Source organism: Thermobia domestica, chromosome 17 (genome assembly GCF_964235325.1).
Source record: "Thermobia domestica chromosome 17, izTheDome1.hap1.1, whole genome shotgun sequence".
Lineage (NCBI taxonomy): Eukaryota > Metazoa > Arthropoda > Insecta > Zygentoma > Lepismatidae > Thermobia > Thermobia domestica.
The window spans coordinates 178,040,217-178,112,305 of record NC_137470.1 but is presented as its reverse complement, the minus strand read 5'-3'; the positions used below and the strand labels follow the sequence as shown (position 1 = coordinate 178,112,305).

Below are 72,089 nucleotides of genomic sequence, written 5' to 3'. Positions count from 1 at the left end.
CGCCCAGTTAACTAGATACATAGGGCATTAAAAAAGAAGCGGAAGATATTAAAAATTCAGCGACTACCCTTTGTACACTTGAAAAAAAAATATAATGGTTGAGATGGAAATGTCTCCCGATGCGGGTATTTGTGCAGCACAAAGGAGAATTTTTCTAGTACAGTTAATTTGGTACAAGGTCTTTAAAAAGTAGAGGGAAATATTAAAATTACAGCAACCACAGTTTGTACATTTGAAAGAGGAAATTAATGCTTGCGATCAAAATGTCTCCCAATGCTTGTATTTTTTTAGCACCAAGCAGAATTTGTGCTCTCGTTGTTCATTAGATACAAGGCATTAATAATAAGTAGAGGGAACTAGTAAAATTCCGGTGACCACTCTTTCTACATTTGAAAGAGGAAATTAATGCTTGCGATTGAAGTGTCTCCGGATGCTTGTATTTGTGCAGCACAAAGCAGAATTTGTGCTCGCATATTTAATTAGATACAAAGCATTAATAAAAGTAGATGGAAATAATAAAATTTCAGCGACTACCCTTTCTACCTTTGGAAGGGGAAATTAATGCTTGCGACGGAAGTCTCACTCGTTTTCTTGTATTTGTGCGGCACATCGCAGAATTTATGTTCTTGCAGTTAATTAGGTGCAAAGCATTTAAAAATATAAAGGGAAATATTAAAATTACAACTACCAAAGTTTGTATATTTGAAAGAGAAAATTAATGCTTGGGATCGAAATCTCTCCCGATGCTTGTATTTGTGCAGCAAAAAACAGAATTTTGGCTCGGACAGTTACCTAGATACAAAGCATTAAAAAAAGAAGCAGGAGTATTAAAATTTCAGCGACCACCCTTTCTACACTTGAAAGAGGAAATTAATGCTTGCGATGAAAGTATCTACCGATGCTTCTATTTGTGCAGCACAAAGCAGAATTTGTGCTCGCACACTTAATTATATACAAGACATTAATAAAAAGTAGGGGAAATATTAAAATTTCCGCGACCACCTTTTCTACACTTGAATGAGGAAATTAATTCTTCCGATGGAAGTGCCTCTCGATGCTTGTATCTGTGCAGCACAAAGCAGAATTTTTGCTCGCATAGTTAATTAGATATAAGGCATTAAAAAAAGAAGCGGGAAATATTAAAAATTCAGCGACCACTATTTGTACACTTGAAAGAGGAAATTAATGCTTGCGATGAAAGTGTCTCCCGATGCTGGGATTTGTGCAGCAGAAAGCAGGATTTGTACTAGCACAGTTAATTAGGTACAAGGCATTTAAAAAAGTAAAGGGAAATATTAAAATTACAGCTACCACAGTTTGTTTATTTGGAACAGGAAATTAAAGCTTGCGATCGAAATCTTTCCCAATGCTTGTATTTTTGTAGCACCAAGCAGAATTTGTCGTCTCGTAGTTAATTAGATACAAGGCATTAATAATAAGTAGAGGAAAATATTAAAATTCCAGCGACCACCCTTTCTACATTTGAAAGAGGAAATTAATGCTTGCGATATAAGTGTCTCCCGATGCTTGTATTTATGCAACACATGGCAGAATTTGTGCTCGCACAGGTTATTAGATACAAAGCATTAATAAAAATAGATAAAAATAATAAAATTTCAGCGACCACCCTTTCTACCTTTGAAAGAGGAAATTAATGCTTGCGACGGAAGTCTCACTCGTTTCCTGGTATTTGTGCAGCACAACGCAGAATTTGTGCTCGCGCAGTTAATTAGGTACATGGCATTTAAAAATATACAGGAAAATACTAAAATTACAGCTTCCACAGTTTGTATATTTGAAAGAGGAAAATAATGCTTGCGATCGAAATCTCTCCCGATGCTTGTATTTGTGCAGCAAAATAGCAGAATTTGTGCTCGCACAGTTACCTAGATACAAGGTGTTAAAGAAAAGAAGCAGGAAATATTAAAATTTCAGCGACCACCTTTTCTACACTTGAAAGAAGAAATTAATGCTTGCAATGAAAATGTCTCCCGATGCTTGTATTTGTGCAGCACAAAGCAGAATCTGTTCTCGCACAGTTTTAATTAGATACAAGACATTAAAAAAAGAAGCGGGAAATATTAAAGTTTCAGCGACCACCCTTCCTAGACTTCAAAGGGGAAATTATTGCTTGCAATGGAAGTGTCTCCCGATGCTGGTATTTGTGCAGTACAAAGTAGAATTTGTTCTCGCACACTTAATTAGATACATTGCATTAAGAAAAAGAAGGAGGAAATATTAAAATGTCAGCGACCACCCTTTCTACACTTGAAAGAGGAAGTTAATTTTTGCGATGGAAGTACCTCCTGATGCTTGTATTTGTGCAGCACAATGCAGAATTTATGCTCGCACAGTTAATTAGATACAAGGCATTAAAAAAAGATTCGGGAAATATTAAAATTTCAGCGACCACTTTTTCTACACTTGAAAAAATATATTAATGGTTGCCATGGAAGTGTCTCCCGATACTTGTATTTGTGCAGCACAAAGCAGAATTTACTTTCACAGAGTTTTAATTAGATAAAAGACATTGATAAGAAGTACAGTTGAATATTAAAATTTCAGCCACCACGTTTCTACACTTGAAGGAGGAAATAAATGCTCGCGATGGAAGTGTCTCCTGATGCTTCTATTTGTGCAGCACAAAGCAGTATTTGTTCTCGGACAGTTTTAATTAAATACAAGACATTGATAAAAAGTAGAGGGAAATATTAAAATTTCAGCGACCACCCTTCCTACACTTGAAAGAGGAATTTAATGTTTGCAATGGAATTGTGTCTCAATGCTTGTACTTTTGCAACACAAAGCAGAATTATTGGTCACACAATAAATTAGGTATAAGTCATTATTAAATTTAGAGGGGAAGAGTGAAATTTCAGCGACTAATCTTTTTATACTTGAATCGCCAAACTGTTTGTTGCGACTTTTCCGTCTGTACCTGTATGTGTGCATCAGAAGCCAGAGTATGTGCTCACACAACTAATTAGATAAAAGCATTAATAAAAAGTAGAGAGAATGATTGAAATTTCTGCGATCACCCTCTTTCGACTTGAATGGCCGAACTGATAGTTTCGATGGACTTATCCGTCGATACTTGTATTTTGGCAGCAGATAACATAATGTGTGGTTGCGCAGGTAATTAGTTATAAAGCATTAATAAAAAGTAGAGAGAAAGAGTGAAATTTCTGGGGTCACCCTTATTCTATTTCAATGGTAAAACTGATTGTTGCGATGCATTTGCATATCGATACTTGCTTTTGTGCAAATAATCCAGAAATTTTGTTCGCACTGTTAATTAAATATAAAGCGATAATAGAAGTAAAGAGAAAAATTCCAGTGACCACCCTTTTTCGACCTGAATGTCCAAAGTGCTTGTTGCGATGTTCTGCTTTCGATACTTGTATTTGTGCAGTAGAAACCAGAAGTTCTCGCCCACTTAATTAGATATAAAGCCTTAATACTACATGATCTCCCTTGCAATTTGAAACTTTTGAGTTGGACTCTATCTGGAACCCTACCTGGGGTCCCTATAGCAGAATTGTTTACCTCGGTTCGTTGTACGTTTTGAAAGATGCTTCACGTGTCTTTAACTTTTGCCATCTGATTCACTGCTTCAAATTACTAGGTGTGTCTATCTAATTAACTGTGCGAGCACAAATTCTGCTTTGTACTGCACAAATACAAGCATCACGAGACACCTCCATCGCAAGCATGAATTTCCTCTTTCAAGTGTAGAAAGGGTGGTCGCTGAAATTTTAATATGTCCCTCTACTTTTTATTAATGGATTGTATCTAATTAACTGTGCGAGCACAAATTCTGGTTTGCCCTGCACAAATACAAGCATCAGGAGACACTTCCATCGCAAGCATTAATTTCCTCTTTCAAGTGTAGAAAGGGTGGTCGCTGAAATTTTAATATTTCCCTCTACTTTTTATTAATGACTTGTATCTAATTAAGTGTGCGAGCACAAATTCTGCTTTGTGCTGCACAAATTCAAGCATCGGGAGACACTTCCATCGCAAGCATTAATTTCCTCTCTCAAGTGTAGAAAGGGTGGTCGCTGAAATTTTAATATTTCCCTCTAATTTTTATTAATGCCTTTTATCTAATCAACTGTGCGAGCACAAATTCTGCTTTGTGCTGCACAAATTCAAGCATCGGGAGGCAATTCCATCGCAGGCATTAATTTCCTCTTTCAAGTGTAGAAAGGGTGGTCGCTGAAATTTAATATTTCCCTTCCTAGCTAGACGTCATCTTGTTTTCCAACCGGTTTCGTTTTTTCTTCATTCTGTAGTTATTGCAGCAAAAAACTCCAATAACTGCTGCATAAATTAGCACAAATTTTTTTGTTAATATATGTATTGTAGGGGTTGCTTTTCACAATGTAGTCGCTAACTTGACGTCAATTTGGCGACCAACTTTTTTTCTATTTTATTTTGTAACTATTGCGGAACACATTCTAAAATCTGCAGATATATTAGCACAAATTGAGCACAAAATAAGTTGTTGGTATAGTGCGTTTGGGATTGTTTTTCCGCGATGTGGTAGCTAACTGGTCGTCATTTTGGCGACCAACCTGTTTTGTTTTTTCTTCATTCTGTAATTATTGCAGCAAAAATTGTTAGTAACTGCAGGATAAATCAGCACAAAATAATTTGTCAATATCTCTATGGTAGGAATTGTTTTTCACAATGTGGTCGCTATCTTGACATCAAATTGGCCACGAACTTTCTTTTTCACTTAGTTCCGTAACTATTGTAGCACAAATTCTGATAACTGCAGCACAAATTAGCACAAAAATTGTTAATATTAGTGTGGTGGCTACAAGTGTGGTCGCCAACTTGACTTAAGTCTGATTTTGAATACAATTAGTCGATTTAAACATATTTTAAAAAACTGAAAATAGAAAAAATGCTTATAAGCCGTTTCACAAAATTTCATAATTATGTAAAATCGTAACACACTATATAGATATATTAATTTGAAATCCCTTTGATAATACTGGTTGATACATTACTGTTTATTTATAATACCACTGAAAAAAAGTCCGAATTTTACATGAGTATATTTTTAATGAACAGGACACTCCAGTTTACTTTTAAAAGACATAAGTTAGTACAACGATATAAGAAGAAAAACGGTCAATAATCTCCCAATGATAATTTTCGGCTTATGGCCGTTTCTGCTCGTAAGCATAAGTTATACAGGGTGCGTCACGTAAAACCGGCCCGTCGTAATATTCTGGTATATTGTGTTTTTGCAACACTTAAATAATCTACCTTCCTACCAAGAGATGGCGTGTCGAGGTCGGGTCGACTTTCGTGACCTGCAACAGTCACGTGCAGCCGCAGCCAGTGAAACTTGTCGAAACCAGTTGAGAAAAAGGCCTCGTTGTGTTAAGCCGGGTGAGTGTCAGTGTGTGATAATGCCGTATTCGATACCCGAGCGTGTTGCCATTGTTGAAGGGTTCATTCTCACTGGATCTTTTGCGAAAACAAAGAATTTGTTTCGGGAGAAATTTCCAGGACGTTCTGTGCCAGCAAAAAGCACCATTCAGGAATTGATTGAAAAATGGCGGCGTACAGGATCGGTTCAAAATGCTCCCAGGAACAGTCTGCACACCTGAATTAAAGATGCAGGTGGAGGAGATAATGACAAGAAGTCCTCGAAAGTCAACCAGGAGATTGAGTCAACAGGTTCATGCGAGTGAGAGAAGTTGCAGATGTGTTTTAAGGGGACTGAAGTTAAAACCGTACCGGATAAATGTTGTGCAAGAACTGAAGGAGCCTGACCTGCAGAAGAGGGTGCATTTCTGTTCATGGCTGTTGAGCAATGTTGCCAGTGGTTTCTTAGATCCACTAATGCTCATCATGAGTGACGTGGTTCCACCTGTCTGGGTACGTAAATTCCCAAAACAACCGGTATTGGTCGACAGAAAATCCACACGCAATCCACCAGGTACCCTTGCATGATGAGAATATTGGTGTTTGGTGTGCCATTTCCGCCGCACGCGTTATTGGGCCCATATTCTTTGAGACGACAGTGAACAGTGACGTGTATATGGGAATCCTGGAGAAGTTTTATACACACTTGACCGAAGAGGAGCGTCAGTTATGTTACTTTCAGCAGGACGGTGCAACATGCCACACATCAGCTGCATCATTGTCCCTTGTGCATGAGATGTTTACACCAGAGAGTACAATCAGCAAAGGCTTGTGGCCCCCTCGGTCACCAGACTTGTCCACGTGTGACTTTTACTTATGGAGACTGTTAAAGTGAAGAGTATACGAAACAAATCCACACACAATTGAAGAACTCAAGACCAGGATCCAGGATGTCACCAATAGCATTACAACACAAGAACTGACAAGGGTATATATGAATCTCCTCAATCGTGTTCACATGTGTGTTGAAGTGGGCGGAGGACACTTTCAGCACCTGCTGTGAAGGCTGCTGTGAAGGTGAGTAGTCATATTCAATACATTACATTTCATTTATGTGTTGTAGTTAATCATATTCAATACATTACATTTCATTTTATGTGTTCACTTTACGGGCCGGTTTTACGTGCCGCACCCTGTAGATGGTCATGCATGGGGCCTATTCGATAGGTGTGGGGGCTACACTAGGGATTTTGCCTACGGGTGCCAAAGATTATCGTTACGCAACTGCTTAGAACCAATTCGGATGATTTGAATGTAGTTTTTCTTTTACGCACGTGTGTGGGTTACTGTATATGTGACATTCGCGATTCATATACCTCTTTTGTATCAGCTGTCTTTTCTGAATCAGCTGTTTTGGATTTTGGTTATTATATTTACTTGAGTTGTGTGTGCTGTAATTCTCTAAATAACCTGCATATTCTGAATGAATTCTATATCATGACTTCTGTAAATAACTTACAAAAAAAGTATTAAAAATAAGCAATTTGCCCAGCTTTCCACTGAGGATAAATTTGGAATTAAGGCTTAGACAAAACAAGCAAACGGCAATTCAGAAGAATGTTCGAAAAAAAAATCCGGATTAAATTCACAGTACATCTTACGGCAGCAATGTTGTTTGCCTTAGATATATTTCTACAATTTGTTTTAAATTTTCGTAGATAAAGTGTGAATAAAGTGTGTTCAATTTACATTTTTTATAATACTAATCTCTGCCACAAACTGTCTTCAGTGTACGCTCCAGAGGAATTTGGATCACTGCCAGGGAGTGGGTTTGCTAGAATGACTTGTTTGCAATAATCTAGAAAAAACATTTAGTGAATTTACAAAGGTTCTGAAAATAATATTAACTCTACCTATGATGTCAGCAAAAGGAGACAGGCGTTTTCCACATCGAAAAGAATTGACACTTTTAAGGAATTCAATGTTCTAAGAAACGTTTTCACCATTGCTTATACTTTCCATCGAAAAAGACCTCATAATGGGAATAGCATAGGTCAACCAGTATGTATTAGACAAGTTTACTCCAATTAAAGAGAGGAGAATGAACTTACTAATTAAATAAGGTGACTAATCGGATAAAATGTTCTGCATTATTTTTATTTATTTATATTTTTTATAATAAGAATTTTATTTAATTTCACATGTCACATAGCATTTGTATCTAAAGTTATGCTGATTAGTCAATGAGTGCAGTTTATATCTTCTGTTTCCGATCGTTTGTACTGCAACACCCGAAACCAGAATCCACCGGCCGCCACTGATGTTCATATAACTTTGTACTCAATTGGTGTTAGTATATTTTCATGATGTAGCAGTAGTGCAGCCAGGAAGGCCCTCTAGGAGAGACGTGACTTTTCAAGGAGGGCGGACTTTTTACACACTAACACACGGTGGCTCAGTGGCTATCTATCTCCACTGGTCTAGTGGCCAGTACGTGCGCCTTTGGTGTACAGGGTCCCGGGCTCGATTCTCGATGGGAGAGCCTTTGGAATTTTAACTATCCTCGATTATTCTGTGTTCGTGTCCCTGTCGTTCTAGGTTAATAGAAAAACAAGTAAAAAACTTAGTAATAGTAGTAATAAGCAGATAAGCAAGTTAATGAGGTACGTTCGGTGAATCAGTTAACTTTTTAAAAAAAGTGGTAGAGCGTTTACCTGTGGAGTCCGTGGTTCGATAAATAGCCAAGTAAGTTTGTAGTGGATAACATCATGCCCATAGTTTTCCTCAGGTACTCCCGTTTCCTCCCACTTTCTCATTCCACCAATTTTTCCATCATCATTCACTTGCCTTAATCATCCGTCTCCCTTAGCCTAAAGGGCATAAACGTGGGACGTTAAACTGAAAGATTTCATTTCATTACCAAAAAAAATAGAAGAATAGGAGGGATATTCAGAATATGTTATGACTCTCAGGGCATTGTTCAAAAACAACCGAAGAAAATATCAGAATATGTGATGGTGTCTAGTTTCGGAAAATGTAAAAATGTCACTTTCTTTCATCAACTAGAAAATGAGTGTTGCAGTAACACTTTACTTCACATATTGGATATAACTTTTTAATAATTCTGCGATACATTCCACTCAAATACAAAAAACATCTTTTGAACAGTATTTCTAAACTAACTGGCATTTTCGACATTATTACGACCTACTCTATATTTGAAAAACAAAGGTCCTTATGCAGAGTCGTTCTGACGCGTGATTAGTGCTATACTAAAGAGTTCCACTAACAAAGGTTTCTTGCAGTAGTCAGGCCTTTAGTATAATGCTAATCATAATTCAAAACGACTCTGTACAAGGCGGAAAAAGTTTAGCAGCACAAATATAGCGTTTATTGATAATTAAATTACGTTAATTAATAATTGGTTATTACCGAAGTTGAAGTGAGTAATAAGTGTAAAATTCGACTGTGTCTAGAAAGCCAAGTAGTAAATCCTATTGCTATTATTACAATTACAAATATCAATATCCAAAACTGACTGAAGTTTTTTTTTTTTCACTTAGGTATAGCTATCTCAGGTAAGTAAATAGAAACAAATGACAGTGAAACAATGAAGAAAAATGGAGGCGTTGAAAGTAAAACATAGAGAAATTCATCAGTGTTCAGTAAATGCGGTCTACAATACATTGAGCAGAGTGTGCCGGTGGGTCGTAGTGGGTCATGGTGGGTGAAAGTGGGTCACGTCCTGTTTACCTACGGCCCACTGACCCATTGCATCTTTGCTAAAGGAGACGATAATTAAAAGAAGTGAATGAAGATAGAATAATTGGTGGGATGTGAAAGTGGGAGGAAACAGGAGAACCCGAGGAAACCCACGTACAAGATGTTGTCCACCACAAACTTACTTGACCGTGACGTGTAAACCAAATAATATGAGCTAACACCGGAACCGAACGCGGGTCTTGGGGGGGGGGCACGGTGGCTCAGTGGAAAAGCGCTTACCTTTGGCGCGTGGGATCCCTTTTTCGATACCCGCCCAAGTAAATTTGTGATGGATAACATCGTGTCCGTAGATTACTCGAGGTACTCCCGTTTCCTCCCACTTTCTCATTCCGCCAATTATTCCACCATCATTGACTTTCCTTAATCAAAAATTAAACGAAATCTTTGAGTTTTACGTCCCACGGTAATGCCGGTTAGACTAAAGGAGACGGTGATGATGAGTAACGAATGAAATGGTGGAATGAAGGAAGTAGGAGGAAACGGGAGAACCCCGAGAATACCCACGATCATGGTGTTTGTCCACCACAAGGTCTACACGGCGCGAACTGGGATCGAACCATGCACCCCAAGCACCGGAAGTGAACGCTCTACCACTGAGCCACCGCGCCCTCTTTCCTTAATCATCCGTCTCCCTTAGCCTAATGGGCATAATCTAAGGACGTTAAACTGGAATATTTCATTTTTTTCGAACCCGGGTCAAGGGCTTAAATCAGGACCCCGCAGACCCCGCATTACGGGAGGGCCCAAGCCATCACGGGGCCCCCAAATCGTGATGTAGGACGTAGAGAAGGGGCCCCATTCCAGGTTGTCTGCTGGGTGGCCCCCAAGCCCTTAGTTACGACACTGACCCGGGTCACCGTTTACTGAAGAGAGACAGAGCTCTAAGGATTAGCGGACACGTAGGCTTAAAATACCTATTTGTGTCTTCAAAAATAAAAACGTTCATTTGGAAAGACGAGTTAGTGGTGAGGTCTCCTCGTTGACCTAAACTGTAAACTGACTTCTACATTGATTTCAGTTGAGAATCCGGCTACCAATTTCTAATATGATATAACAAGGGTTGATACTGCTCTAATCTTAGCGTATACTAACAAGATAATTATTACTTTATTAACTTCACAATTACTGCAGTAAATTAATGTTATTTTTTCAGGGATGGCGTTCCTTTTTTAAAAGAACGGAAACATTTACCTCTAGTGTCAATTCTGAAAAGCTCTGAGATGCATTTTTGGGGCCGCGGTGGCTCAGTGGTAGAGCGTTCACTTCTGGTGCTTGGGGTACTGGGTTCGATCCCAGCCCCCGCCAAGTGAACTTTGTGTTGGACAAACACCGTGTGCGTGGGTTTTCTCGGGGTTCTCCCGTTTCCTCCCACTTTCTTCATTACACCATTTCATTCGTTACTCATCATCACCGTCTCCTTTAGCCTAACCGGCATAACCGTGGGACGTAAAACTAAGATTTCATTTCACTTCATTTCTGAGATGCATTTCTAAAGCTCGGTGCGCACACATTGAGAAAAAACAAATGGAGAAATTGTTTTGCATTTGAACTAGGAGCAAAAAGTATAAACAGCTGTTGCTTTTTTTTTTAACTTTTGAGCAACGATAAGAGAGAAGATAGTACACAGTATGTCAGGAAAATAACGAAACTTTTCAAACTAAACAAAACGAAATGAAATGAAATCTTTAAGTTTAACGTCCCACGATTATGCCGGATAGACTAAAGGAGACGATGATTATGAGAAATTCATGAAATTGTGGAATGAAGGAAGTAGGAGAAAACGGGAGAACCCCGAGAAAACCCACGAGCACGGTGTATGTTCACCACAAAGTCCACACCCCGCGAGCTGGGATGGAACCAGGGACCCCAAGCGCTGGAGGTGAACGCTCTACCACTGAGCCACCGCGCCCCCTTTCCTTAATCATTCACTTGCCTTAATCACCCGTCTCCCTTAGCCTATTGGGCATAATCTAAGGACGTTAAACTGAAATATTTCATTTTTTCGAACCCGGGTCACCGTTTACTTAAGAGAGAGAGCTCTAAGGATTATCGGACACGTAGGCTTAAAATACCTATTTGTGTCTTCAAAAATAAAAACGTTCATTTGGAAAGACGAGTTAGTGGTGAGGTCTCCTCGTTGACCTAAACTGTAAACTGACTTCTACATTGATTTCAGTTGAGAATCCGGCTACCAATTTCTAATATGATATAACAAGGGTTGATACTGTTCTAATCTTAGCGTGTACTAACAAGATAATTATTACTTTATTAACTTCACAATTACTGCAGTAAATTAATGTTATTTTTTCAGGGATGGCCTTTCTTTTTTAAAAGAACGGAAACATTTACCTCTAGTGTCAATTCTGAAAAGCTCTGAGATGCATTTCTAAAGCTCGGTGCTCACACATTGAGAAAAAACTGAAACAAATGGAGAAATTGTTTTGCATTTGAACTGGGAGATGTAGTGGCTAAAAGGTGTATTAGAGCGCCGCGAATGGGAAACAAAAGATTAAATATTTTACAACTAAAGTACCAGAATATACAATATACCAATAAGTATAAACAGCTGTTTTTTTTTTTTTTTTTTTTTTTAACTTTTGAGCAACGATAGGAGAGAAGATAGTACACAGTATGTCGGGAAAATAACGAAACTTTTCAAACTAAACAAAACGAAATGAAATGAAATCTTTAAGTTTAACGTCCCACGGTTATGTCGGTTAGGCTAAAGGAGACGGTGCTAATGAGAAATAAGTGAAATGGTGGAATAAAGAAAGTGGGAGGAAACGGGAGAACCCCGAGGAAACGCACGAGTACGGTGTTTGTCCACCACTAAACAAAACGATTTAGGTATTTTACCAACTGTAGAATCGTTCTTTTTGTTGAAAGTAATCCCTTCCGCATCAATACACCACTGGGCACGTTCAACCAATGCTAGCATAGATTTGTTAATGTCCTTTTTCGAAATCGCCTCAATAACTCTCGTCACGGCAGACTGGGTGCGGGCAACATTGCCATAATATGTTCATTTCATGGCCAATTTTAATTTTAGGAATAGGAAATAGTCTCATCACCAGTTAGAATCGATTCCAGGAATGTTGTGTTTCATCTGGCTGTTTTAATCAGGTCCTTGAAATGTTCAACGCGAGTAATTTTTTAGTCTTCAGTTAAAGTGTGCAGAACAAATCGAGCACAGACTTTCCGTTTCTTTAAATCCTTTGTCAAAATTTCGTGAGCCATATCTTTCGTCGTTCAACATCCATCTCACAGTCAAATTCGCATCGTGGGCGATCATTTCACGCACTTGTTTCACCAACATATCGCGATTCTTGTTTTTCGTTCTGCCTGGCTTTGGGTCATCTTCCAAGGAATCACGACCGTCCCGTATCTCGCGTACGTACGAGATAAGCACTCTTCACCATACACTTGTTTCATCTTTTCCAATGTCTCTGTAAATGTTTTACCTAGCTTGAAACAAAATGTAATATTAGCTATTTGCTCCATCGTATTTTAGTGACGAGGTGACATCAGATACACTCACTTTTCTTGCCATAACTTCGCACTACGTTAGTCAGTTCTCACGATTGTAGTCTCGTTTTGTTGACAGATATCCAGCTTTCCACTGATATGTTTCTTCAATAGATGGAGCTAGTGTTATCTATAAAAATAAAAGTTCCATTACTTTCCCGACATACTGTGTATGGTGATTGTGACCAAATCGAATTCGAGAAATCAACGGATTTTGTCGTTTCATGATCCCTACAAGCCGGAAAATGATTTTTTCATTGCCCGTCCGTCTGTTCGTCCCGAAGTAATTATGTTCACTCATCTAGAGGTCGCACTGTTCAACATATCTAAACCAAAGGTGGATAAGGCGGTGGAAACTGCCCTTACACGGATTGCTGTGATATTTATACCAAAGGTATCTCATATCCAAAAATAACTTTGCCCGAAAAATCAACTTTAAATTCCTCGAAATTCGAACTTATTGTTGAAAATTTGAAAATAAAAAAAAATTGTTCATATCTCGAAAACGACTTAAGCTACGAGGATGAAACAAAATATGAATATACTTTGCTTAAAGGGCCTTACCGAAAACAAGAAACAATGTATTTTACCTTTCAAATTTCTAGCGAAAAGCTTGTCGAAAATATTCGAATTCAATTTTTTTGCTTTATGTCTGAGTGACCACCTTCTGTTTTCCACCATAGAAGCAGTACCAACCCACCTATAATATATTTTGACCATGGTTTGATACTCGCGGTGCAACTTGATGTAAAATGAGGAAAACCGAAGTCGTACATGCCTGGAATATATCCAGCTTTCCGATGATATGTTTACCGTCATAAATGTTTTGGCCGACACGGATAGGGTCTACTGTCAGAACTCAAAGATGGTCGAGTTTGAATTTCTGACTTGTCATGATTGGCTCTATATGACAATGTTACTCATAATTGTACCTCTTCGAGAAACCGTGTGAGACCGCTATAGTGCCGATGATAATCGAACTTATTTAACCATTGTTACGTTTTTGTTTAAACTGTGCACTGACAATTCGAATAGTGTTAGCGCTGCAATTCTAGGGTTGGAAAGGGACATGTATCTGTCATGACATCCTTCGAAAAAAAAAATAGATAATTTTACCCTATAAGTTCGGAGTCGCAGTCTGTTCGTGAGAAGAGCTTATAACAATTGAAAATGGTATTGTGGCAACGAAACTTCACAATAATGTTAACAATTTGGTACTAATATTTGATGGAAGATATATTCGACACGGCAAGAAGTCAAATAATGAGTACGAATGAAAATCATACCCTGAACGAAAAAAAAAAAAAAATAATTGCCTCAATTTAAGCCATTTACTATTTACACAAAGACTGATTATATTGTAGATATCCTAGGGCAAACATACAAGATCCAAACTGCCTAGCGATTCTCATGGTACAAGGTGATATTTATTGTGTGAATCGCAGCTATCGGGATACAACTGAATATTTGGAAGAAAGGGGATTTACAGTTGTACCTACACTGAAGGGTAAGCGCAAGCAATTGACTACGGCCGGCGCGAACTTTTCCCGCTGTTACAAAATTTCACTGGGTTCTTGAGGCCGTTCATGGTATTCTTGAACAAGTATTGTCTTCTATATCACCAACTGCACAACAAATTGCTTCCCCAAGTTGGAATGTTATGTCGGGTGGCTTCTTGTTTACATAAAACTTTTTGGTAATCTGACGAAGGCCTCGACGAGGAAGTTCAACAAATGGAACGATAGCACATCGCAGAGAACATAGGAGTAGAAGTGAAAGAGCATGGTTAGGACAGGTGTACACGCTCTTTCGCAGAAGTCACATCTGAGGACATCCAAGACTTCCCGGAGTCACTTGCGGATCCAGAAGGATCGTTTGGGGGGGGGGTTTGCTTCCTGGAAGATGAGTGTAGCCTCGAGGTGACCAGAAGTTTAATTTTCAAGAATGGGACGCATATGAATGTCGAGTTGGAGTGGGTGTAAACCTGATTCCGAGATTCTCTTTTGGGGCCCGACTTTGTAAGTATATATATATATATATATATATATATATATATATATATATATATATATATATATATATATATATATATATATATATATAAGTATCCTTTCTGTAGATTTAAATTAAATACGCACTTTCGTTTCGGAGGCGTGGCGGTGTCATGATTTACTTCACACATAGTCACCACAATATATCAGGTCCGGTGTCTTACACAGTATATGCACAAAAGAAAATACTGTGCATACGATGGCATTCATTTCAATTCGCTCTAATTATTTATATTTTAAATAACAATTGTGGGACAACAGTTTAAAAAAAAGACAGACTCGGCCTACGCAAAAATAGATAACAAAATTGTACATGCATAAAGAACTGCGTCTCATATAGCTTCGCCACTGAAAGGGACGTGAAAATCAGTCCAACTCATGCAATGATGAATGAAGATAACAGCACCAGTCTCCGTTTTCTGAAAGACAAATACCCACACCGTTAAATTCGAGTTACGATCTCGACATACTAGAAGAAAGACGTACATGTGTTCCAAATACAATATGGCATTCGTGTCTAAAGCCGTATAATTGTGAATGTGCACATGGGAACCGAATAGTTTGATGTTGTTCATATGTCGTTACAAACACATATCTTTCACGTGCTAGATACTAATATTGGTATCCTACTAAGGTAGACTGAAAATCAATTGCACTAGTGCTCTCATCCTGTTTCTGGAAGAGGTACAATTATGAGAATTATACTGTTAGGTAGAGCCATTCGTTACGAATCAGAAATTCAAACTCAACCTTTTTTTCACTTCTAACAGTATTCGTGCTGGCCAAAACATCTATGGTGTAATGTGGGTTGCATATCTTCCAGGAGTGCCCGACTTTGATCTTCCTCATTTTACATCTAGTTGCACCTCCAGTATCAAACCATGGTCAAGATATATATTATTGGTGAGTTGGTGCTGTTTCTATGGTGGAAATTAGAAATTGGTCACTCAACCATAAGGGGGAAATATTTTAATTTGAATATTTTCGACGCGCTTTTCGCTAGGAATTTGAGGGACGAAATACATTGTTTCTAGTTTTCGGTAAGGACCTTCAAGCAAAATATATTCGTATGCAACATTTGTTTCATCCTCGTAACCCGAGATATGAACAGTTTTTCATTTCCAAATTGTCAACAAAAACTTCGAAATTAGAAGGAATTTGATTTTCCGGCCAAAGTTATTTTTGAATATGAGGTGCCTTTGGTATAAATACCACAGCAATCCGTGTAAGGGCACTTTTCACTACCTTATCTGGCTACAACCTTTGAAACTGAAATGTGGCTCATATGTATTAGATATCCGTCAAACTGTATACAAACGTTGTGCTACAGAAACATAACACACCTGTAAAATTTTACAGCTCTGTCTTAAAGGGGTCTCCTGCAAGAGCCATTTGAAAGTTGGGGGTTTCATGCAAAAAGCGCCTACGTTTTCATTCGACTTAAATTGTGTAATATTTCTTTAATTTGAACATACCAAAAAAAAGAAAAGAAAAAGAAAAAGAAAACACCTTCCTAATTCTTTTATATAATAAAGTGGAACACCAGAGCTACTTATTTTGAAAATTTGAGGCCCATGTTAAGTGAGCCTTTTTCAGAAATAATTGCCAAATTTTGACATTATTTTATTCCCTTTTTTCTCTCTTTGACGGTAAAATTCAAATGGTTAACTCCATTTGAGCAGTTCATTGTCACAATATTGTAAATATTACAAATTCTAAGATTGTTTTAGTGAAAACCATTTTCTTATAAATACCTTCAATATAACCAGAGATCTAGCAGTTTCAGTAATTTAAGTCTAGGGCAGACTTAGACACTTTTTGCACAGAACTCCCAAAGTTTAAAAAAAATGAAATGAAATCTTTAAGTTTTACGTCCCACGGTTGTGTCGGTTAGGTTAAAGGAGACAATGATGATGAGAGATGTGTGAAATGGTGCAATGAAGAAAGTGGGACGAAACGGGAGAGCCCCGAGAAAACCGACGAGCACGGTGTTTGTTCATCACAAAGTCCACACGGCGCGAGCTGGGATCGAACCTGAGATTTCAAGCACCGGAGGGGAACGCTCTACCACTGAGCCAACGCGGCCCCACCCAAAGTTCAAGTGGCTCCTACAGAAGCCTACTTTGAGAAAGAGCTGAAAATTTTTATAGCTGGGTTTGAGTTTTACGTCCCACAGTTATGCCGGTTAGGCTAAAGGAGACGGTGATGATGAAAGATGAGTGAAATGGTGGAATGAAGAAAGTGGGAGGAAACGGGAGAACCCCGAGAAAACCCACGAGCACGGTGTTTGTCCACCACAAAGTTCACTTGGCGGGGGCTGGGATCGAACCCGGGACCCCAAGCACCAGAGGTGAACGCTCTACCACTGAGCCACCGCGCCCCCCTATAGCTGGGTTATGTTTGAGTATCACAACATTTGTGCACAATTTGAAGTAAATCTAAAACACACGAACCACCTCGATTTGTTGATTTCATATGGAATGGCCCATTCTTCAAAGACTCCTTCAAACCTTCAGTTCATTTTTATACTGACGCCGTGGGTGGATAAATTTTAAAATGGTTTCTTTGGATTCAGTGTTGATTCAAACGTGGGATTTTTTATTACCTTCATGATCAGATGTTCTTTGTTAAAACATATGTTTTAATGATCAGATGTTATGAAATTGACGTGATGGAAGCAGCATCGCAAAGCTGTCTTCAATATTGGGTGGACGGGTAAGATCGTTCCCATATTTTTTTTTAAGCAATGTTCAAAATATTTATAAAATTGAAAAACAATTTCAGAGAATCAGGGGAGCAGAGTTGTCTTCAACATTGGGAGGTGGGCAGATTTCAAGCTTATTCGGAAGCGACATCAATTTCATCTCACTTTTCTTTGTGGCAAACACAAATCATCACATTTCCTCCCCCCCCAAAAAAATACATTTCAAATCGGATTATTGGAGGACAGTCCCCCCTAGTTCCAAGATTGGAGGGGACATGTCCCCATCACCCCCCTGAGATTTGCTCTAGTGGATGGAAGGTATGATAGGGAAGGGAATAAGAAGACTGCAATTGATTGACAATATATATAAAAAAAACAATTCTTACATCAAAGTGACGTAAAGACTGATGAGAACTTTTAAAGCTGCTCGAATACTCGAAAAGTAATGGCAGAGTTTTTTTGACCATAATGATAATGCCTACACCAGCACAATCGTGAAAATCTTGAGACTTTCCACAAAAAATTTCCAGGATGTATGCTCATTACATTTTTTTTTCGTCATAAAGGTGAAATGGAGAAAGACAATCACATACGTACAAACGTTTTAGTGAGTTCGGATTAGTAAGTTTAGTAATAACCGTTTGTATTTACTGTGCAAACATGTTTGTCAAAAAGTTAATGCTGTAAATACTACAATATAATTTGTAAAATCTAGCTATCTGTTTATAAGTTGACTATTTCAAATTTTTCACAAGAAATTTCTGGAGAAATTGCAAAGAATGTAAATTTATTGTCGTTGGGTTAGAGACTCAAAAATATCGATTACACATGTCAGGATCGAAGTGTGCTTGCTTGTAACAAGCGGAAATTAACTACGTAGAATTGATTTTTCAGATCAAAACTTGTCTTATTTTATAATATTTGTATCCATATTTTGTTCTTGTTTTGTTTAATAAAATTGTTACCGCGTAACAATAGTGTTCGTGCTTAAATTGATATACCGAGGTAATAATTTAAGTTATGAAAAATCTAGATTTTGCCAATTGACGACTCGTCTTCTGTCTCTTGGCGTCTGTTCAGTTGCCAAGAAAGAATTCTTTTGGTAAACAGGATGTATTACGTCATGAACGTCGCTGCAATGATGGATCTTTTAATTCAGAGTTGCCAATTTGTTAAATTTTATGCCACAAATGCTACTTTGCTCTTTCGAGAATGTTCTATCTCCTACTTGTGTCGCCCATTGAAAGAAGCAGTTACTGCTATCCATTTGTTTCATTTTAACAGCATACACTTTGAGATCAGTAAATTACAAGCATTATTTTATTAAATAATATTTTGATTTCAACGAAAGAACTACTGACCAAAGCTTAAAACCCACTGTATTTTATTTAAATTATAATATGTAATGGTTTCGAATATCTAAGATATCCTTCTTCAAGCACTATCGAACGTTCGATTAATGTCGGATTAACGTTTGGGTAATGTTAATAAACGAAAAATGAGTTTAGTTTTACATTGTGAACCTATAGTACAGGTAAAACTATCTCAGACAAAAACCTAGTACCCACGTGGGGAACCTAACACGTGTCTATATAACAATAGCATAAAGCAAAACCATTTAATAACACTCGGGCAGGTATGAAGCAAAAGTTGAATTAGGGAAGAAAAGTACAGAAATCAGAAACTTTTAATATAGGCACAGGATTTTTTTTTGACCGAACGGAAGCAAATATTACTTCCATCTTTTTTTTTTTTTTCAATGCACAATCCTGTAATTTATTCATTGAATATTTTCCGTCTGAATAGCTGACAACTCTGATTCTCTTGGTTGTGAAACAACGTTGCTAACGTATGCAATAATTGTAGAATCATACAATAATTTTCTTTCCTAAGAGATACGATATTCAATATAGGCAGAGGCGAAGTCTCCATCCAGCGTTGTGTTGTTTCACAAAAGTTTCACCATATCTCTCCACACATTTTTAAGACTCCACATGACACAATTCACTATTCTGTTCATAGGAGAGAATATATATGCAAAATCAAAAGCTAACTGCAAACAACAGAAAGCAATTGCGAGTACTGTATACAGTACGTTTAGCATTCAAGTTTATTGATATTATACTGGGTGCAAAAAAAAAAAAAGAAAAAGAAAAGAAAAAAGAAAATGACAAGAGGCAAAATAGATGCAGTCAATGAGGAACTCACAAAATGGATCATCTATTAACCCAGAATAGAGGGTGTTATAAATTAGTTAAAGAAAGAAAATCAAAATGATAAAAAAAATAAAAACTTAAAACTAGATTAGCTATTGTTGAGGAAAAACCAGGGGCGTATCTAGAATGTAAAAACTGGGGGCAGCCAGAAGCCAGACTATGATAGGTATTATTATTATTATTATTATTATTATTATTATTATTATTATTATTATTATTATTATTATCATTAAATATTCTGCATTTTGGCAGGTCCTGTAACTAACGAGGGTTTCTTCTTGTTCTTCTTAATTTTCACTTTGGGTTTGGGAATGTTTCTTCCATGTTTCTCGATTTTCAGCTTCCTCTTTTAACTCCCAATATTTTCTTTATTTTTCAAATCATCAATCAGTTGTGTTCTTCTTCTTTCTATTTCTCACTTTCTTTCCATTTTTCCTTCTATGGTGGTATGAAGAAGACCATTTCTTCGCAAGATGTGTCAAATTCAATTGGCTTTCTACGAAGGATGGTGGCTAGAAGCGTCCTCTTTTCGTTTATCCGTTTTAAAACATCTTCGTTTGTTACTCTACACTACATTTCGAAGCTCTCTAAATACTTCTTCCCTAACTTTCGTAATATCCAATTCTATGAACCATAAAATCCAATACTGCATATATAACACTTGACTATTTTCTTCCTTACTCCAATATTAAGGTTGCTAGTTAAGAGTGATCTTTTCTTGTTGAATGCTTCTTTGGCTACGGCAATTCTCGACCTGATACGATGATAGGTACATCATCAATTTATTATAAACTTCCAAAAATAAATAAATTATTTCTGCCACTCACAAAACTAAGAGCTTAGAACCCCCGACCCCGGGTTAGATCCGCCTCTCTGAAAAACATAAGAAACCAGAAGATTGTTCCATGCATTACTGTAAATTACGAAAGAAAGACATTTGCTGAAATTGTAAATAAAAAGAAAAAAGAAAAAGAAAAGAATTATAAGTGATTGTTACAGCAAAAGCAATAAAAGAGGGAATGGCCAAACAAGAGTAGTCATATTCCTGAAAGGAAAGATGAACGAGTCAATTAATTTACAGACCAAGCTTGTAAAGTCATTTATTTGAATGAAGGAACAGGCCTGCAACCAGCCACAGAGGTTTGCGGGTGCCATGAATATGTTAGAGAGGCCAAGTCATTAAACATTCTCTTACCAATAGCTAAATTGTGTTTTTTGTATTAATAATAACATTTTGTGTTAAGGTCTGGAGGGGTCAGGAAATGTTAGGGAGGCCAGGCCCCCCTAGCCCCCTCTGGTTGCGGGCCTGTTAAGAAAAGAGTCAAAGTTTTCTCTGCCAAGCCGATGGGTGGATCACTAATCATTGCAACAGAAACTAAAGACATGGAGAAAAAATCAAGATATACAAAGATAATGGAAGAATTCGTTCTCGGAAAAAAGGGAAGAATAAAAGGCACGGAATAAGACCAGCAGCAAAAAAAGACACCGAATTGTGTCTACAACATCATCACCATAGGTATTCTACCATTATTGGCAAATCACTTGTTGCAACTGATAAGCTTTTATGTTCCACGGTCTTCCGCTAACCTCTTCGTCTTCACTTACGATTTTTCTGTTTTGATATCATCCATCAATTGCAGCCTCCTTCGCCCTCTCCCTCTCTTTCCTGCCATCATACCTTCTACCACGTTCTTCATAATACAGTTCCTTCTTTGCCAATGTCCCAATCAGTTTCTCTTCCTCTACTCAACAATACCTGAAATTGTTCTTTTCTTCCCCATCATTTCTAACATCCTCTTATTCGTTTTCCGCTCGACCCAGTAAATTTTCTCCATTCATCTCCACACTCCCATTTCGAGAGCTTTCAGTCGTTTTTCATTATTTTTGCGTAATATCCATATTTCTGCCCCATACAGAACAATATTCCACGCTAAGCACTTTATGAGTCTTTTTTTCTATACTCTTTGCTGAAAGACCCACAAAATATAATTTCCTTCCTCCTAAAGGCTTCTTTCACCATTCCTATTTTTGCTTTTATTTCACGTTCACTTCATCACTAGTAATACTATCCAGGTATCGAAAATTAGTCACGTGTTCTATTTTCTCCCCTCCTGCTTCCATATTTGACACCGACCCCTTCGTTCCAATCACCATGGCCTTTGTCTTTCTAACATTTATCTTCCTCCCATATTCTTCACAGCTCTTCCGCACGTTTTCTAACACAATTTCCTCCTCAAGTCCACAGCAATTGAACAAAATTTGGAAGATGAGAATGTGGAATAGTCGAAGAAAAAAGTAAAGCCAAAATTGAAAACAAGGCCAAAGAATGATTCTAGATTCCATTTGGTAATTAAAGCTCCAAGTGACATATACAAGAAGATACTACAAATAAGTAGGGTATATCATTCATACGAAATTGACAATCAAGGATTTTGTCTCAATTCCTAGATGCCTCCGTCGCATTGATTATGAACGCGTTCAACGGTTTTGCAAAGAAGACAAATCAACGTGTAAGACTTGCCGGTGGAGAAATCATGAGAAAAATCTCTGTCCCTATAAAGATAAACGAAAGTGTGTATTACCATGCCTAAAAAGAAAGAAGACATGTACGGATTCCAAGGAAAAGGAATATCTAACATACAAAATGTTGTATGAAAAAGAAGCATCCGGAATTGATCATGGATAAGTACTATAACTCATATTTAAATTAGTAACAAAGATTATGTTAGTAAATTAAAGAAACAAAGCTGGAAGAAGTAAAGAAACAAAGAGAAACAAAGTGGAGAACAAATCGGAAAGTTAAACACTCTGGAAGAAGTAAAGAAACAAAGAGAAACAAAGTGGAGAAACAAATCGGAAAGTTGAACACACTGGAAGAAGTAAAGAAACAAAGAGAAACAAAGTGGAGAAACAAATCGGAAAGTTGAACACTCTGGAAGAAGTAAAGAAACAAAGAGAAACAAAGTGGAGAAACAAATCGGAAAGTTGAACACTCTGGAAGAAGTAAAGAAACAAAGAGAAACAAAGTGGAGAAATAAATCGGAAAGTTGAACACACTGGAAGAAGTAAAGAAACAAAGAGAAACAAAGTGGAGAAACAAATCGGCAAGTTGAACACTCTGGAAGAAGTAAAGAAACAAAGAGAAACAAAGTGGAGAAACAAATCGGAAAGTTGAACACTCTGGAAGAAGTAAAGAAACAAAGAGAAAAAAAGTAGAGAAATAAATCGGAAAGTTGAACACACTGGAAGAAGTAAAGAAACAAAGAGAAACAAAGTGGAGAAACAAATCGGAAAGTTGAACACTCTGGAAGAAGTAAAGAAACAAAGAGAAACAAAGTAGAGAAACAAATCGGAAAGTTGAACACTACAAATCGTATGGAATGAAAATGAAAATTTTCTGTTTAACGTCCCACTATTCTGTCCTTTAGGATATATATAATGTGTCAACTTGGGAAAGGAGAATATCCACTTTTGATTTTTTTTTTAATTTTTGGTGTGTGCTGTAAGCGGATTGGCTGTAGTAGCCTATAATAAACAATTAGGATTCAGATTTTTTCACTGTCGCTTATATTAAATCTGTCACTATCTCTGGATTCATAGTGTCTGATGAAGCCAAGTAGATAGTTAGCGGAGCTGTTACACTTTATAATAAACGTGTTATTTTGCTCAGCGTTTCAAATATTCACTTCGTATTGCCTTTCGTTTCTCACATTTATCAAACAGTCCTTTAATAATATCTACACAAAAGTCTGCGAAGTTGAAGGCAAACGAAGTTTCAACCGCATTAATTATCTCCCCATCATTAACATAACGTCTAACCCGCAAATGTTTCTTCATACATGGAAAGAAAAATAAATGGAAGGAGTCAGATCAAGTGAATGTGGTGGTAGAGGCGAAGGTTCGTTAATACATTGGCGCACAGAAGTGACTGCTTCTACTGCTAGATATACCGGTGCAATGTCCACTAGCAGTAACGTACCTTTCGAGAGCAAACGCCGTCTCTTTGCTTTCATAGTATCCCGTAACTTTTGTAACAATTCCTGTGATTGTAATCCCTTTGAAGTCAATGATCACAATGCTAAACCCAGCCGTAAATCAGATTTCAAACTATAGTTTCTTTCCTCAACTGAAGTGCAGTTCGTATATAAAGGATGCCGCCTTATACGTATGGTGACTCGTGCCATAGATAACTCACTGCCTGAGGGAACTTGTGGAAAACACCCCCTATAACTAAATGGCCAACCAGAACCTCATTTCAAACAATTGACAGCCTGTTGTCAATTCCATGTGAAGTGTTAGTTGCCACGGTTCCAAACGCTGTCCTTTCAGTAACTGATTAGAAGATGGTTGCCTATATATACAGGGTGACTGGTAATTCGTTGCATTCCTTGCAAGGGGATATTCTACAAGTACTTTTGAACATTTTCACCTATATCAACCGGGGGTCGCAAATCAATAGTTTCAGAGTAATTTGCACGTGTTATTTCTTTGAAATTTACCGGCTAACGAGAGGTGCGCGAGAAAGTTTAACCTTGATCCATTTCTGAATAATATAGAGCGCTGAAATTTTGCACGTATAATCCTGCATACCTATGTGGATCATGTAGTAGTGTACAGCTCGTAACTCTGCATCGTTGCTGTGTTATAGATCCGAACGTGAAGTAAAGTGTAGTGATCCAAAATCCATTACTGCACCTCAGAAAGTTGCGTGGCAACATCGCAGAAGTAATTTCCTCTAGGAAATGCCTGCATGGTTGGCAAAAGGTGGAATGAAGATGGTGTGCGCTGAAGAGAAAACGCGAACTATGATGAATTTTATACACAGGATCGTGCATCTGTCTGGCTAACATTGGAGCAGTGAACGAGTGCGTTGTTTTCCAGGAGGTAAACACCTTTTGCTAGCATGCCACGATCTGGGATTCACAAAATCCGGCAACGCACCCAGCAATGAGGCATAATATGTCATGGTAATTGTGGTGTCCTTTACCTGGAAAGCAACTAGTATTATCCCATGCTGATCACAAATAAACGTGATCATCACTTTGGTCGCTAGAAAATGGATCGATCTGGGCCAGTTTTGATCAACTCACAAGCCCCTGGGAAAATGACCACCTTGCACCGTGAGACCACGGTCTTTTACGACCTCCATTTTAGGGGTGAATTCGTTCCCTTTTATGACCACTTTTTAAGGGGTGTATTCGTTCTCTTTTACGAGCCCATTTTAGGGGTGACCTCGTTCTCTTTTATGAGCATATTTTTCAACCCCTATTTTAACATAGGAGATAACACATAAGATTACGAACACATAGAAGAGAAGATAACACATAACACTACGTAACACACAGCACAACAGATAATACATAGCACAGCTAATAAAAGAGCATGGCGTATTTTCCAACCCCTATTTTAAGATAACAGAAATTACGAACACATAGAAGAGCAGATAACACATAACATAGCAAGGGTGAACTCGTTCTCTTTTATGAGCATATTTTCCAACCCCTATTTGAACATAGCATAGAATACATGGAGACTATGAACATACAACAGAGCAGATAACAAACACAACCACCTCCATTTTAGGGGTGTATTCGTTCCCTTTTATGAGCATATTTTTCAACCCCTATTTTAACATAGGAGATAACACATAAGATTACGAACACATACAAGAGAAGATAACACATAACACTACGTAACACACAGCAGAACAGATAATACATAGCACAGCTAATAAAAGAACATGGCATATTTTCCAACCCTTATTTTAAGATAACAGAAATTACACTGAGACTATGAACACACAGCAGAGCATAAGAGTACGTAACATAACAAGGGTGAACTCGTTCAAACCCCTATTTTAACATAGCAGAAATTACATAGCACAGCTAATAAAAGAACATGGCATATTTTCCAACCCTTATTTTAAGATAACAGAAATTACACTGAGACATGAACACACAACAGAGCATAAGAGTACGTAACACACAAGGGTGTATTCATTCTCTTTTATGAGCATATTTTCCAACCCCTATTTCAACATGACAGAGACTACGAAACATGGCGGACATAGCACAGCTAATAAAAGAACATGGTTTATTTCAGAAATTACACTGAGACTATGAACACACAAAAACCTCCATTTTAGGGGTGTATTCATTCTCTTTTATGATTACTTTTTCAACCCCTATTTTAAAACAATGAATACCTATGTAACATAGCGATTCGATACGCTCTTTGAACCGATGTGGATGAAACTTGGCATATGGGGGTTTTCGACCATGCTGAGTACGAATATCATACATTTAGCAATAGGTCATCAGGTACTACATGACCCAAAATTAGTGGTCATCGAGGTCAAAGGTCAACATACTTAAAACCCAATAACTCGAAAACGAAGCAACGTATTGAGGTGCTGTTTCCACATCTAGTAATAGGTCATCAAATACTACAAGTTCCAAAATAGTGACCATCGAGGTCAAAGGTCAAAATACTTAAAACCCAATCACTCGTAAACGGCGTCAAATATCGAAGTGCTGTTTCCACATTTAGCAATTGGTCATCAGGTACTACAAGTTCCAAAATAGTGGTCATCGAGGTCAAAGGTCAAAATACTTAAAACCCAATAACTCGAAAACGAAGCAACGTATTGAGGTGCTGTTTCCACATCTAGTAATAGGTCATCAAATACTACAAGTTCCAAAATAGTGACCATCGAGGTCAAAGGTCAAAATACTTAAAACCTAATAACTCGTAAACGGCGTCAAATATTGAGGTGGTGTTTCCACATTGAGTAATAGTTCATCAATCACTGCAAGTTCCAAAATAGTGACAATCGCGGTCAAAGGTCAAAACTCGAAAACGGAGCTACATACTCAGGTGCTGTTTCCACATTGAGTAATAGGTCATCAGGTACCACAAGTTTCAAAATAATGACCATCGAGGTCAAAGGTCAAAATACTTAAAACCCAATAACTCGAAAATGGATCCACATACTGAGGTGCTGTTTCCACATTTAGTAATCGACCACCAACTACTACATGTTCCAAAATAGTGACCATCGAGTTCAAAGGCCCAAATACTTAAAACCAAATAACTCTTAAATGGATCCACATATTGAGGTGCTATTGTCACATTTAGTAATTGGTCATCAACCACTGCAAGTTCCAAAAAATAATGAACGCCCAATGAACCAATGAATGCGAATAACTCTTAAACAGAGCAACGTTTTGAGGTGCTGTTTCCAAATCTAGGAATACGTCATCAACCACTGCAAGTTCCAAAAATAATGACCATCGAGGTTAAAGGTCAAATATTTAAGCTTTAATAACTTTAAACAAAGCCTGTGTGACCTATTCAGTTTTGTACCAAGCAGAGAGAAGTGAAGAATGAAAAAATATGACTGGCTTACTTCGAGAAAGAAAGCAACGATATACATTTTAACTAGCTGCGTATTTTAAATCATTTTGTACTATTTAAATAAACAATCGGATAAATTTAACCGGCTCAGAAGTTCAATACTCTTTTGTACGCTTGAGTGAGCTTTCCAATTTTGTAGCAAGAAGGACTATTTTCTAACTAACTCAGAATTTCATTTCATATTGTAATACTCAAATTTGGATGGAGTGTTTAGTTTTGTACGAACCAGAAACATTTGATTGGATTATTTCCTTATGTACCAACTGGAAAAAGTGAAGGGCCATTATTCAAATAAACGAAGGAATAGCAGAAAAAAATAAGTGAAGAATGAATAAAATTTAGGTGGATTATTTTCTTTTGTACCAACTGGAAAAGAGAAGAAGAGCTACTTTAACTAGCTCATTATGTACTGTTTAAGGAAACGAAAATTGACTATTTAACTAGCTCAGAATTTATGTAAGAATAATTTCAATGTTCTACTTTTTATACCAACGAGAAAAAATGAACTAGCTGAATATTTAAATATACGGAAGAATAAATTTAAGTGACCTATTCAATTTTGTACCAATGAGAAATGGCATTTTTAACTGGTTCAGAATTTTACTACTCAAATAAAAAATGGACTTATAATTTGTGTCAACTCTAAAATCAATTAAACGAAGTAATGCATTTGAAAAACCGAAGTTGAGTATTTTATACCATTTTGTATTATTTCAACAAACAAAAGGAATAAGCAAAAAAAGGATCATTTTATATCATTTTAAACTAGTCTAATAAACGAAGACATAAATATGAGTGAGCTATTTAATTTTGTAGCAACCAAAGGATCATTTTAACTAGCTGAGTATTTCTGTACTTTTGTGCCATTCAAACACTAACCAGAAAAAAAAGAAGAAGGCCCATTTTAACTAACTGAGAATTTCTGTACCTTTTTGTTCTATTTAAACAAACGATGCGATAAATTTGAGTGGTCAGAAAAATCGAAGGAGGTCCAATTTAGCTAACTCAGAATTTATATACCTTTATACTAGCCCAATTAACGAAAGAACAAATTTGGGTGTTCTACTTTTTATACCAAACAAATAAGAACCATTTTGTACTACTCAAATAAACGAAAGAAAAAGCAAAAAAAGACCTTTTTAACTAGCGCAGAATTTCTGTAACACAAAAATTAATTTGGATGGAGTAACAAGAAAGAAAGCAAAGATATGCCATATTAACTATTTAAATAAACGAAGGGATAAATTTAAGTGATCTATTCCATTTTGTACCAAGGAGAAATGCCATTTTTATCTAACTTAGAATTTCTAGTGCATGTTGTATTATTTAAACAAAACAAAGGGCGAACAGGAACCATTTTACTCAAACTTGGATGAAGTATTTAGCTTTGTATGAACCAGAAAAAAAGTAAAGAAGAACCATTTTAACTAACTCAGATCTTTATACCATTTTGTACTACTTTTTGTACCAATCAGAAGAAAATCAAAGAAGGGTCATTTTAACTAGCCAAGCAGAAAAAAGGAAAGAATTAACACTTTGTACTAACCAGAAAAGGAGAAGAAGGATCAGCATTCTATACTTTTCGTGCCGTTTATTGGGGTGTCCTATTTCCTTTTGTACCAACGAGAACCATTTTTAACTGGCTTAGAATTTTATGCCTTTTTGTAAAATTTGTATCAAATCGAAAAAAGCAAGGAAATACCATTTTTAAATAGCTCAGCATGTTACAGCTTTTTGTGTTTTTGGTCTACCCAATTTCTTGACCAGGGGGCGCGGTGGCTCAGTGGTAGAGCGTTCACCTCCGGTGCTTGAGGTCCCTGGTTCGATCCCAGTTCGCGCCGTGTGGACTTTGTGGTGGACAAACACCGTGCTCGTGGGTTTTCTCGGGGTTCTCCCGTTTCCTCCCACTTTCTTCATTTCACCATTTCACTCATTTGTCATTATCACCGTCTCCTTTAGCCTAACCGGCATAACCGTGGGACGTTAAACTTAAAGATTTCATTTCATTTTTTCATTTTTTTCCAATTTCTTGACCATGTTGTACTATTTAAAGAAACAAAGGAATAAATTTGTGTGACCTATTCACTTTTGTAACAATCAGAAAAAGGAAAGAACTAACATTTTGTACTAATCAAATAAGCGAAGGAATAAATTTGAGTGACCTATTGAAGAATGAATAAATTTTGTTTGCAATTAAAAAAACGGAGAAGGTCTACTTTCTGTACAAACCAGAGAAAAAACAAATTTGTGTGACCTATTCACTTTTATAGCAAGCAGAAAAAGCACGAGAAAGAAGGGAAGAAAGTTCATTATAACAAGCAATCTATTAAATTCTTAATATTACAATACTACAAATTGATCCATTTATCAGTTCAAGTTCTTCTATTCATTCACAATCAAATGCATATGCTACAGTGGGCTCAGTGTTCATTTACAGAATTAAATAATTGTTTATCTTTCTCTAAAAACATTTCTACTATTTTGTTGATATAATAATCACACTCTGTAATGTATTCATATACCAGATTAAATTTTTTCTCCAAAGTATAAGTGTTCTTAATATTACAACTTTTAAAATGCTTCTTTATATAAAGTTTATAGATTTTTTCTCTCATTTCACGTTTAATTAAGATCGTCCACACCTTTTGCAATAATTCGTAATCATGCTGCAGCAAACAGTTGTGATCTTTTTCATTCTCATTATGTTTAGAACATGCTTCACATAATAATACTGAATTTGGTGTATACTCATTAAATAATTGTATAACAAATGTATGACTAATACTTTCACTAGTACACTCGCACTCATTAGCTTCCAGTGCAAAACAGGTAATATTTGAAACACTGTCATCATCACTTTCCGGGAGTATTTCATCATTATATCTGTTATAGCGTCTAAAGTAATACACTTCTTCTATTTCTTGTGTTGGATATATGATTCTCACTTTATCACGTAATTCATCTGGCAAATCGGGGTCAGACGGCTGGATTAACAGTATAGGTTTTTCGTTTTCACGCTGAATTTCTTTTTCTCTAGGTGAAACATAAACAATTTCCATGCTAGTCATTTTTTCTGCTCTTCAGCAAAAGCCAATCAAATAAATAATTTTATATATCTACAATAAAACATTCTATGCATTCTCCGTGTTTAATAATATGTTTCAAAACAATACAACATCGTGATGTATGTTCTATTATTTCCAAATATACTCCATAAACTTATATTCCATTATAATAAAATACATAACTGCAAAAATATATATTTGTCTTTTTGGACTTAGACGAGGAAAGAAAATTTAAAAAAATAATTGAATCTTTGAGCAATAGGCAATACCCCTGTTAGGAAACGCATTCATAACGTTGTTTAAATATCTGCAGCAACATGGAACTTTGAAAACTTTTCTTACTTTAATATGATCTCTTCTTCTGCTGTGATCAAAAATGGCCATGCATGATGTTACGCAAATTACTATGGAGTCTGTTCTACACAATTATGACGCAATTCTGGTTTGTTAAATCTTACGTTGAAATATTTTATAAGCCTTACTTAGTGACGGGAGAGGCAATTTAAATTGTTCTCTGGATGACACAAAAATATACAAAATGTAGCACCACAAACGTATAAAATTCTGAGCTTTTCTTTTGATTGGTACAAAAATGAAATAGACCACCCGTAATACAAAATGGTATAAAAATACCGAGCTTGTTATAATGAACTTTCTTCCCTTCTTTCTCGTGCTTTTTCTGCTTGCTATAAAAGTGAATAGGTCACACAAATTTGTTTTTTCTCTGGTTTGTACAGAAAGTAGACCTTCTCCGTTTTTTTAATTGCAAACAAAATTTATTCATTCTTCAATAGGTCACTCAAATTTAATAGCACAAAAAGGCTAGTACCATTGACCTTCTTTGCTTAAGCCACTCAAATTTATTCTTTCCTTTTTCTGCTTGCTATAAAACTGAATAGGTCACACAAATTTATTCCTTCGTTTGTTTAAATTGGGTAGACCAAAAACACAAAAAGCTGTAACATGCTGAGCTATTTAAAAATGGTATTTCCTTGCTTTTTTCGATTTGATACAAATTTTTTCAAAAAGGTATAAAATTCTAAGCCAGTTAAAAATGGTTCTTGTTGGTACAAAAGGAAATAGGACACCCCAATAAATGGCACAAAAAGTTAGAATGCTGATCCTTCTTCTCATTTTCTGGTTAGTACAAAGTGTTAATTCTTTCCTTTTTTCTGCTTGGCTGGTTAAAATGACCATTCTTTGATTTTCTTCTGATTGGTACAAAATGGTATAAAAGTCTGAGTTAGTTAAAATGGTTCTTCTTTACTTTTTTTTCTGGTTCATACAAAGATAAATACTCCATCCAAAACTGAGTAAAATGGTTCATGTTCGCTTTCTCAAATTTAGCCCTTCGTTTTGTTTAAATAATACAACATGCACTAGAAATTCTAAGCTAGATAAAAATGGCATTTCTCCTTGGTACAAAATGGAATAGATCACTCAAATTTATTCTTTCGTTTATTTAAATAGTTAATATGGCATATCTTTGCTTTCTTTCTTGTTACTCCATCCAAATTAATTTTTGTGTTACAGAAATTCTGCGCTAGTTAAAAAGGTCTTTTTTTGCTTTTTCTTTCGTTTATTTGAGTAGTACAAAATGGTATAAAATACTCAGCAAGTTAAAATGGAAAAGTAGAACACCCATCTTGTTCTTTCGTTCATTGGGCTAGTATAAAGGTATATAAATTCTGAGTTAGCTAAATTGTACCTTCTTCCATTTTTCTGACCACTCAAATTTATCCCATCGTTTGTTTAAATAGAACAAAAAGGTACAGAAATTCTCAGTTAGTTAAAATGGGTTTTCTTCGCTTTTTGTGATTAGTACAATTTTGTTCTTTCGTGAAAATCCTTTGGTTGCTACAAAATAGCTCACTCATATTCATGCCTTCGTTTATTAGACTAGTTTAAAATGATATAAAATGATCCTTTTTTTGCTTATTCCTTTTGTTTGTTGAAATAATACAAAATGGTATAAAATACTCAACTTCGGTTTTTCAAATCAAATAGCTCACTCAAATGCATTACTTCGTTTAATTGATTTTAGAGTTGACACAAATTATAAGTCCTTTGTTTATTTGAATACTCCAAAATGGTGCAAAACTAAATACTCCATTGTTTATTTGAGTAGTAAAATTATATAAAATAGTCCTTCTTCGCCTTTTGCTGAGCCATTTCTCATTGGTACAAAATTGAATAGGTCACTTAAATTTATTCTTTCGTATATTTAAATATTCAGCTAGTTTATTTTTTCTCGTTGGTATAAAAAGTAGAACATCGAAATTATTCTTACATAAATTCTGAGCTAGTTAAATAGTCAATTTTCGTTTCTTTAAACAGTACATAATGAGCTAGTTAAAGTAGCTCTTCTTCTCTTTTCCAGTTGGTACAAAAGAAAATAGTCCACCTAAATTTTATTCATTCTTCACTTATTTTTTTCTGCTATTCCTTCGTTTATTTGAATAATGGCCCTTCACTTTTTCCAGTTGGTACATAAGGAAATAATCCAATCAAATGTTTCTGGTTCGTACAAAACTAAACACTCCATCCAAATTTGAGTATTACAATATGAAATGAAATTCTGAGTTAGTTAGAAAATAGTCCTTCTTGCTACAAAATTGGAAAGCTCACTCAAGCGTACAAAAGAGTATTGAACTTCTGAGCCGGTTAAATTTATCCGATTGTTTATTTAAATAGTACAAAATGATTTAAAATACGCAGCTAGTTAAAATGTATATCGTTGCTTTCTTTCTCGAAGTAAGCCAGTCATATTTTTTCATTCTTCACTTCTCTCTGCTTGGTACAAAACTGAATAGGTCACACAGGCTTTGTTTAAAGTTATTAAAGCTTAAATATTTGACCTTTAACCTCGATGGTCATTATTTTTGGAACTTGCAGTGGTTGATGACGTATTCCTAGATTTGGAAACAGCACCTCAAAACGTTGCTCTGTTTAAGAGTTATTCGCATTCATTGGTTCATTGGGCGTTCATTATTTTTTGGAACTTGCAGTGGTTGATGACCAATTACTAAATGTGACAATAGCACCTCAATATGTGGATCCATTTAAGAGTTATTTGGTTTTAAGTATTTGGGCCTTTGAACTCGATGGTCACTATTTTGGAACATGTAGTAGTTGGTGGTCGATTACTAAATGTGGAAACAGCACCTCAGTATGTGGATCCATTTTCGAGTTATTGGGTTTTAAGTATTTTGACCTTTGACCTCGATGGTCATTATTTTGAAACTTGTGGTACCTGATGACCTATTACTCAATGTGGAAACAGCACCTGAGTATGTAGCTCCGTTTTCGAGTTTTGACCTTTGACCGCGATTGTCACTATTTTGGAACTTGCAGTGATTGATGAACTATTACTCAATGTGGAAACACCACCTCAATATTTGACGCCGTTTACGAGTTATTAGGTTTTAAGTATTTTGACCTTTGACCTCGATGGTCACTATTTTGGAACTTGTAGTATTTGATGACCTATTACTAGATGTGGAAACAGCACCTCAATACGTTGCTTCGTTTTCGAGTTATTGGGTTTTAAGTATTTTGACCTTTGACCTCGATGACCACTATTTTGGAACTTGTAGTACCTGATGACCAATTGCTAAATGTGGAAACAGCACTTCGATATTTGACGCCGTTTACGAGTGATTGGGTTTTAAGTATTTTGACCTTTGACCTCGATGGTCACTATTTTGGAACTTGTAGTATTTGATGACCTATTACTAGATGTGGAAACAGCACCTCAATACGTTGCTTCGTTTTCGAGTTATTGGGTTTTAAGTATGTTGACCTTTGACCTCGATGACCACTAATTTTGGGTCATGTAGTACCTGATGACCTATTGCTAAATGTATGATATTCGTACTCAGCATGGTCGAAAACCCCCATATGCCAAGTTTCATCCACATCGGTTCAAAGAGCGTATCGAATCGCTATGTTACATAGGTATTCATTGTTTTAAAATAGGGGTTGAAAAAGTAATCATAAAAGAGAATGAATACACCCCTAAAATGGAGGTTTTTGTGTGTTCATAGTCTCAGTGTAATTTCTGAAATAAACCATGTTCTTTTATTAGCTGTGCTATGTCCGCCATGTTTCGTAGTCTCTGTCATGTTGAAATAGGGGTTGGAAAATATGCTCATAAAAGAGAATGAATACACCCTTGTGTGTTACGTACTCTTATGCTCTGTTGTGTGTTCATGTCTCAGTGTAATTTCTGTTATCTTAAAATAAGGGTTGGAAAATATGCCATGTTCTTTTATTAGCTGTGCTATGTAATTTCTGCTATGTTAAAATAGGGGTTTGAACGAGTTCACCCTTGTTATGTTACGTACTCTTATGCTCTGCTGTGTGTTCATAGTCTCAGTGTAATTTCTGTTATCTTAAAATAAGGGTTGGAAAATATGCCATGTTCTTTTATTAGCTGTGCTATGTATTATCTGTTCTGCTGTGTGTTACGTAGTGTTATGTGTTATCTTCTCTTGTATGTGTTCGTAATCTTATGTGTTATCTCCTATGTTAAAATAGGGGTTGAAAAATATGCTCATAAAAGGGAACGAATACACCCCTAAAATGGGGGTGGTTGTGTTTGTTATCTGCTCTGTTGTATGTTCATAGTCTCCATGTATTCTATGCTATGTTCAAATAGGGGTTGGAAAACGAATACACCCTTGTTATGTTACGTACTCTTATGCTCTGCTGTGTGTTCATAGTCTCAGTGTAATTTCTGCTATGTTAAAATAAGGGTTGAAAAATATGCTCATAAAAGGGAACGAGTTCACCCTTGTTATGTTACGTACTCTTATGTGTTATCTGCTCTTCTATGTGTTCGTAATTTCTGCTATGTTAAAATAGGGGTTGAAAAATATGCTCATAAAAGAGAACGAGTACACCCTTGTTATGTTATGTACTCTTATGTGTTATCTGTTCTGCTGTGTGTTACGTAGTGTTATGTGTTATCTCTTCTTCTATGTGTTCGTAATTTCTGTTATCTTAAAATAGGGGTTGGAAAGTACGCCATGCTCTTTTATTAGCTGTGCTATGTATTATCTGCTCTGATGTGTGTTACGTACTCTTATGTGTTATCTTCTCTTTTATGCGTTCGTAATCTTATGTGTTATCTCCTATGTTAAAATAAGGGTTGAAAAAAGGGAACGAATTCACCCTTAAAATGGAGGTCGTAAAAGAGAACGAGTTCAATTTGCTCTTCTGTATGTTCGTTATGTTACGTAGTCTGATGTTCATAGGGGTTGAAAAATATGCTCATAAAAGAGAACGAGGTCACCCCTAAAATGGGCTCGTAAAAGAGAACGAATACACCTCTTAAAAAGTGGTCATAAAAGGGAACGAATTCACCCCTAAAATGGAGGTCGTAAAAGACCGTGGTCTCACGGTGCAAGGTGGTCATTTTCCCAGGGGCTTGTGAGTTGATCAAAACTGGCCCAGATCGATCCATTTTCTACTACTGTCGCTCAGAGTTGAACACGGATTTCCTTTGGTGGTTGGTGTATTCGATTGCTATCACTTTCTTTCTTCCTTTCTTTAGGTATTTATATAAAGGAATGACTCAAGGAAGGATTCGGACCTCCAACTCCGGGGTCACATTGGTCTTTAGGTAGGTTTAGGATTTGGGAAGGAATAGCCTTGGCCTTCTAGTAGGTACCATCCCGAGGTGAACAAAACCAGGGAAAACCGAGTAAAACTAATGACAGCAACACAACCACTAATAGAAGACCGTGTTCAACTCCGAATGACCAAAGTGATATCACGTTTATTTGGGATCAGTATGGGATATCACTACTTGCTTTCCAGGCAAAGGGTACAACAATTACCAGGATATATTATGCCTCACTGTTGCGTGCGTTGCCGGATTCTGTGAAACCCTAAAACGTTGCATGCTGACGAAAGGTGTTCACCTCCTGAAAAACAACGCACCCGTTCACTGGAGGAATGTTGGCCAGACAGATGCGCGATCCAGGGTATAAAATTCATCATAGTTAGCGTTTTCTCTTGAGCGCACACCATCTTCATTCCACCTCTTGCCAACCATGCAGGCATTTCCTAGGGGAAATTATTTCTGCGATGTTGCCACGCAACTTTCTGAGGTGCAGTAATGGATTTTGGATCACTACACTTTACTTCACGTTCGGATCTATAACACAGCAACGATGCAGAGTTACGAGCTGTACACTACTACATGATCCACATAGGTATGCAGGATTATACGTGCAAAATTTCAGCGTTCTACATTATTCAGAAATGGATCAGATGGTTCGCGCACCTCTCGTTAGCCGGTAAATTTCAAAGAAATAACACAAGTGCAAATTACTCTGAAACTATTGATTTGCGACCCCCGGTTGATATAGGTGAAAATGTTCAAAAGTACTTGTAGAATATCCCCTTGCAAGGAATGCAACGAATTACCAGTCATCACTATATATATATATATTACACTCAGTTGTAGCAAAATGTGGAAGTCCTGGGAGGCCATAGATTGGGAATGGGAAGAAAGAACAGACACAGCGGGTCTTAAGACATCGGAAATGCAGTCAAAAGAGGGATGGAAGGAAGCAGGAATACTGTTGTAAAATTCAGCAAGGAAACTTCAAAGACGTTTACCGAACATCACTCTTATTGAATGAACACACTATACCTTCAGTTAAGGAAGAGTGAAAACAGAGACGTTTGATTGTTCAACATGAGTTTCTTGGACTTACGAATCTTCACACAAAAGCTTAGTTTTCTCAATAAAAGATTGTTTATAAATACTATAAATGGTCTATTTCTTATTTTTAAACATTTAAACTTGTATTCAATAAAGGAAACCAAAAACAAATTAAAAAAAAACATGTAAGTTGTTAGCATTTTTTAAAATCTTGAAGTATGATTTACCTTTATTTGTAAATTTTGTTTCAAACTTTCATTAACTTTGAAGGTAATGAGCAACAGCAAGATGTTGATGAATTTATATATTATTAAAATATTATTTTCTGTGGTTCTAATACTTAAGAATTTGAGCTATTACATTTGGGAAGAGGCTAATTTAGAAATATTAAAAATTGCCGTAAAAAATGTGAATTATTCCAAATTTTGACATATTTTAGAACAGTGGTTCTCAAACTTACCAATAACGGGTACCCCTGTTCATTCGGAAAGTGATCTGCGGACCCCCTTGCAATGCTATCTGAAATGTCATATGGTATTAAAATATATACTAATTAGAATTCTAGTATGGGATGTAACATGTGTAGATACTTTTGCCCCATCTTACTTAACGTCAACTAGTGAAGAAGCGGGAAGTGCAGCAGAGACAGCGTGTATGCGGAAACATTCTAAATATTCAAAACTTAAAGAAGATCACATTTTTATTGCGTTTGCCACGGAAACAATGGGTGTTTTAGCAGTGGTGCCCACCCCCCCTCATGTCCATGACGCACCCCCCCTCAATTGCCTATCCGTAGGTGTTCTTCCATGAAAAAAAAATCTTTTCGATTAATTTTTACACCCTCTCAAACATATTTGTATAGATTTTTACCCCCCCCCAAAATATTTCAATGACGCAGTTTGCGTCATAGCCCCCCCTTGTGAGCACCCCTGGTTTTAGCAAAGAAACCAGAATGTTTTTAAAGGAATTAGGATCAAATTTAATTAACAAATCAGGAGATCCTAGAAGTGGTTACTTTTTGACACAAAGGATAAGCCTAGCCATACAAAGAGGCAATGTCATTAGCATATTAAACTCCTTCCCATCTCCACCCAAGCTGGGTGAAATTTTTTATCTAAAATAAACATTTTCTAAATATTAATAATTGCTACTTGAAAGACATATACAGTATAAAATGATATTTTTGTTCATTATTGTGTGATTGGGATTATGGCAAAATCTAATTAGAATTACCACTGACAAGAAAATGATCAACTAAAATAAGACAATAAGTAATTTATTCTAAAGATACATGATTGTTTTCTAGTGAACGAAATTTCAATTGAAAATGTAGTAACTTTCAAGACTGGAAATCAATCTTTTCTTGAAAAAAAAAAAAAAAAAAGAAAAAAAGAAAAAGAAGAAGCAAATCCACTTGTATGTCATTTTGATATGTTTTGTCTTTTCACAAATTGATTGAATCAAAGCAACGTCCTTATTTTCCTGTTGCGATCTATCTTCCAAGACAATTTTACATTAACAACACGCAATTTGATTCAGGAGTTACTCGCAGTGGCGGATCTAAGAACATTTTTGGGAGGAGTTTCTCATTGTCTTTTTAGAAATCCCAAAATTGGGGGGAGGCTTGATGTTTATAAGCAAAGGAATTATCAACATTTACTTATTTTTTTTTAAAAAAAAATCCGGAATTGGTGGTAATAGTAGGAGCTTTCCGCCACTTGAAGATGAAATCCATTAAATTTTGAGGCGTCATGCAGTTAAGAGGACTCATCACTGCGAAATTAAAATACCGCTAATTTTACAGTAATTATGTGATATCTTCAAATAGATAAAAAATAATCGAAAAGTGGAACAAGACCTCTCTAGACAATATTATTCTGCGTGAAATATCGTTATCATGACTCATTTATCTGCTTTCGATTTCCAGACATTTAGAAAATCGGCATTTATTTTCGCGTTTCTAAATAACTGCAAACGGAAAGGTACTAGGTGACTCGTGATAACTGTACCTCGTGCAAAATAACATCGTCTAGGGAGGTCTTGATCCACTTTTCGATTATCTTTTATCTATTTGAAGATATCACATAATTACTGAAAAATTAGCGGTATTTTAATTTCGCAGTGATAGGGACTCTTAATGTACAACTGCTTTCTGAAAAAAAAAATGTCCTAACAAAGAAGAAATTTCTCTTACTTGAAATAGTCCTATATAACGGTTGACTAGTTTTATGGCAGAAACTTAGGAAAGTAGAAAAATATTTCAATTTACAAACATAGGTATAATTTCTAATTGCTTTCTTTCTAGTAACTGAAAAAATACTTCTTGTATAACAGCTATGAGTTCCATTTTATTACAAGGCATTTCAATTTTTAGATGTCGCGGACTCCCTGGTCAGGTTCCACGGACCCCACTTTGAGAACTACTGTTTTAGATCACATGAGCAACCGGAAGATATAAACCGATTTTCTTTCTTTTTTTTTTACCCCTTTTTAGTCTCTCCAAATCGCAACTTTTCCACGATATTACGACTTGAAAAAATTGACTTTTTTTCGGTCTACCCTATTGCACATTTCATTAAAAAAAAAAATTCATTTTAAAAATAAATATTGAATCACTCTTTAGAGTACAGGATAGAGTTGCTACTGCATTGAAATACGATAGCATTAGTTTTGCCTGGTGGCATGATAATTTCTGTTTAGAACATTGGCAATGCTGCTTCCGGTTCTGTGAGTTGCAAGTACTGTATTAGAGTGTGTTTGTCAGTCGTGCGAAGTCTTTCTGAGGACAAATGAGTGCTAGTTCAGAATTGGCGAAGTGTTGGAAATACAGCAAGACATTGATGGATTAATGAATTTGAGCTATTACATTTGGGTGTGGTGTATTCACTTCCTCAGTGCAGCACCAACTGTTCTATCATTGTTCGGTTTAGAAAAATTCAAAAACAATGAAAAGAAGAGCCCCCGACCGTAGAGCTATTCAAAACGCGAATGTGAGTACTAAAGAAGAACCAGTGGCGTCCACATCTACAACACAAATGGAACCTACTAACCCATCTATGCAGATAAATGACCTTCCTGAGGAAATTCTTGGTATAATATTTTCTAAGTTGCCTCACCAAGACCTGTATTTGAAAGTGCCACAAGTTTGCAGTTATTGGAAATCCGTGGTAAATGAGAGTAACAAATTTATGAAAAACCTCGAGGTAATCGTCGGTAACTCTCCTTGTCCTAACGCGAGCGAAACTATTTCAAGTTTATACAATATGGAAGGTCTGTATATTCATAATGTCACAAATGCTAGTGATATTCTGGCTGTGGCGTCCAAGGCCTGCAAGAACCTGAAACGCTTGTTTCTTAGTAACATACATGGGTCACCGATTCCACCTCTCATATTCTTTGACATTGCGGTCAACAATCCAGAACTAGGGATTTTAGACTTGGATTCGGTTTTCCTTACAAACGAAAATATTCAAGATATGCATTACTTCCACAATTTACGAGAACTACGCCTCCGAGGAGCATTTACAATTGATACGAATGTGTTTCGCAGATCCATTAAGAAGATAGTGTCTTGTTGTCCGTATTTGAATGCTTTGCGTTTGGCGGATTTTGGGAACTTGTTTGATGAAGATGTTCGTTATATAATAAGACAAAAGAAGAATATTCTGAAAACATTGGAGTTAAATGCATCTCTGTTATCTGACGCCGCATTTCGTAATCTAAAAGACTGCAATCAGTTACGAAGGTTGCAGTTATCCGGGTGTCACGACCTGACGAAGCTAACTCTCACAAATATCGCAGAACTTTGCCTTAATTATCTGTGCCTTTCAAATTTGGCCCAACCTATGTCAAGCGAACTGAACTCGTTTTTCAAGTCCACAAAGTTGAGTTCCCTTAAGTGCTTAAGACTGAACACCGTCCGCCACTTAAGTGATCGTTCTGTAAAAAATATTGCGAGCACCTGCCCGGAGTTAGTGGTTTTTCACTTAGAAGCTTGTGACTGTGTAACTGGTACCGGGCTTTGTGATATTGTTCAGAAGTGTTCAAAGTTGAAAGTGTTACATTTAGCCGATATGGCAAATGTCACTTTAGGATTCACCACTGCGGTTTTAAACGAGCATGATGCCTTAAAGGTAATTGAAGTCAACCGCTGTCCCAAAATTTCCAGAAATCAAATCAGATTATTATCCGTTTTCTGTCCTAATATAAAATTTCGCTACACGTAAGGATTAGAAGATCTTGTTCAAATAAATACTTCTATCAGTTGAACAGTAAAGAAGAAGTGAATGAAAGGAATGATTTTTCAATTCATGTTCAATCCATTTTTTTAAAAAAAATAGTGATTTTTTTTTATTACTGAATTTTTTATATATGGTCAGTAACAACTTGATTCGAACGTGTGATCAAATTACAATCATTGGTAATAATATCAAATGTTAGTACACATATGCATTAAATCAAAATAAGTTCTGTGCTTCTGTTTTCAAGTAGATTGTGCTAACGTAAACTTGAAAGTGCTACAAAGTTGTTAATTTAATACATTTCAGCAGTACCAGTAATCTTACTGTGTAAAGAACAAATTAAATAACAATGTAAGTGTAGTGAGTCCAGCGATTCTCAAACGTAATGTACAGTACAGAACGTTATCTCGAAATTATCAACCGTAATTTAACTTTATGCGTCTTCAGAAAAGAAATGCATTTCTTTTTTTTTATACAATAATGCATTATGCAGAGAAATGGGTTAAACATAAGTGTTCAACCAGCTTAAATACTGCTTTGGAATGTTATACATTAAATATAAATCAGTGAGATCATTAAAAGTGCGACGATGTTTAGTCTTGTGTATTGCAAAAAAAAAAAAAAAAAAAAAAAAACTTTATTTACTCTGTGTAAACTTAAGTTCATTCAGACTAACTGACTTACCAAGAAGATATTAAGTGTAGTGAATATCACCGGACGAGTCATGTCTTTAATTTTTAGAATATGCACGTATTGAAGTCATAACTGTGACTTTAGTGATGCAATTCAGTTTTTTTTTATTTTTTTTAAATAACAATAATGGCATTTCAATTCTAAGGTGACGAAAATGTAGATAATCCTGGTGAGTTAGTTCTCCGTTTTATATGTTTATGTGTGCAGTGAAAGTCGGTGCTGATTTTGGAGAACAATAATAATTTGTTTTCGCTGTTGTTCTGCAGATAAATTCAGGAATATTTTAAGCACATATTAAGATTGCTTGCTTTTGCGCTTTAAAAAAATAAAAGAAAGAAGAAACGTAGAAACAATACTACTTACGTATAAAACTGCTTACAAATATATGTTTAATGCTTATTATGTGTGACATATTAACAGTGTACATGTTAAAGGAACATCTTCATTTTCTCTGCTTATTTTAACAATTTTCAAGAATCATTGTTGTCTCAAAGACTATACGAAGTTCTTAGTGTGATGTTATAAAAGTCAGTGAACAGTATTTAAAAAAAAAAAACACTCGTGAACTGCTGAGATAAAATGGATTTGATTGGAAAAGAAGAAAAAAACTTCCACTAAATGGTTTGCCTCTTCCAAAATAGGTGAGTTACTCATTAGTTTGTAGAAAAATAGTAGAAAAATACTTGTAGAAGTAGAAAAATAGTAGTAGAAAAATACTTGAATACGATAGGTGAAGATGTGGTACAAAAAAAAAAAAAACAGCTTGTACACGTATCTCTGACTTCATAGGGATTAATTTAAACTTTATATGTGAGTTCAGTGTTCTGTCATATTTAGCTACCAGTCAACACAACCCTTTCATATATATGTTCCATTCTACACAATACTGTTGCCAAGTTCGCGGTTAGCAATTATGTGGGTCAGTACATATCACACCAAAAGAAATTAGCCTTTTTTCACACTGAAATTACGTTGTACTTCCAATCCATCGAAAAACAAATACTGAAATCAGAAGATCAATTTTACATCTCTCTGGAGGAAAAAATAAGAAAAAGTTTTTTTTTTTTTTTTTTTTTTTTACAATTGAGGGGGTCTATGTAAAAAGGGCACATAAGAGCAAACTATGTTTCAAGTAAACACAAAAAGAAAGTAGTAATACTATATGCTGTGCAATATGTTTATGTGACTTTTTTACGCAGTACATTTTTATAATATAGAATAATAATTAAAGGCCATATTAAAGTTTCAGATACTATATTTCTTAAAATGTATTGAAACTGAAACTTATGGAGATTGTGACATCAAATGTTCGATAAAGTCAATATTGTTCTGCTGCAAAAAGCAATACAAACCTTTAACATCATTGACTTTTAATTGATTCATTTCGGAGTAAGGACACTTTCTAGTTCTTTCATTGCTAAAATCTCCAATCTCCTGAATAGATCGTCAGTAAGTAAACACATCATACTGTCTAAGATAAGTTTTAGAACACGGCAACGCATCATTGTGTAATGATTTGATATCGTATTTCATTAAAGTAAAGGAAACCTTCATTTTAGAGACTTTTTTTCTTTTTTCAAAAAGAAACTGTTCAGAAAAGGCTCTTAGTCATGTAAAATCTCTGCGTTCATAACTTTATAAAGGTGATGGGATTTTCTTTCACATCATTGCAGTTAGACAAGGCTTTGAATTACCAATTACCTCCTTACGTAATTTTTTTTTCTGATCAGACAAAAGTTTCGGTCTGATACTATACATATTTTATTGGAAGTGGGGTAACGCTGTTCCCCCGCGGTCCCCCTCACTGGAAAACATTTATGAAGAAGTACTTGGATTATGTATTCTTCTATATTCAAACAATTCAAACAAGCAATAAAAAATATGGGTATTTTTTTAACCAGAAAATATCTGGATAATTAAGTCCTAAAGGGTTTTTAAAGAATAAGTTTTAAGGAATTATGGCGACCTCACAAGAAAGAAGTTAGTCAGTTTTGGAATATCACAGCCCCGAGGTCGCATGACTTGGTCTGTGACTCTCTCTCTCTCTCTCTCTCTCTCTCTCTTTTTTTTCTCTCTCTTTTTCTCTTTCTTTTTTTTTTATGGAGTTATGTAAAGGATTGTGTCTGTGTACCCCCATTGCCTCAAAACCTGCAAGAAGTGCAAGTTCGTATCAGTCCTGCCATTTAGTACATTTCTTGCCTGCCATATCAGTCCTGCCATCTAGTCCATCTGCCAGTGGGGGATCCAGTGGTGGCGAACGGGGCGATCGCCCCCCCCCCAGAAGAGGAAACTTTTTTATTTTATATATAAATAAAACCCATACCAGAGTTTGGAGCTCTTAAAAGTAGCTCTAAGTAATAGTATTACAAACCACCGCCCCCCCCAAGAAGTCGGTTCTGGATTCGCCCCTGCCATCTGCCATCTAGTATATCAATCATTTCCCTGTTACACAATTATAGTTTTATTGAGAAAGTGTTCAAATGTATGTTGAGTTACGAGGTTTTAGGGGAGGGGGGTCCGGCCCTGCTTTACACGAAATAGTACGAATCGCACTTTTCTACATGTTTTCACAAAACCAGGCGTTTTTCCATCCTCCCACGCAAGAAGATACCCTGCTGCATACAAGGGCGCCGACACCTAGGGAGCCGAGGGGGCCCGGGCCCCCCAATGCTCATATGGGCCCCCTATTGTATTTATGAGTATACAATATTTGGCATAATTGGAGCGCAATTTGTCTTAAAATCTTCATATATATACCTTCTGCATCTGAATGCCCCCCCCCCAAAATTTACAGAGAAATCGGCGCCCTTGGCTGCATAGACACTTAAATTCATTGAAAATGCAAACTAAAACTGGATTTACTGTATGCTATAAACATATATTTGAAATACAACTTATAGAATATGCTGAATATGCTATTGTGCACTAATATACTGTATGTTCTAACCTTTGAAATATTCATTTATAAGCACTATAAAACTTCAAATTCGAGTTGTATTATTGTTGTTAGAAACCACTACCAAGTTTAACAGAGACGCATATAAGCAAACAAAATATGCATGTGCATAAAAATCTCACGCCTATTAATAATTGCATTGGACGGTAGACCAGGGTGAGAGATTCCCAATTGAATTAGATGATACAAAAAGAGCTTTAGTTAAACAAATTTAGTTTTGAGAAAACTTTTTTAAAAAATGCAATTTTTTAAACTAAAAAGTCAAGATCAACCATTGTTTTTCCATGTAGATAAAGATTGCATTAATCGAATGCTCGCTTAAGTTTGCTATTCCACGTAAGACTAACTTGCAGTGGATCGAGAATTTCCGAACAGTGGGCTCAGCGTTGAAAAAAAAATGATCTAGCCGACCTAAAAGTGCTCGTATGTCTGAGAATATTGATCAATTACAAACTATAGCCTCAGGGCCGGATTAAGGGGAACTTAGGGGGCCTATAGCCCTGGGCCTCTACTCTGAACAAAATTTCAACTGGCTATCTCAAAAGAATCATGAAGATACAATCATCATAAAATAAAATACGTCCAAAAATATGAAACATATTCCCTTAACTTTCCTATTGTATTTTCACAGAAATGTATTAGGTGAAGTCAGCAGGGGCCACATATTTCTTTTTCTAGCCCCGGGAATCCAACCCTGTATAGCCTTCAGAAATGTCTTCAAATTGTATTGTACTGTATTGTCCTTAGGTTTTATTTGTTTATTTTTCTCATGTCGATCAAACGTTTAAGTAAACAGAGAAATAAACACGTGCTTATTAGCTCTTTCTCGCTTTTTTTCAAGGTATAGCAGAGATCAAATAGTAATACGAATGAAGATGAACCCAGAAACATGGCATTTTGTTCACGTTGATAGTGGCGGCTTTTGAGGTAAGTAGCATTGATAAAAACTAAAGTTTTTATACCTTAAATCAAAGTTAAAATCTTATCTAATATACTAATTCTAGTATAGAATTAGTAGATTAAGGAAGTTTTCCTGCCATACTTAGAAGATATAACATTTTGAGAATAATATGTGTGTAAAGATTAGGATTAGAAATTAGATTTCTGGCCTTCCGGCATCTGTGGCCATGTGGAGGGGGGTAAGTGTTAGGGTTGTGTAATATTTGAGAAAATATTTAACTCTTTTACAGTTGTACGAGGTGTGTTCAAAAACTGTCTACCGTTTGGTTGGCAAAACTACATGTATTGATTAGGAAATCCGAAACACTAATCCCCTTCAAATTAGTCTCCTTGGTAATGCACACACTTCTCCCAGCTCTCTCGCCATTGATGGAAACACTTCTGGAACACAGTTTTAGGAACGGTGAGTAACCGTGTCGTAACATTCTACATCATGTCTTCTCTTGACTCAAATCAAGTCCCTTTTAGTGTCACTTTCAGCTTGGGAAATAACCAAAAGTATCACGGAGCCATATCGGGTGAGTAGGAAGCCTGACGACAGACAGAAATGTTGTGTTTCTAGATGAAAACCTGAATCAAATTTCGCGGACACACTCCTCATGCCCAAATTCTCGTTCAAAATTGAATGTACCAATCCGATTGAATAATGTCCGTTTGGATATCACCAAGCTTTTGGGAAAATTTGATGCAATATTACTGCTCAAGTTTTTCTGTCATTTTACAAAAAAAAAAAAAAAATGAAATCTGACGACCATTCATTTGTTGGCCGACTGCCAGTGACTGACTCTTTCTGCGGGCGGGAAAAAATGAGGACTGCGCATGCGTGTCCCCTTTACATCCAGATTGAATAAAGTCTTCCGCGCATCATTGGTTTACGCGGAGAAAAAATAAAGCTCGATACTTTATGAATACACCTCGTATGAAGGACGACCTCTCTGGGCGATCACACTATCCGAGGAAAGGAAGTGGTCTGTGACCTATATGTTAGGTACCATTCCCACATTTGTTTGGTATGTATGAGAACAATCCAGGGAAATCTCACTAAAGATGGCTGGCCTGAAAATGCCTTTACACTTTTTCGACTGTGTGTCCACGCCGGGAATTGAACCCGGGACCGCTCGCACCAAAGACGTGAGCGTTAGCAACTGCGCTACGCGGGACTATATGTGTGTAAAGAGTAATTTTGTAATAAAGAGAAAGTGTAATTTTAATAACTTAATATAAATATTATTTAAAAAGTAGTTAACAAGGAGCCAAGACAACATAGTAAGTCATCAATTACCGTTGAGTTCATTTTTCTAGTCGCTGTCTTAACCTAGATTTGTAGGTAATTCATATTCTGGCTACACTGTAATTTTTATGGATGGCAACATTGAAAATTCTTTTGATTCGTATTTCGGGGGTAGAATAGCATTATCTCTTATTGTGGTAAGTTACATTTCATTATCTCTTTTCACTTATGAAAAACAGACAAAAGAAACATGATTAGCTTTTGTATCATTTTTAGTAGTCTGCCCCAGGAGCGTCATTTCAGATTTTTCTTGGGGGGGAGACCCCTTGACATAAGTAAAATTTCGCGTTTTTCACTAAATTTCTACTATTATATTGATAAAATCTATATAAACTTCAAACTCAGGGGGGAAATTGTCTCTCCCTGCCCCCCCCTAAATGACGCCCCTGGTCTGTCCCCATGAAATATTTCTCATATCAGGAAAAAAAAACAGACCTTTCGTTGCGAAGCAATTTTGTAGAGAACAGAAAGTGAAAATTGTGGAAAATTTTCTGAGAACATGGAAATGGTGAATCGTGTGTTTGGTGATTACAGAGGGCGAGCACGATCTTGGTTCATCACAAATATTCTCCTGCCCTTCCTTAAACACTTGCGAACTTTGCTATTATTCGTGGCGTTTGGACTACAGATTTGTCGATGAATTTCTGCCAATGTCACAGTTCTTGCAGTCAGGAATTGAATTACAGATCTTATTTCACAGGCGGTGGGCCACTCGATATTCTTGAACCTTTGCATCACACACACACGGTGGCTCAGCGATAGAGCGCTTACCTCTGGTGCTTAGGATTCTTGGTTCGATACCCAGACAAGTAAGTTTGTGTTATACAACATCTGTCCGTGGGTTTTCTCGGTGTACTCCCGTTTCCTCCCACTTTCTTATTCCACCAGCACTTCCATCATCATTCACTTGTCTTAATCATTTGTTTCCCTTACCCTAAAGGACATAATCGTGGAAAGTGTAATAATTATATTCCTCTCAAGCACTTCATTTTATTAAACTCCATACACTGAGAAAAATCCGTTCTCCGGACAGCTGTGTATTGTACAAATATACGGAATTCTCTTGCTTACTACAGAAATCAGTACGGAGGATACGTTATCCGCATGCTACATAGGCACTGCCCTTAGATGTTACACCATGCTGTTGCAGGATGTCTGATATCTAACAGTCTTCCTTATATTACATACATGTATGTACATATGTTACCTTCGTCACCTGTATGTTATATACGTCCATTTGTATGTGAGATCCTGACCGCCTACATTATTTCCTATGGAAAGTGTGTACAGTTTAAACACTTATGCAGAAAATATATTTAAAACGTGCGCTTTCAGTTATATGTTTGTTGTTACGTTAAGTACAAAAACTACCGGAATTACGCATGTAACCTACCTTTTAAGTACGCCACCTACAATTCTTTTCCTAGTGTATCTCCTTGCGATTCAATATTATAATTGAGCAAAACTGAGCAAACATATTGGGTATTGCCATTTCGTTAGTATCAAAATTAAACCCTTGATTAGTATATACTTCAGTTCCATTTTAATAGGTTATCATACAGGATCAATTTGTACGCTTAAAAATAAAATCCATTTTCTCAAAAACTACGCATGTGAATTTACACTCACCCATATCATACAGTTCAGTCAAAGTAATCTAACGATTGTTACACAGGGTGGCCCAATAAAACCTTCAACATTTTAAAGGCTAATAAAACAAAAAAACAAAAAGTATTGCAGATAGAAACGTGCTTTTCGAGTTGATTTTTAGTTTAGCGTCTCGTCCAGCAGCGAGGCTATATGAGACGTAGACCTACTGATTAACGTAGAATCCGAACCACATGAGACCCCGCCAGGAATGGAACCCAGGTCTCCCACGCCAACGTGTTTATTTACAAATATAAAGTGGTATTGATAACACCTTGTAATTACTTTGTCCTGATTTGAATTACTGTGTTCTCTTCTATGTCGAAATTACATATCAATAATACTCACAAAAGACTTCTTTATCTCCTGTAAGTCTGTCAGTGGATGGGCGATGAATGGTCACCCTTCCCCTCCTTACCCGCTTGCTGTTTTGAGCTGAAATGCAGTCGAAATGATTTTTCAAAAACAGCAGTTATGTGATTATTATGGAAATAGGTTCTCGCTTAAAGTTCTCTATTGCATGTAATAAAAAAAAATCTTGATGAGAATACTAACTTGTAGTGTATCGAGAAGGCCCGAACAACAGTCTGAACGTTGAAAAAAATACAAATAAAGTCATGTTTCCAATACAACTTTATATTTTTGAATAAGCAAATTTCTTACCTGCAACACCTTTTTTTGTTTGTTTGTTTGTTTTATTAGCCTTTAAAATCTTGAAGGTTCTTTTGGGTCACCGTGTATAGCTACTGTATATCATATTTGCACTTTTTATTTTCGTCGGAATATTTTACGTACAATTATTATTTATTTCTACATTTTCGAGTTCAATTTCTCTTTTCATTTGATTAGTACGTCAGTAGATGACTCAATAAAACACAGACTCGTTACAAAGTAATATAACACAATGCACTGAAAAAATTTTTTGCAATGAAATTGCCAAACATCAATGTAAAATCATTTACCGTTCATTTTGAAAGTTGATATACATTTCCTTAGATTAAATTACAAACTTTGCTGGATCTTTTTACAAATTTACAGTAAATTTATAAGAAATTATGATATTTTTATTGATAAAAATGTAATTTTACACCATTTCATATTAGTAATTTTACTTTATAGGCGTAAATTGATTTACATAGAGGTGTGGCAAACAGATTGCCACCGTTTTTTTGTAAATTTACCTATGAAATTTTTTACAGTGTGTTTCCTTTTTCTTAGATCTTTTCTTTTCTTTCCCTTTCGTTTCCTTCTTTTTCTCTTTCGTTTATGTCTTTTCTTTCATAACCTGGTTTTCATAAGATTCTTATATTACACATTGTATGAATTGGTTTATAAACTGTAATACTATTACTAGGGCCTACCTCAAAATCAAACATAAGTAATAGTAGAGATATTTTCTTAAGATTAAATATATAGGTAGTAACTTGCCCGTTGAAGGGAACTAAGCTATTTGGTCTAGGAATTAATTCGTGCGGTTGGTACGCACACATTGAAGCTGTAGTACAAACACAAAATACATAAATACCTTAAGAAAAATATTGTCCATCGCTAGCCACCACTTTCGCCCATCTGTCAGGCAATGTACGGATTCCGTGGCGAAAGAAGTCCTCATCCTTGGAAGCGATCCAGTCAGAGACCCATGTTTCGATATCTTCTGAAGAAGTAAACCGCTGTCCAATCAAATCGTTGTTCATGCAATCGAACAAGTAGTAGTCCGAAGGAGCAACGTCTGGTGAATACGGCGGGTGGGGTAAAACTTCCCATCCGACATTTTCTAAATAGGTTTTGACCGGTTTTGCGACATGTGGGCGAGCGTTATCATGTTGAACAATAAGTTTATCATGTTTGTTCTCCCATTCTGGTCGTGTTCTGGCCAGAGCTTGCTTCAAGCGCATTAATTGTCGTCGATAACGTTCTCCATTCATAGTTTCACCCGGTTGCAGCAGCTCATAGTACACCACACCTTTCATATCCCACCATATGCACAGCATAACCTTTGCACAGTGAATATCTCGTTTTGGTTGTGATGGACCTGGTTCACCTGGTTTCACCCAGGCCTTTTTTCGTTTAGGGTTCTCGTAATGGATCCACTTCTCATCACCCGTAATAATTCGATGCAGAAACCCCTTTCTGCTCTGTCGTTGAAGCAGCAATTCGCAAATGGTTTTTCGTCTTTCATCGTCTCTGTCTTTCAATTCATGTGGAACCCAATGTGACATCTTTTGAATCATTCCCATGGCTTTCAAGCGTTTGGAGACTGTTGTTTGATCAACGTCTAATGCTGCTGCAAGTTGTTCCTGCGTTTGACACGAATCCTGCTCGAGCAATGCTGTCAATTCTTCGTCTTGAAATTATTTTGGCTGTCCAGCTCGCTCTTGGTCTGCCAAGCCGAAATCACCACTTCTAAACCGTGCAAACCACTTCTGACACGTTCGCTCAGCTAGAGCATGGTCACCATACACTTCCACCAAAATACGATGACTTTCAGTCGCACTTTTCTGCATGTTAAAGTAATGCAGCAGAACACCCCGCAAAAACACTTTATCAGGCACAAATTGCGCCATGTTCACTTAACTACAAACTGGTGTTGTTGACGCTTTAATCCACTGCCCTATACTACGAACAATACGCGATGACAGGGGTTTGCAACACATGTGTGGATACACGGAACTGTGGGACCCTCCGTTCGTTGCGCCATCTTCTGTCCACCCGCACGAATTAATTCCTAGACCAAATACTAAACAAAATAAGATTACTTGCAGTGTTACAATGTTCACTTATTTTTATTTTTTTAATCCTTATTGAAATGACTTGTATATTTTTTAATATATTATTTCTTGTAGACTCCATTTTCCGGAGAATCGTGGCAAAGATTGCGTGTATCAGAAGTAAATTCATTGTTGGTAAGTACGAGATTCATGATTTATTGTTGGTAATTTGTCGAATGTGTGGGAGGAAACGGAAGCAACTGGAGAAAACCCACGAACACGATATTGTCCATCTTGGGTGGGGGATTGAACCAGGGACCCTACGCACCAGAAGTAAACGTGCCACCACTTACCCATCGTGCCAGTAGAGTTTTATAATTACAATTTTATTGAAATGCATATCCTAAGAGAGAAACGGGATTCACATATTTTCAATACACCTAGTCTCCCCGTGCGAAGAACGGGCATTTCAAACAATAATAATATCACTTAAATATATGAAGCATGCCGTACCTCCATCTATACTTCTGGCCTATTTTGTTTGTGGTGGGGTCTAAGAAAATTTACTACACATGTAAAACATACCATATGTACCATATGTAAAACATGTGTATTTGCACGGGAGGCAACTTTCGAGGGACGGCAAAATCTGTCATAGTTATGTTATTTAAAATAAATATTTCTCGTTGGAAACAGACTTCATGATGTTGGTAGTTAAATTTACGAAGCTGACCTTGCACTGCATTCATAAATCATATTTAGGTCACATTAGTTAAAGGTCATACGGACAGTGCTAAAGCAAATGGTAAAACAAATCCCAGCAGGAATTGCTTGATTGCTGTCAAATACAAGAACTCAATTCTCGAACACCTGTTCCCTTAAATTAGTTATCACAGTTTAAATATGAAGACGAGTCTTGTCTTTTCACAAACAAGTTCCTTATCATTGAAGGTGGAAACAAGTTTTTTTTTTCTTTTTTAATTAACAGACATAGAAGGAAAATCAAGAAATAAAGATAAAACAGTTAGTTGCACTAGAAATGAAAACTGATATATTGAGATTGAAACTCGATATTGGGTTTTATATAAAGGATTACCATCCTTCATCTGCAGGTATGTTTGCTTTATCTCTCTAACATAATAGATTATTATTTAAACATAAAAAACAGACACAACGAGATTATATGTTGTAGTGTTTTGGCCTTTCTGAGTGCGAGTGCACTCCCCTTTTTTATGAAGGCATAGCAGGGAATGCGGCGTAGGATCCAAACTGCGTAAAAACAAAGAATTCAGCTCAAAACCTGTTTGGATCCTACGGAGTTTCGATTCTATGCAGTTTTGGCTCTACGCCGTTGCCCTGAAATAATTTAAGTTTTAATCATGCGCTCAAAAGATTTTTTTATTATTATTATCTCTTTAATTAGTTTAACCTGTGCAGCTTCAATTAGAGTTATATTCATGGATTCCTTACAACCGAAACTGCGTAGGATCCAAACTGCATAGGATGCACACTGCATACGACTGGGGAAGTCGCTAAGGGGGAAAAGGGACCCTCCCCTCCCAAAGTAACCGACTTCTGATCGAGTTGGCATTTTGTTAGTTAACCAGTTGCTGTTAACTATCAACTCTTTTACGGACTTGGCAGTTGGCACTGAAGGTTTATGTAATTAGACTAGTTTTGGCTAGGTGGGGCTTCGTCGCCAAATCGAAAATTTGTTCAGCCTACGGTCTCGCACCTCAAGAGCCTACAACCATACCGAATTTTAAATTCCTATTCCCATTTCAATCATGATATTTTATGTCTCAAGGAAACGTCCATTTAAATAACATGGAGTTTTTTCTCCTCCCCATTAGACTCCCTAAAACCTGAAAATATTCTCTTTTCGGAATTTTAGTCTGGATTACACCCGGAATGCTAGTCATACGAAAGCTGACCATTGGGGCCCTACTCGAAATGTCCAATAATTTGGTTGCCAAAACATCTTCCTTAAGAATAAAATGGGGATATTTTATCCTTCCCATTAGATCCCTAAAAACACAAAATATTCACTTTTCGGAATTTTCCTGTAGGTTATTCCCGGAATGCTACAATTTTCAGTTGCCCATAAAACCTCAATAAATTTGGATTTTTTTAAAAAATTTTGATGATTTACACCTATGATGCTATCGGAAACGTACAAGTATACCGACTTTGAACTTTTAATTCCAATTCTCGGTACACTCATATCCAAAATTATCGTCGCATGTCCATAAATATGTTGTGGTAGGAATATATTTTGATAACGGATTCGCCCGGTATTTCTTATACTGTTATTATGTGTATAATCGGCAAAAACATGTATGTGGCAAATTTCATGTCAAAAGAGCAGTAAATAAGAACAATAAAACGAAAATAAAACTTTCTTGTCTATTAAGCAACATTTTGCTTTACTCATTCTAATTTTCGTATTGATAATTCTTTTCGCATGAAATTTACCACAAATATATATTTCCCGATTATACACATAGTAACAATACTAAAAGTACCCTGCAAGATCATTATTAAAGTATATTCTTAAAAGAAGGCAGTTATAGATATGCGACAATCATTTTGGACATGAGTTGAGTTGATTTTGAGTTTAACGTCCCGTTCAGCAGCGAGGCTATATGAGTCGTGGACCTACTGATTAACATGGAATCCGAACCACATGAGCTCCTACCGGCATTTTGGACATGAGTGTACCTAAAACATAAGAATTTATATCCAAAAAAAACATCCATAAGAATAACATGGAGAAAATTTTCTTCTTCCGATTAGACCTCCTAAAAACTAAAAATGTTCTCTTTTGGCACTTTTTTCGGTTGGTCATTTCCGGAAATGAACAAACTTGAAGTTTCCACGTTAACCAGAAGTATACGTTATTTTCTGTCAGTTCATATAGTTTTATTTATTATATATTTATACAATTTTTTGGCGTTAGCGGCATCAACAAACTTAAGCCTGTCACGTTTGAGGAATGATGTCTCTCGGCGAGCATAGAATCCGGTGAAGGAAAGGGAAGAAAGAAATGAGGAGGGGAAGGAAGCGGCGTGGGGCCTATGTGTGAGGTACCATCCCGGCATTTACCTGGTGTGAATAAGGAAAACCCAGGGAAAAAACCTCACCCGGAATGGCTGGCTTGAAAAACAATCTGTATACCTTTTCGACTTAGTGGTCCTACTGGGAATCGAACCCGGCACCGCTCTTGCCTTCGGTGCGAACGTTACCGACTACGTCACAGGAGCCACAAATTGGAATTTAAAAAAAACAATTAAAATTTGGTATTGTAGGGTCTGGATACGGTTGTCTATGAAAATTAACACAAATAAATAAATAAAATAACAGTTTTAAACTTTAGTTGTGTTTTATGGGGAACTGAAAATCATTCCAGGTTATTTCAATTTAAGGTATCCCAAGGTATTTATGGAACATTTTCTACACCCAAAAATGATTAGGCACTTCCAGTAGGACTACAACGATTAAATTTGGCAAAGTTTGTAGCCTCCTGGAACTATATAGAAAATTCCCAAAAGTGGATATTTTCCATTTTTAGCAGCTTTAAAGTGACAAAAAAAAAACTGTAATTTAAATAGACTTTTTGTATGTATAAAATCTCATATTTTAGGTACCGTAATTGAAATCGGAATAAAAACTAGAAAGTTTGGTATGTTTGTAGATTCATTAGGTCCGAGGCCGTAGGATGAAGAAATTTTGTATCTGGCGACAAATTCCCACCTACTTAAAATTAGGATAATTACACAAACATTCAACTGTGCGAACTGCCAAGTTCATAAAGAAATTGAAAATCACAGCAACTGGCTAAGCAAGAAAATGCTAAGCCAAGTAAGTCAATTGAAAGTAACGGCAGTCTTTTAAGTAAATATTGACAACAACGCATTTTAATTTTCCAACTTGGTCAGAAGTTAGTAAATTTGGGACGAAGCCCCACCTAGCAAAAACCTGGACTAATTACATGAACCTTCAACTGTGCCAACTGCGAAGTCCATAAAAGAAGTGATAATTCACAGCAACTAACTAAGAAAATGTAATGCCAAACAAGTCAGTTCAACTTAGCGGCATTCTTCTAAGTAAATATTGCCAATAAGGCATTTTAATTTGCCATTTTTCAGAAGTTGGTAAATTTGGGACGAAGCCCTCCTAGCAAAAGCCTAGACTAGTTACATAAACCTTCAATTGTGCCACCTGCAAAGTCTATAAAAGAAGTGACAATTCACAGCAACTAGGTAACTAAGAAAATGTTAAGCTAAGTCAGTCAATTGAACGTAACGACAATCTTCTGAACAAGGCATTTACCAACTTGATTAGAAGTTGGCGACTTTGGGGGGGACTCCCCGTTTCTCCGCCTTAATGGCTCCCCTGCTGAGACAAGACTTTCGGTGAGTTTTTCCGACCCTCCTGAATAAGTCATAGTCCCCCAAGAAAAACTTCCTGGGTACACCCCTGTATGATTATTTAATTATATTTGTCACTATTTTATTTGTCAGTTTTGTTTCTATGCAGTTGGTATCCTACGCAATTTGGATCGTACGCAGTTTGGATCGTACGCAGTTTGGAACCTACGCAGTGTGGATCCTATGTAGTTTGGATCCTACGCAGTTTGGATCCTATGCAGTTTTGTTCCTACGTAGTTTTCATCCTACGCAGTTTTGACGCTAAGCAGTTTTGGTCCTATATAACTATATAGGGTTTTTCTTTATATAACTTCAAATGAATATTATTACTTAATATTCTGTGATTATAAAATAATAATTATTTTTTTATTGTTCGATCATATGACCATACTATCGACAGCGGGACGCTCATCGAAGCAAGAAAATTAAAACATTTACTTAAAACGTCTGTTTTGGATCCTATGCCGGTTTCAGTTTCGGTCGTACGCAGTTTGGATCGTACGCAGTGTGGATCCTACGCATCTTGGATGCTACGAAGTTTTGATCCTACGCATGTAACCCAGGATAGCATACTTAAAATCGTGGGTTTTAAGATTTGTTCTTTCTGGATAAAGAGGGAAAGGGAAGTGATGCCATTACACGGGGCGGCAAATTGCCTAGGGCCGGTACCACACCTAAGGAAATTGCAATCTTCGTATTTGGTGGCGTACTATAAACATTATAGTGAGGAAGAGAGTTGCCTTTTAGTTCGAATTTCCGAAAGCATTTAATTTAAATATTAAATGAATTAAAGGTAAGATTAGATAAACGTACGTACGTGACAAGCAGAAAGACACATAAAAACATCTCTTGTCGTACCATCAAATGCTCAAGGCCTGGTGCATTTTCACCAAAAAAAAAAAAAAATCTGTATCTTTTTTTCTTTCTGAAAATATAAGTGGAAGTATTTTACAATATTACTCATCGTCTTTCCGGGTGCATGGCTTCTATGGAGCGTCTCACTCTTAGATTGCAGTACAGAGTAAATGGAGCGCGCTAATGCCATATTTCTTCCGCCGCGCCATATGTTTTCTACTGAAGAAAGAACGAGAAAGACAGAAAGAGTGACTGAGTTTGTAAATAAGGACTTCCTTAAATTCATACATTTTCTTTCTTTTTCTTGTTTCCTTCTTTCTTTTTTTTTGTCATTCCATTAGCGCAAATTCACTTGCAACGGCGAATTGGAGGGTACGAAACAACGTTCTAATAATTGTGTTAAAAATTTCCTTTTAAGATGGTTTATAAATCATTGTAATAAAATTTTGATGGGAGCAATAAGAAATCGAGAGACCATATGAAAAAAATAGAAAACGTATGATTGAAATAAATAACAGGCTAAACAGTTTCACACAGAAATTTCCTATACCAAATGTGCGGCAAACTAAAGAATACCAATGGGCAAGATTACTGCTACTGAAGTTGGATAAGAGTGAAAACTGGAGTGGGGTGATAGTGATACATGACGAGAAAATATGACGTACGAGAACGCTCATTCGTCTGTGTACGCAAAATATTCGCAAATCCAATTTCGTTTATCAAACAAAAGTTACATTGTAAAGTACATTGTGAAGGCAGCTGCTTCCCACTTTCGATGGTTTAGATCCGATTTTCCCCGCGAAACAACAGTATGATATTTTAACAATTACCAGGAGCTCTAAACGAAACATCGCACTATAATAGAAATTATAAATACATTTGTGAATATTAACGAAAGATTTGTAAAACTAAAATAAAAGAAGAAAAGAACACATGCTTAATACCTTTTAATCACTGTCACTGCTTTCACTTAAAGGTGAATTCAGTCTGTAACTGAAAACTCGAAGAGCATGGTTGAGGTGACGACGACGACGATGAAGTTAAAGATGATGACGATAGTGCTATGAGAAGACGTTCTTCATCGTTCTGCAATACATCGGCCTTCCGTAATTCTTGTTCCATTTTTTTTTTTTTTTTTTTTTTTTTTTTTTTTTTTTTTTTTTTAGTATTTCATTAAATGAGATGCTGAAGGAACCCGTCGAACGACGCAATTGACTTTTGGTAAATTAGGCAAGGTTTCGTTTTCGTTTACATTTCTTAAAACACCATTCACTCACATTTGCGAAAAGTAACGAGTAAACAATAGCGCATTCCACTCTATAAACAATACCAACATAGATCACCGATCTTGCATTTTTCTGTAGTCCTTTTCTTCTTTGCTTGACTTTCGCAGGAGTCGTCAATTTTCCCTCTTGTTCTTCCTTTCGTCAGGCACGTAGCCAAGGGAGGGGTCCGGGGGGTCCGGACCCCCCCCCCCTTCGAGACCAGAAATGAAAAAAATAAGAAAGGATGAAAAAATGAAATGAGAAAAGAAGGATAGTGTTAAAACATTTTTAAAAATCAGGAAGCTTTTGGTTACTCTTTCTTATGATGAGATTTGTATTACTGGAAATATATGGTGGTGAGGTGAGCGAGATATCTTGGAAGAGTCAGGGAATTTGAAATTTCTAGAAAAGTTACGGAATTCTCAGAATTTCTGCTACTAGTCAGGGGGATTTCAAGGGAGATTCCAAGCTTCCGAAAGTATAGTACCGTTGTGTAACAACTTGGATTTTTTTATCATAAATTTTCGTCATCGCATCTTTGCAGTATCAAACATGTTATTTCAAAAACAATTTTCTACTGCTCCTTTAACCTGTCATTGGAACAGACAGTAGTTGATAAAAATAAAAACAAAAATTTATATTAAATGAAAGTTCTGTTAACATTTGATTCAACAGAGAAAGGAACCCAGATATTGTAAAATATTTTACAAGACACTATTGAGTATGTACTTTCTGTAATAGTGAATATGTACTTTTTATAATAGTTGGGGTCATAATAAAAGGAAAATTGTTATATTGGAACAGAAGAAGGATGTAAATATTGTAAAATCTTTTTCAACACGTTTTTTTTTTATATTTTACTCCAGATTTCTCATTTTTTGTTATTAAAATACTTATCAACATATCCTCATTTTATTGTCCTAACAAACCAATATATGCTGATAGTAAAGTAGTTTAGATTGATCGAGCTCCTGGGCATTTAGAATTTCATGTCACGCCCGCCGTTACGAAATCCTGGCTGAACGAACCAATATATGTTCCAGTATAATAGTTTAGAATGATCGAGCCCTTGTTGTGATGACCACAGTATTTCAAGTCACGGACCCCCCCTTCACGAAATCCTGGCTACGTGCCTGCTTTCGTAATGTGTAAATAGTTCTTTCTGAACATCCTGTAGCTCTTGAGGCTTCTTTAACTATAGAACTAAAATTCATACTTCGTGCAAAATGTTCAGACACTTTCAGCATCAGCACTATTTGACGCTCTCTCCCAAGCAGCATCCCAATTGAACGTCTTTTCCGCACTTTACTCTCCATGACAAACAATATAGTAAATACTGTATAATATTATTGATACGACACAACAAATATTTTAAATATTTCAGCAATTTCCAAATATAATGTTGAATAGGAACTGAACCGCCCTGATTTCTATACTCACTTCTGACACCTCAGACACACAATATCAGTCTGGAAACTGAAGAATGAAAATAAGCTCTATTAAATCTGTTCTAAACAAACACACAAGTTGTGACTTTAAATCACATACCGGCATGGGCGGCGATTAGGGGGAGCAAAGGGGGGCATTTGCCCCCGCACTTTTTTTAAGTGACCCATTAATGTATATATTTTCATTTAGAAATCCAAAGTTTTTGTATGTATTACTAGTTCATAGAAAAAATAATGCCATATATGTGCCGTTCCGTGAGTACGTATTGATTGTCTTCCCGTGGAGTAAAGAAAACTACAGGAATTGCGTTTTAGTTGCCACTGAAAATAACCCAAAAATTAAAATTTGGAGCACAACAATTTCAGTATACTTTCACTTCTTACAAGGGCTCGATATGTTAGTCAACCGCTTTGAAACTGATTGAGAGAACATTTCGGGGTAAAAAAGTCTTTCACAAGTTATTCTTCAATTGCACAAAAATTGACAGTTCCTAAAATGTCTTTTCTTCTTTCTAAAATAAGGAAAACAAAAGCGTAATAAGAAACAACTTCTACCTTTTCAATTGTTTTGTAGTGTAATATACGAGTGAAGTGGTTTGTTAGGGATATACGAGTGTAAAGGTCTATATACAATTAAATTTAGTGAATTCAACATAAATCTAGGTTTTGGGATTATTTTGTATAACTGGAGTATGGAGTGATTCTAAGTATTGTTGAGTTTTGATGTGCTCCAAGAAATTGAAAACTACACCTAATGGCAACGAACATGTTTCGGGAAGTTGCAAAAGCAAATATTTCTTTAAATGTCGTAGCATATGCTTGTAGTATTTACTGTCTTTCATTTTCTGAGAGTAATAACTTACTATATTTAATAGCATGTGTGGAATTAAAAATTAAGTTGTCCATTAATCCCTGTTTTTCAAAACAAGCATAATTATTCATTACTATGATTAATATTGTCCTTTCTATTTATTTGTTTCAATAATCTCATCACACAGTTTTCCAGACAATTTTAAGATGTTCATGAGCAAGGAATCAAATCTCTTCTTTCACTTTCGTTGTTTAAGAGTATAAAGGGCTAATATCTACTTGCGTTGCTCTTGTCAATTTACTTAAAATATGAAATACGATATACGGTATTTTAATTGAAAAAGATAGTATCCTATTAGTTATACAACCTTTCGTCATACAAAATGTTAGAAACAACCAGAAAAACTAACATTTATATGCAAATATTCAGATCATGTCTTGCCCCCCCCCCCACTTTTAACATCCAACCGCCGCCACTGCATACCGGTATAGTGACAGGCAACAAAATACAGATCGCTGAGCGAGGAAACAAAACCAAATAGAATTATCAAACTCTCCGAAAATACATTTTGTTTCTTTCATGCTTCCTAAAGAAACAAAGGGGGAAAGAACAAATAGCCTTTTCATTCTTCTTTATGAGCTCATGAAGTTATTTGTTATGAACGCTTTTTTTGTCTTTATTTGCGTATACAACCTAAATAAGAAAAATGGTATTACAAACGAAACCAACTTTTATTGTAGAAATTGTCAGCATTCGGGAACATGTGGGAACATGTGGTAACATGTGGGAACATGTTGGAGAGGACATTAGGGAACATGTGGGAACTTTAGATGAATCAATTACAGAAACTAATAGGTTTCTATTATCACCAGTGAGTGAGGAGTTTTATTATTAACAGATACATTATTAACAGGTGTATTGGCCTGCTTTGTCCTCTTCCTTAGATACTGATCTTCTGAAGAAACGGTTTTGTTTGAGTACCAACTGCATTTTTGTGCTTTATGTTATTGCTAACTGAATTATTATCCTGATTCAAGTGTCTGGATACTTACTATTCACCCGAGATTGAAATTTGTATTCCTTCGAAGAGATAAAGTGAAAACTGTACGCTCCCCCATGTGTGAATGTTATATATATACAAGTATCGTATGAAAACGAGCGAAGTACGTGGAACGTAAGGCTAGTTTTAGACGGAAGCATTTATCGTAGCATTTCTCATAGCAAAAATCGTATCATCGATATCCTACCGTGTAAAGTAGCAAATGCTATAGCATTTCCCATGCCATGGCATATCCTATGGCATTTCTTGTCGATAGAACCTGCTCTATTTCATAGCATTTTCCCCAGCATTTCTGGTCCGATTGCAGCGCCGTGGTGTGTTAAAAAGAAGCGAAAGATTTTGTGCCAGATATCCATGCTCTTTGTTTTGTGTGGGAAATTGAATTGTAGTAAAGAAAAATGAGTTGGAGTAGGGATGCTCTTTGTCCACACACTTCTTTGTGATTTTCGTTTTTTAATATGACCGGCGAGAACTGTTATTACAATTACTATAGCTTTAGCTACCTCACGCTTAATTTCGGAGCCATAATTGCGCTCTTCTCCAATGATTTGTTTGCTACGTCACGACAGATGCTTATCAAAATGCTACCGTTTAAAAGCACCATATACTTTTGATGCCATAGGATATTGTATGAAATTTTTGGCAGCAGATCTGCTACGATAAATGCTTCCGTCTAAAACTAGCCTAAGATTTAGTGGAGTTTGACGCAATGTTTCTCGCACGTGTGGTCCAGGATACGATTTTGTGAGATCATGCTTCCGTTAAGCAGTACAGGCCAAGAGGTACGATAGATTCGTGTTCGCATAGCATCAACATTGAATACTCATCGGTATAGCACGACACTCAACACCAGTAACATTAAAACAAACATTATGAGGAAAATAGTATAGGCCAGATTTGTCACTGCTTTCTTCTGGTCAGATGCGCGCGCTTTGAAAAGTTGATTCTTTAACATTAAAAGTCACAAAACCTAAAGAAATATATCGACCTGAGAATTGTTTTAAAAATAACTTCAATCATTGCTCAATATTTTTCTCGCTTTGCACCCCTATCTAACATGAAAAATAAAAAAAGTTTCGCACTAGTCAACTTTTTACATATTGCATTGCAATAGTATACGCAATTTCTCTTACATTTTATTTTTTATTTTAAAATTCAAAAAAGTTTTTTGAATGCTAACTTTTCCAGCAGTGACACCGAATGTGGTATTAATAGCTGTATAAGTTTCAACTTTGTATCTTTTATAGTTCAGAACTTATGATGTCATATATTTAAAGCTACGTTCGAATTTGCCATTAGCAAGATTTCACTATTTCAATTTATTTCAATACTTGAAACTTCCTTTTGATATGAAAATAAAAAACACATTATTTGATAGAGAACACAATGTTCTAAAAATCTGTCCATATCTAGCAAGAAAAAAACTATTCCTAAAGTCCAGGCTAAGTTTGGCAACAATGGGCATAAGGAAAAGCATTGTCATTTACTTCTGTACTGCAATCTAAGGGTGACCCGCTCTATAGTATTGGACCTCTCGCAACTAAAATTTCTGGGTGTGCGCCTAAGTGCCGAAAATGCTATCCAAAAATTAAAAAAAATGTGATGCAAATTGAAATTTATTTCGTAAATTGCTACGCAAAAAAATGATACAATACACGTACCGTAGGTGTTACTACATGCCAAGCAAGAACAGTGTTGCAGATAATAGAAAATTGAATATCATTGTATCTTGTATCATGATTTTGTTTCTTTCATTTGACTAAATTATTTACCTACCTGGCCCCCATATATGGTTCTACATTTTGATCTGGCCGATGATACCTTATAAACTGACAGTCACACGTAGACGCGCACACATAAATTTTTGTTGGAAGGTATCGAACCTTTTGGAACGTCCTATACTACAAGCCAATACATCTATGTAGTACCGAACAGGTATTATCCTGCACCCAAAACGACGATAAGTAATTGGAAAGCACTTCCACTTAGAGATTTTCAAAAATAATGATAGAACTTGATTATTTTAAAAGAGGAAGTGTATGGTCAATTTTCATGCCATAACAATAATTTCCCTGTTAAAGATGTACAGTTATTGAGAAAGTGTACAAATGTATGTTGAGTTTGGAAGTTTTGGAGGGGGAAGTCCGGACTCAGTGGAATCCCCGTGGGTACACCTCTGTTCACGCTGAAGAGAATACGAAAGTGAGAGATGCGAAAACCCTTAAAGTTTCCTTTCACATTCAACAGAGAGCAGAATTTCACCATATACAGCGTGTTTCAAACCGACGACATTTGGAAGATGATTTCTTACACCAAGATAAGACAAAAAGTATAGACCAACCTGAGTGCACAAATGCTTTCTTTTGGAGTTATAGGCTGCCGAAAACATGAAAAAAATGAAATTTAAAGGTCCATAGCTCCAAAACTATGGGACCTACCGTAGTCGGGTCAAGACTTCACTTAGGAACTAATATGTGAGCTATCCAAATATACGTTTCAGAATCCCAATGCACTCACGATTTTTATAGGGGGAATTTGGCAACGGGATATGATTTGAAGTACTCATCAACTACCTCTATAAAAATTGTTGCGGAAGTACCGCAGGATTCTGAAACATAGATATTTTGATAATGCACATTCCAGTTCCTAAGTGAAGTCTTGACCCGACTACGGTAGGTCCCATAGTATTGGAGCTATAGACCATTAAAGTTCATTTTTTCATGTTTTCGGCAGCCTATAACTCCGAAAGGAAGCATTTGTGCACCCAGATTGGTCTATACTTTTCGTCTTATCTTTGTGTCAGGAATCGCCTCCCAAACAAAACACCCTATATATCTAGATTGTAAAGGGATGACATGCGCCTAGACCCCTACTGGTGCTGCCACCGCACAGCAATCAACGAAAGTAAACCAGTTGAAAATGATCCGACAGCATTGTGACTTTTCTTCCTCCTACAAATAACCTGAATAGCTCGTCTACTTAACATCAATTTAGAGGTTTTTTTTTTGTTTCTTTTCTACTGTTTTTCTATTTGTAGAAGAGACTGAAATTCTTTTTGTGTTGTGAATTGTCGTCTTGTGTTCCTGTCATTATTTTTCTAAACAAAAAAACATATGAAGCATACCTCTTAATTATTCGAAACAACGTGCTTAAAAGCAATCGTCCTGCTTTCACGAACCGCCCATACCACTGTCCATTCAGTGTTACCAACTGGATTCTCGCCTGAGCAGAAATGAAAGGTGATGAATCTGTTTCTGTCTTTCCGTCAGTGTTTCAATTTTTAATGTTAACTTATTCGAAACTTAACAATTGGAATTCTTACAAGGGTTTCTGAATGTTGTTGGGATATTGGGATGACACCAACGTGTACAGTAAGTTGCCAAAATAAATAAAAATTTTCCCTCTCAATCACGAGTTGGTGCTTAGTAAACTATAGCTAGTGTACTTGTTATCCCTTTGTGTTATTTTAATGTTAGTTGTATTCCGAAATGAAATATATAAAAGGGCTCAGTGGTAGAGCGTTTACCTCTGATACATGAGGTCCTTGGTTCGATCCCACCTCGCGCGAAGTAAACTTTGTGATGGACAAACACCGTATGCATGGGTTTTCTCGAGGTTCTCCCGTTTCCTTCCACTTTCTTTATTCTACTATTTCCTTCATTTCTCGTCATCATCGTCTCCCTTAGCCTAGCTGGCATGATTGTGGGACGTAAAACTTAAAGATTTCATGAAAGATATGAACTATTCACTTTTCGATTCTAATTCTGTTCTCACAACTACCACAATATGTACATTTTCCCTTGTTGTCAGTGTTAATCAGTTTAGCTATATTTGTCATTTGAAATCTCCTTGCCTTTGGTGAGAGTAGTCTCGGTTTCGATTCCCGTGGGGACACTCGGTCGAAAAAATATAAAAGCCTTTTCAACCTGAGTGAGGTCCTCTGCGTTTTCCTCATTCATACCAGGCAAATACCAGGATGGTACCTCAGATAATGGTTCCATGCTGCTTTGTTCCTTTCTTCCTCCTAATTCCGCGAGTAGTGTGATCGCCCGGGACACGTGACGGGCTAATATGATTATAGATCCTGGTATTTGCCTAATTCTATCTAATTCCTAATCTAATTCCAAATCCTATTCCTAGTCATTTGCAATTGTACCCTTATGCCTTCTGTTCAGGACCGCCAGGTTTTGAAATACAGTATTCACAATGCACAACGGAAAGTTCTGGGTAAGCTCTACCTTCAGTGTTAGAGTGCGAGGGTCCCCCCGAAAAACTTTCAAAATTAACTCACCCGAAGATTTACTTTTAGGTATTTCTGAGTGACAATAGATTGATTTTTTTTCACACTGGAAACTATTCTTGAATGAAAGTATAACGGCGTAACTAGAAAGTTTTCAGGGTTCGAACATCCTATTTTAGTTCTTGTTACGCCATGAACGCTAACATTTGCATTTATAGATTTTAAAAGGAATGAAAGAGTTTAGGAGGTGACTTTGAGTTTAACGTCCCATTTAGCAGCAAGGTTATATGACACATGAACGTACTGATTAACGTGAAATCCGAACCACATGAACTCCCACCGGGAATCGAACTCGGGTTTCCAACGCCAAAGGCGCTTACAAGGAATGAAAGAAAATAAAAATAGTTATTTAGAACAAAATTTAAACACATTCCGCCTTAGGCAGAGTCATTTTGACGTATGAATAGCGTCATACTAAAGGCCTGACTACTGCAGGAAACACATGTTGGTCGAACTCTTTAGTATGGCACTAATCATGCGTCAAAACGACTCTGCATAGAGACCATATTTTTTAATAATGCTAATACATACAAATTAGCGTATTGGAATGAAATGCTTGTCTTTAGTTTTTTTTTTTTTTAAGTGAAAACATTCTCCGTTCCATGAACAAACCCATTTAAGAAATACAGCGAAATATTAGCTCTTTCACTCGTTTTTTCTTTCTTTCTTTTTATATGTTTTTATTTACTTTCTTCTCGGTTTTGTGGGTGCTGAGACATAACAAAATACAAACAAACTATATTGAGTATTTAGGGGCACAGTGACTCAGAGCGCTTACATATTGTGTGTGGGGTATGTGGTTAGATACCCTGCCATATAAGTTTGTGGTGGACACTATCGTGTCAGTAGGTTTTCTCGGGGTACTCCCTTTCCTCCTCCCACTTTGTCATTCCACCAATTCTTCCACCATAATTCGCTTACTTTAATCGTCGTGTCCCTTAGCCTCAAGGGCATAATCGTGGGACGTTAAACTGAAATATTTCATTTTATTTTTCATATGTATTCCAACCCATTAGCTAATAAGTCAATTTCACAGGATGTGGCGCATACCATTTTGTTCGCTCGAGCCCCTCATATATCGCACAGCTGATGGAAAACTGTTACAAGTCAAAATTACATATTTGTGGGAACATGACTTTAAAAGTTTGTTATTCTATCAAAATCACTCCGTGGAATACTGTTATTTCCGCCATCTAGGAGTTAATTTGCTTAGTTAAGTTTCTGCTAAAATGCCACCAGATAGAGATCGTTTTTCTCTCTCTATTCTCTTTTGATCGATGATAACCCAAAATTTCCATTTTTTTTTTTTTTTGAGTTGTAACACTCTTCCACCGGGTGTGCGATATATCACGAGGGTCACGGTGGCTCAGTGATAGAGCGCTTACCACTGGTGAGTGGGTTCATTTGCTCGATTCTCGGCCAAATAAGTTTGTGGTGGACAACATCGTGTTCGTGGGTTTTCTTGGTGTACGCCCGTTTCCTCCAACTTTCTCATTCTACCAATTCTTGCACCATCATTCACTTGCTTTAATCATAGTCTCCTTTAGCCTGAAAAATAAATTGTCTCACAGCCAACGGTGAAGCTGTTGTTCGAAAGTTCTCTACCTACTGCAAGATAGTTTTCCGATCAGGAAGATTTTCACTACGTAGAATAGCAAACTTCAAGCAAAAAGGTATTTGCATTGTAATCACAGAACTGTTGTATTTGAAAAAAAAATTCGACTTCGTAGACGCAATGAGGTCCTGGCCAAATCATAATGACGACTGAAAACAGCAGGAGAGGTGACTGGAAGCGATGACTCCAACTTTTCTTCCTCACCACTGAAAGCCCTACAGCCATTCAAAAAGTGGGTGTTTTAATTGTATTGTTATTGCTGTGTAATTTCTACTCACAATACAACAGAATAATTACAAACTTTTTGCAATACCATTTTATTTTTTAAAGTGTGTGCAGTTTTATACGTAAAGTTTATCTGGACTCGAAGCATGACTTAAAATTTGCACTTGGCAAAGCCAGACACAGAGACAATCTCTAAGAGTAAGTCTGTCAAGGAAAATTAAGAGCAAACTTGGACTTACTGTAGATAGTTTGCCCACTGGGATTAAGAAATGAATTCAAAATCTTCCACTTACGATATTATCACATACAAACTATTTAAGAGGCCCCATCATGGCGAAATTAAAATACAGCTAATTTTTACAGTAATTACGTGATATCTTCCAATAGATAAAAGATAATGGAAAAGTGGAACAAGAGCACCCTAGACAATATCATTTTACTTGAGATATTGTTATCACGACTCACTTATCTGCTTTCGATTTCTAGCCATTTAGAAAATCGGCATTTGTTTTCGCGTTTGTAAATGGTTGCAAACGGAAAGCTACAAGGTGACTCGTTGTAACGGTACCTCGTGCAAAATAATATTGTCTAGCACGTCCTTGTTCCACATTTCGATTATCTTTTATTATTTGAAGATACCAAATAATTACTGTAAATTAGCGGTATTTTAATTTCGCAGTGATTACGCCTCTTAATTCTACTTCCTAAAATGGAAATGGAGGATAGATGGACAAGGGCGCCGATCCTGGGAGGACGAGGGGGCCCGGGCCCCCCAAAGTTCATGTGGGCCCCATCATTGATTTGTAAATTTACAATTTTTGGCATAATTTGAATGCAATTTGTCTTAAAATCCTCATAAATATACTTTCTGCATCTGGATGGGCCCCCCAAATTTACAGAGAAATCGCCGCCCTTGGAGATGGACTTTAATCTGAACTCACCTGTACCTTTTAACAGCTAAAGAGGTACAGACCTGATCAGAGTAGGTTGTTTCTGTAGAAGCTCTTGTGGAAATTGTTCTTTGTTACTTAATCAATACTGAATCAAGAGTCACGTTTCAGAAAACCAAACAAAGGTAGTGCCTTCTTTTTCTCAACTCATAGAACAACGCATTAATTCCACATATATTTAATTTCTTCATACAGACTAATTTCGAACAGTATCGTGATATTTTCTTCTTCTTCAAGTAATATAAATCTGAAATTTACTGAACCAGTCCCCCTCTATAGAGATATTAACCAGTTGAGAATGCTCCAACTGCATTGCCAGAACGAACTTAAAAAGAATGGAGAGATGAAGCGGGAAGGATAACTGTGATTGTTCCTACATGTAAAAGTAAATCTTTTTATCCGCACCTTCTCTTTCTCGCAAAATATAATCTCTTTATGACTTACAGTTCTCGAGATATGGCTGCTTAAATCTCTCGAAATTAGAATTTTTTGCCCAATATCTCGAGAATGGTAAGTCATGGAAAGATGATATTGGTGTTAATCAGTACCTAAGAAGGTGGTACCAAAGTGTTTACCATCTTCTTAGGTATTGTTAAACACCAATATGATCTCTCTATGACTTCTGGTTCTCTATGATCTTTCGAGATATAACTCCTTAAATATCCGGAAATCGGCCATTTATGACCAATATCTCGAGATTGGTAAGAGTGACCGGAAAATTCCATCACTTTTTTCAGAGGGTTTTTTGATATTCTATGGAATGGAGGGCTCAAAATTGAAAAAAAAATGAAAATAACAGATAGACAGATATACACACATAGAGAATTCAGTAACGAAATTTATAAGTTCGTTGAAAATAGAGAACGCTGTTTAATGTCTTAGGAACAAACTTTAAAAATTATTTCTTTGCTCTGTACAATTTAAATCTTTAAGTTGAAGTGCATCTCCTTGGTAAGTGATTCCGCGTTCGGTTTTGTACATGGATGAAGAATTGGAAGTTACTTAAGAGTCTTCATCTCGGCGAAATTAAAATACCGCTAATTTTACAGTAATTATGTGATATCTTCAAATAGATAAAAGATAATCGAAATGTGGAACAAGAGTGCCCTAGACAATATTATTTTACATGAGAAACCGTTGTCACGACTCACTTATCTTCTTTCGATTTCGAGACAGTTTGAAAATCGGCATTTATTTTCGCGTTTCTAAACAGCTGAAAACGGAAAGCCACTAGGTGACCTGTGATAACGGTACCTCACGCAAAATAATATTGTCTAGGGCGCTCTTGTTCCATATTTCAATTATCTTTTATCTATTTGAAGATATCACAAAATTACTGTAAAATTAGCGGTATTTTAATTTCGCCGGGATGAAGACTCTTAATTAAGAACTACAAATTTCGATCTAAAAAAGCCACAAATACTGACGTTGTAATCCTGTGACCACTAATCAGTCAGATCAATGTGCCCGAGGAATAGTAAACTTCACTGTTAGGGAGATTATTATTATTATTACTATTATTATTATTATTATTATTATTATTATTATTATTATTATTATTATTATTATTATTATTATTATTATTATTATTGGAGCGAAGCTTCGCTTTACTCGACTAACCATAAGACTTTCGTTTGTCATAGCGCAGAGCCCTTTTCGTTTTGTCCTGCGAACACGATTTTTCAAAACCATTATGATTTTCGCTGATATGCTAAATTCAAGTATTTATTTGTCGTGTTCTTTCAAAAAACAATTGATGCACTGAAAAATCTATGAATAATCAATAAAGGTCGACTGCTTTACTCCAAATTTACAATTAATGCGTAACTAATAATAATAATAATAATAATAATAATAATAATAATAATAATAATAATAATAATAATAATAATAATAATAATAATAATAATAATTTGTAATTAATAGTTAATGTTTGCCACACGCAGTTGTCTTCTTAAGTGGATTGTGGAGAGTTCGGGCGTACTCAATGAGGGTTTCGGAGTTTAACCACTCCCTTGAGCAAGACATTATGGAAAGATGAACCTTTTATATATTAAGGTACACTCATGTCCAAAATGATTGTCGCGTATCTATAACTATCTTCTTGTAAGAATATACAGTAGGATGTCGATAATCCAAACGTCAAAAATCCGAACGCAATCCCTGAAACTTTTTTACATTTTGTCTTAGCGCTAACGATAAACAAATAATAAGGTTGTCCGTCGGCGTTGTGCGAAGTCAGTGTTTTTACAAAAGTTCATCATATGTAATTGTTTGTCACAAATAGTTTTATTTTCTCTTAGGCCTATACATGTTAGGTTTTAAGTGTGAGTTACAAGAACAGTGTGATTTAGTGTATGAGCAAGCTCTTCAGAAACATTAAATGTAAGTAGCCTTACGTACGGTATTGTAATTACTGTATGTACTGTATGATCACTGTATCGATAAAAGAGCATACCGTACCGTATATTTTAGCCTAAATGGCATTTTCTTGTTCGGCAATTTGAAAATCCGAACTACCTGTGTTATCAATTAGTTCGGATTTTCGACTTCCTACTGTAATTTCATAATCATTTAGCAGAGTACTTTTAATACTGATAGTATGTGTATAACCGGGAAATGTATATTTGCGTAAATTTTATAGGAAAAGAATTATAAATATGTAAATTAGAATGAGTAAAACAAAATGTTGCTAAATGAACAAAAAAGTTTTATTTTCGTTTTATTGTTCTTATTTACTGCTCTTTTAACATGGAATTTGCCACATACATGTCTTTGCCGATTATACACATACTAACATTATAAGAAATACCGGGAGAATTCGTTATCAAATTATAATCCTACAACAATATATTTATAGACATGTGACAATAATTTTGGACATGAGTGTACCTATACAAATGTCAAATGAGATTGAGTGGTTGAACCCCCTTTGATGAAATCCTGCGTATGCCACTGATTGTGAAAGATTTTGTTAACATTAAATTGCTTAAGAAAACGTAGTGTCCGGCATCTGTAGTGTTTCGCTTAAGTTTAATAACGCTTCAATGTTTCAGAAACATCTCTCGGACTTTTCAGAATTGTACTGAGATGAAATATAGTTGTATCCTTGAGATAAGGCAACCCGTCAAGAAAACTTCATTGTGGATTGCTTGTCAATCTGGAGTAGGGGTCTGCACAGGCCGGAAATTTAGCCCGGATCCAGCCCGGCCCATGAATTTATAATGTGAGGCCCTACCCGAGTCCGAAGTATGTTTAGGCTCGAGCCCAATCCGAGCCCGGTTTAATTTTGCAGTTGTGCTTTAAAAGTCTTCTGAAAGAACGGTCCAATAAATACCCTTGTACAGTATACCTACAAAGTTAGTCCCGACAAATATTGTTGTATATTTAAAAAATTTACGATCCGAGCCCGGCCCAAGCCCGAAGTGATTTATGCTTTGTAGGTCTCAGCGGGCCAGACCGAGCCTAAGGCAATGAACTCGGCCCGAGCCCGTGCAGACCACTGAACTGGTGTGAACTATTGATTCTCGTATAGGACACTATCGTCCAGTTTAATTTCGAATATGTTACAACGCGTCACAAGATTCCAAATATCTATTTTAAATGTCCTAACGCCGTATATATTTGGAGACTGCATTCTAAAGATTAGCCGCTCAACGTAAGAAGCACCAATGCTTTAACACTAATCCAAATATTATGGTAAGCGCCGTACTGTTTCACGTATACTGCTTATAGTTGATTGGATGATGTGTGATCAGTGTGGCCAGTTCCAATCTACGATGTTTCTCGCCGAAGTGGGCTATATCTTAATTT

General features: G+C 36.3%; 1 protein-coding gene and 1 long non-coding RNA gene across 2 annotated transcripts; both read left to right on the top strand.

Annotated features, from left to right (window-relative positions):
* Positions 1–39,766: 39,766 nt before the first annotated feature.
* On the top strand, positions 39,767–41,047 carry LOC145674251 (uncharacterized). The gene has a single exon (XM_081744086.1). The coding sequence runs from the start codon at positions 39,767–39,769 to the stop codon at positions 41,045–41,047; it is 1,281 nt and encodes a 426-aa protein (XP_081600212.1).
* A 642-nt stretch (positions 41,048–41,689) lies between these two features.
* LOC145674516 (uncharacterized) lies at positions 41,690–51,512 on the top strand. The gene is made up of 3 exons (XR_014128962.1): positions 41,690–42,396; positions 45,553–45,638; positions 51,453–51,512. It is a non-coding gene; the product is annotated as an uncharacterized LOC145674516 (long non-coding RNA).
* Positions 51,513–72,089: the final 20,577 nt, after the last annotated feature.

What these genes read in the sequence shown, in the direction of transcription:
- LOC145674251 (XM_081744086.1), top strand. Translation starts at nt 39,767, where the DNA reads ATGAAAAGAAGAGCCCCCGACCGTAGAGCTATTCAAAACGCGAATGTG.